The sequence below is a fragment of the Bidens hawaiensis genome, unplaced genomic scaffold, assembly GCF_021521415.1.
Source record: "Bidens hawaiensis isolate Kalapana, Puna unplaced genomic scaffold, B.hawaiensis_p1.1 tig00003015_1, whole genome shotgun sequence".
In the NCBI taxonomy this organism is placed as follows: Eukaryota; Viridiplantae; Streptophyta; class Magnoliopsida; order Asterales; family Asteraceae; genus Bidens; species Bidens hawaiensis.
Window position 1 is genome coordinate 2,483,463 of NW_027491162.1, and position 72,089 is coordinate 2,555,551.

Genomic DNA, 72,089 nt, shown 5'->3' on the forward strand with positions numbered 1-72,089 from the left:
GCTTTAAGGTGAGGAGTTGTTCATGTGTCTTGGTCAATTGCATGCTTGGATAGATAGTTACAATATTCTTGCTTATTGTGTTGATCCATGTTCATGATGTCATGTTTAGTTTATCAAGTTATCTAGGGTTTAGTGTTTCGTAAGATTGCTTGCCTATGATACTATTAATTAACCCTATTTGATAACTTTGCGGAAATCAATATAACTGATTGCTTAATAATCTAATAATTATCTTTAGGATTTCATTTGATTCGGTCAAGGGTTCTTTAGGGTTTATTAGATGAATACGTTTAGAAATCAGTTTCCATAATCATGTTATTTGTCCATTGCTTGATGATTGTTGATGCATGGGATTCTTAGCTAGGTGGATTCCTTCTCTTATTGGTTTCGATCTTGTGTTTGATTGCTTGTTTCTCGTTTTCTTGCTTATTTATTTTCTTAGTTTAATATTAGTTTAAAAACCCCCCTTAAAACATTAATAATAAATAGTTGTGTCGTAAGTCGAGGCTAATTAGTTAATTTACGTAATTTATAGAGTCCTGTGGGTTCGATATTCCGGACTTACTTAGCTTTAGTACAATTGACCGGTTCACTTGCCGGTGTTTTACTTAGTTGAGTCTTAAGTCTAGTTTTTATTACTTGTTTAATTTAGTTAATATTTATTGACTGTTTTCACCACATCACGTAACCAGACGGGAATGCACGTTACCGACATTAAAACATGCTTAACCAACACCACACGTGTAACTCATGGTGATTAACGGTGTAGGGCGCTGGGTTGATCGTTTACCAAGATTGGGTTATGCGCGTTACATGGTGCTGGACATTATTGGCCCCGATATATGTAAACAACGGTATTTGCGTAACTTGTAACGAAACTAAAAAGGAAAACCTGAAATATACAGTAATTTGGAATAAATCATTTTTTTAAACCAACCCGTTTTGGCCCCAAAACCATTCTGATTCGACAACGTTCTGACATGGCCCCTTTCTACTCGAACCCGAACCAAATTAACCATTTTTTATATCGACTCATTCCGACCCTAATGTACTTTTACAAATGACCCAAGCTCGCCTGACTCGACCTGTTACCCGGTTCTAAATGGTAAGCGCGTAACATGCTAAATTTTTAAAACAAAAAAAAACTATAGCAATATCATAATCAAATTAAAGAGAATAAAGTACTCGTTTTTATGATGTCTTTTTTTTGAAAGAATATTAACGTGTGAAAAAGTTATGACCGTTAAAAAATTCGTGGGGTAGTTAGTTTTGAATTAAGGGTCATATGTGTAACTATTATTAAACTTTACAAAAAGGTAGTGAAGTTAAGGGACTAAAGTTTTAAATATATTTTGAAAGAATGGAAGTTACATAACATGTTTCTGAGTAAAGACCTTAATACCCCTAATTTCTAAATTTTGGATGGATTGCATGTTGTATATAAAGCAATGAGTTTGGTACCTCTTAAAATTTAAGAGGTCTCTGACTCATGCTTTATATATAGTATAGATATTGTTACATTGTTCATAGTTAAGAATCCAGTTCAACACTTAAAGACCAAGCATATTGAAATCAGATGTCATTTTATCTGAGATTGTAGTGAGAAAATTCTAATATAAATGAAAAGAGTTGACACTAGTGACAACTTGACTGATTTGTTCACCAAGCCACTAGATAAAACTAGATTTCATTTTCTACTAAAAGCTTTAGGCATTATCAACTCTGATGAAGTATGATTGATGATATATGCTCAATGTTCTAACTACCTATCTTTTAAAAGGTCTTGAGTAAGTAAGTTGTGTTCTGTTTCTGAATATGTGAATATGTTTTGACTGATATGCTCATTAATGATTATGTGTGACTTAGGTATCTACGATGCTTAGGTATGTTTACAATGATTGATCATGATGTCTTGATAACTGTGTTTACATCTGCATTGAAATGATTAATAGCATGCTTATCTGATATATATTGTTTATGCTTTGATGATCTGGAATGATAATGTGCTTAGGACGGGATAGACTATGCATAATTTGTCTTGAATAGAACCTTATGTTAGTTTGATTGTGTTAATGCATACTTTTCATTTTATATTATGCTTGAGTATGTTTTTGATTTCTTGTGTCAAAATTGTGCTTTGATTTAAAACTTGTGTGCTCAAATGAATATTTTTCAAAAAAAAAATTCAAACTAAATCATTTTTGACAAACTGAGAAAATTAATGGTGTTGAGAAATGATAAGACTATTCAGTTCAAACTTTATAGAAGCTTAAAAGGTTTTCAATGAAAATTGATCCAACCTTTTGGGAAATGATAGTAGATTGATTATTTATACCAATCATATTGATTTAGTACGCTAAAAGGACTATTAGTGCAGTCATTGATATGTGTGGTAGCTTTCCATGATGTGTAAAAACTGAGGTGATATAAACATAATGAAAATGTTAAACTTAATGTGGAGATATATTGTTGTGATATGCATGTTTCAAGATACATCTCTCCGAATGATAGGCAGAAAAGTAATTATTCAGTCATATACAAAGCTATTGGTATTTGGTCACTCAAAAAGAAACATCTTATAAATATGACAAAGAACAAATTTGAGCAAAAGGATCATACATCTACCAAAAGTTGATAAAAGTCCAAAATTAATAAAGAAAACAAACATGAGGGTTTAAACTAGAACTACGGAGGTGGGGCATCATTATAAGTTCTAAACACCTGGAATGGAAGGCTTGTAAGACTGTATTGTGTGGCATGTAATTCCAACATTCAACCTCAAATTTTGATAAGTTTTGAAAATATAAATCTAAAGAAATTTGAAATGTTTTGTCATAATAAATATTTTGACCAAATATCAGGGGGTTGAAGTCAATTTGGGGTGATCTGGAGAAAGCCAAATAAGCCTTGAGAAGATATATGAAACATCATAATGCAATAAGTGTTATCCAGTTATGTAGTATGCAACTAAATGCACCTTAAGCATATCACCAAAGTAACGAAATTCATGCTAAGTAAATACCTGCTATTAACCTTCCTAATGTGTCACAATAATGCTGAGAATGAAGAATTGAAAGGTGACTTAATCAATATGATCACATGTTGAGATCTTTTCATAAAATAGAAAAGGATTTGAAATGATTAAACTTAAATTTGATCTAATTATGCACCATTTGCTCTTAAACTTTGAACCTAAATGAGACTTAATGTTTACAGTAAGGTTCAAGTCAAAAGTGTTGCATTTTCACTTTTAATATGTTTGCAAATGTAATTTCGAGTAAACTTTGATGTTTTTTAACTTTCGAGTGCACATATGTTTTTTATTTGAAGTTCAAACTCATTCGAGCATACTTGATACGTATTTGCTATGAATATGTCTAATCATGTATCTTCGAGTCATCTTTGATGATTATGCACTTTCGAGTAAACTTAGGTATTTTTATTATAAAGTCATCGCATTCAAGCATACTTGATAAAGTTGTGATATAAATATGTCTAAATACGCTTTGAATACGTGTTTCAAGTAAACTTAGGTGTTTTAGTTGAAACTTGTCTATTTCAAGCACACTTTATGACTTTGGATTGAATTTGATCAAAATGAATATTTTTTGAGTAATCTTGACAATTTACTTGATGTTTAGCTCCATCGAGTAAATGATATGGCCTAAAATATACATGTTGTTATATAAATATTCCTTACACTTTTTAGTATTTTGAGCTAAGTTCTATTCAATATATTTCTATTTGACTCATATTGGATTTTAAATGTTTTAAGTAAATATGAGCCTAAAATAATAAATTAACAATAATAATTAATAAGGATGAAATATGTAAATGATGTTTACTTAAAATGCATATTAATAGATTTGTTTTGAGAATTAGATAAGTTAAATGTTTTATATGTAATTAACATAAATATGAGTCTTGTGACATAAATTGAATTTAATATTCATTTATATGTTTTGTGAATTGGCAAACAGGTTAGAAGCCCACAATTTAAGGGAACGGCCCACGTGATGTAATGTATATCAATTATAAAAGGTATGATAATATCTACTGAAAAAAAAATAAGAAGGAAGGAATAGAGGGTGTCGACATATTTATTTGTTGTTCGTCGCAAGCACAAGAAAGAAAGAGGAAAGAGTCGCTTTGGTTCGAGCAGAGAGTGTTCGGGTTCAACGCTTACTCATCCAAACATTATTATTATTTGGTTTGAATTTATTGTTTACGTCATGAATTCATTATTTAATAATATTTACTTTCTTTTGTTATTGAGTATGGTTGTTGGCTAAACCCTTACACCACCGCCTAGGTTTATGATAAACTTTTGTTGATTTTGGATTTTGTTTTCGTCTATGGATTTATGAATAAGTAAGACACTTAGAGGTTTATTGATTTTCATTCAATGCATATGTGTGCTTAGAATTGTTTGACGAGTTTTATTGTTTCACAGTTTCCTTGGTAATTGTTTCATATGATAGGATTATGTCAGGTCATCTACTGTGTGTTTTCGACTATTTTGTGGCTGATTTGCAATAAAACATAGGAACAATATTAATAAACCAAGTAGACCTAAGTCTGCTAATAATTAAAATAGTTGTAAGGTGATAGATTATGTGACAGGTCTTGGTTGGTTAAAACTGCTAGATTTAGTTCTCTGTAAGGAGTCCGTCTATGTTTGATTTATCAACTTTGTCTATGTAGTTGAGTGAGTTCATTAGACCACCTTTGATTTCCGCGCTGTAAGGTAAGATTCGTATAGAGTTACTTGTCATAAAATAAATTAGCGACCGTAAGCGAGTAATTAAAACCGATAATTTTAATAGTTTATTAGGATTCCATTGGTGTCTTCTTGAAAGGGGTCAAGGGTCCTCTTTGGTTTCCCTTTAAGTGAATAGTTTAAGATCCCGGTTCCATAACTTAGCATTTCCAACCATTTGATAATTGATACATTAGGGATTCTAGCCTAGGTGGTTACTTGTCATCATCTAAATTCATAATTTAATGTTTTTCTTGCATTATGTGTGTTGTAGGACATTGATTAGTATATCAAATTCAAGTAGCTTATTGCTTATTTTTTGTTGTATTGGTAATTGATGTTTCTTTTTCATCATGCCATTTATTTTCCCAGAAGCAGGATGATATAATGTTAAATGATTATGTTTCCCGTGTAAATTTTATTTAATATTTTAATTGCTTTTGTTCGCTTTTAGTCGAGATTTGTATACTACTAACATTTTTATGTTTTGTAGGTTTCGGGATTTGATTGTGATTAAAAAAGGGCGAAAAAAGAGTTAAAACGAACCGAAACGGAGATCCGGAATGCGTCAGGAAGGTGCTAGAATAGAGAACCAGTCAGACCGGGCCGGTCTGACTAGCCCTTTAGTGAAACAAGCCGCGCCGCGCGACGGGGGAGGTCAAACCCGGTCGCGCGGCTCCTAGGGGTAGCTAGATGGACTTTAATTCGTTTTTGCTTCTAATTGGGCCTTGTTTTGGGTATTTAAATATCTTTAAATTAAATCTGAACATAACCTGAAGCCACCAGACCAAATTGGGAGTTCTTGGAGCTAAATTTCAAGTTTCGTGGTGATTTTGAAGGCAAGAAGACAGCCGATGAAGAGCTACAGGTTCACATTTGAAGCTTACGGGTTTTATCATCTTCGATTTCCCGTTCTTTATATTTTCACCATGTTTTCATTATTATTTGTTTTGTTTGATTTAGACTTTAAGATGCTAGGCTAAATTCCGTAAACTACCTAGATTGTGATGAACCACTGTTCGGTTTGATTTTATTTGGATTTCGTTTCGTTATGGATTTTGAGTTTTGATTTAATTTATGCATTTGATTGCTTGGTTTTGTTTAATTGAATTTATTGTTTCACATTGCCCTTGTTGATTGTTTCATAGGATAGGGTTTTGTTAGGTCATTTACTGTGTGTTCTTGACTTGTTTGTGATTAATATGCATTAAAATCATAGAAACAATAAAATCAATTTAACAGATAAAAGTGAGCTGCTAGTCTAAAAAGCTATAAGGTGATAGGCTATTGATAGATCTTAGCTTGTCGGGATTGCTAGATTTAGTCTTCGTAAGGAGTCCGTCTATGTTTGATTGTCAGCTTAGTCTATAAAATTAATTGAGTCTGCTTTGCTATCTTTGTATTTCGCACTGTAAAGTAGGTTTTCATCATAAAAGATACTTAGACATAAGTCATTAAATAACCGTAAGGAAGTTTAATATAAAACTGGTGAGTCTTAAAACTTGTTAGAAATCCATAGGCGTCTTCTTGAAGTTCAAGGGTCCTGTTCGGGTTTTCTGTCAAGTGTCTATTTTATGATCCCAGTTCCATAACGTGAGTTTTCCATTTAATTAATAACCGTATCTTTGGGGATTCCGGCCTGGGTAGTTATCGTCATCATCTCAATCAATCCAAGTTTTCTTAATTATATATTAGTTATATTAAATTAAGGTTATTATTATTAATTAATTAGTTTAAGTAGTAATGATTATGTTTTATTATTATTATAATAATTAGGGTTAGGTTTTATTATTTTATTATTTGTTTTATTATTAGTTAATTAAAGTAATCGTTAGTTAATTATTATTGAGTTTTAATAATTAGTTTAAATTCCCCCTCAAATATTATTAATAAATAGTTGTGTCTTGTAGTTGAGTCTAATTTGCTAGTTTCGTAATTTAAAGAGTCTCGTGGGTTCGATATCCGGACTTACTTAGCTGTACTAGAGTTGATCGGTTCACTTGCCGGTTAGTAGTTTAAGTTAAGTTTAAGGGTCTAGAGTATTACTTAGTGTCTAGATTAGTATAATTTTAGTTAATAATTTTAGTTAATAATTCTTAACGATTGCGTTATTTGCTTTAATTGGACTTATCTGCTACATACGTGCTATTTGTTTTATTTTCATTTGAGTCGTAGGAGTCTAATTAAATTTTAGTTTATTTTTATTTTAGTTTTTATTTTTAGTCTACTTACTTAGTTTGTTGCGTATTTCAGGTTTATGCCACGTCTTCGTTCGCAAGGACCACCACTAGAAAACCTGGAATTTTCTCTGTTGAAAACCGAGGCTAGCTCGTCAGCAGAGAAGCAACTGTCAGAGGCCAGTTCTACACCAAAGTCTTCCCCAACCAGTTCACCACCTGAAAGTCCTAGAATTCAAGTTCAAATGGCCGACAATAGAACAATTGCTGCTCAATCCTTCGATGGATTAACCGGAACCAGTCATGCATCGTCGTCCCCGAGATCGACAACCCCAACTCATGGTAGATCCTGTCATACGTCAAGAACAACATCGTTCAAACTAATCAGTTTCATGGGAACGATGACGAGGATGCGCCGGCTCATATTAATCGACTTTACCGCGTTTTGAAAACTTCTAATTTGCATGGTGCTACTAAAGATGCCCTTTTCTTAAATCTTTTCCCTTTTTCACTTGCAGGTAAAGCAGCTACTTGGCTCGATATTCAAACGCCTGGCACGTTCACCACTTGGGAAGCTCTGCGTTCTGCATTCATCAAGAGATATTTCCCACTAGCTAAAGCGGCTATTCTTCATGATCAGATTCACTCGTTTCATATGGAGCCAGATGAAAAATATTGCCATGCTTAGGAGCGTTTTCAGACTCTGCTTGCCCGTTGTTCAAAGAATGGCCTTACACTATGGGCTCTCGTGGAAAATTTTTACAACGGGCTGACGTATGAAACCCAAGTTCGTTTTGACACTGTTGCTGGAGGTAACTTGATGGCAAGGACGAATGTCACCGAATGTATCCAGATGTTTGAAAGCTTCGCCCAATCGGACCTCGCCAAAGGGCCACGACTCGGGAATTCCACTCCCGTTAACAGTACATCCTCATCCTCTCGAGGTGTACACCAGGTTAATCTGGATATTACTGTGGCTTCTGCTTTGGAATCACTGACCCGAGAGGTGAAGGAACTTAAGACTAAGGTGGAAAAATGTGAGTTTTTCAGAGGTGGACATGGCACTTTGGAATGCCCGGTGATGAATCAGCAGGTCGACTTTGTTGGCGGTCAGAATAGGTTTTCAAACAACAACTTCAACAACAATCATAATTGGAACGCCTACAAAAACCCAAATCAGAATAACTCCAACTGGCGTCCGTCAGGCGCACCACCCGGCTATCAAAATTCTTACAATCAAGGACAAAGTCAGTACAATAATAATAATAATAATAATAATAATAATAATAATAATAATAACAACAACAATGGTACAAATGTTCAAAATAATGGGAAGGATTCTAATGGAGGAATTGGATGTCTAGAAGATATGACGAAGCAAATCTTGGAGAGGGATCAAATTACATAGAAAAAGTTTGCCGAACACGATTTGCTCCTCAGAAATCAACAATCCTCTTTACTCGTAGCGGAAGGGTTTGGGCCCCGAGGTAGTTAAAGAAAGGGTTGGAGTTGAAGAAGAAGAAGTGGTGGATGAAGAAATTGAGATGGAGGCTCCGGGTTAGTCACAAGTTAAAACACCAATTATTGAGCCGCAAGTTGAGAAAAAGCCGGTTGAATTCCGGCCACCACCCGAAATTAATATTGCCCATGTTCCTTATCCCGCTCGTCTCAAGAATCAAAAGTACACGAGGGAATACGGGCACTTTCTAGATATGTTCTGACAGTTAAAGATTAATCTTCTGTTTGTTGAAGCTCTCCAACACATGCTAAAGTATGCGAAATTTTTGAAAGACTTGCTCAGGAGAAAAGATCGGTTGGGAGAGGTTTCGTCTATTCCACTTAGCGGAGATTGTTCGGCGGTTGTGTTGAATCGGGTCTTGAATAGGGCTCGGAATTGCCCGTTATTGTTTCGTCTAAATTATGTGAGGAAGAGAAGTCGAAGTTAATAGAAGTTTTGAAGATGAATAAAGGGGCGATTGCATGGAGACTTTCGTATATTCAAGGTATTATCCCCGCTTATTGTACCCACCGGATATTGATGGAAGATGGTATAAACCGGTGGTTCAACCCCAAAAGAGTTTGAATCCAAATATGCAAGAAGTTGTCAAGAAAGTAGTGCTTAAGTTGTTGGATGCCGGGGTGATTTATCCGATTTCGGACTCTCCATGGGTAAGTCCGACTCAAGTTGTTCCAAAGAAAGGGGGGATGACGGTTGTCATGAACGAGAAGAATGAATCATCCCTTCGCGTATGGTTACCGGTTGGAGGTTTGTGTTGATTACCGGAGGTTGAATGATGCTACTAGCAAAGACCACTTCCCGTTGCCGTTTATTGATCAAATGTTGGAGCGTCTCACAGGTCAGCAATTTTATTGTTTTCTTGATGGTTTTTCATGTTATTTTCAGATTCCAATCGCACCGGAAGACCAAGAGAAGACGACTTTTACGTGTCCGTATGGTATTTATGCGTATCGTCGCATGCCGTTTGGGTTGTGTAATGCTCCGGCTACCTTTCAGCGTTGTATGGTGGCAATTTTTCAGGATATGATAGAAACATCCATGGAAGTTATATGGATGATTTTTCGGTGTACGGTAATTCTTTCGATCATTGTTTGGGTAATCTTGAGAGAATGTTGAAGAAGTGCATTGAAACGAAGTTGATGTTAAATTGGGAAAAGCGTCACTGTATGGTGACGGAGGGGATAGTTTTGGGCCATAAAATTTCAAGAGACGGTATAGAGGTGGATCGGACAAAGATTGACACGATTAGTAGGCTCCCTCCACCAACAAATGTCAAAGCTATACGAAGTTTTCTTGGTCATGCGGGTTTCTACTGGCGGTTTATGAAAAACTTTTCAAAAATTACGCGCCCGATGACCCGATTATTAGAGAAAGATATCCCGTTTGTGTTCGATGAGGAGTGTTTGAAGGCGTTCAAGTTTCTAAAAGATCAACTTGTAAGTGCTCCTATTCTCGTGTCACCAGATTGGAATTTACCTTTTGAGCTCATGTGTGATGCGAGCGACTATGCGGTTGGAGCGGTTTTGTGGCAAAGGCGTGAGAAACATTTTCACCCTATTTATTATGCAAGCAAAACTTTGAATGATGCCCAACAGAACTACACCACCACCGAAAAGGATCTTTTAGCCGTGGTGTTTGCATTTGACAAGTTCTGGTCTTATCTCGTACTTTCTAAGACCACCGTTTTTACCGATCATGTAGCTTTGTGTTTTCTCTTTCACAAGAAAGACGCGAAGCCCCGTCTCATACGGTGGATTCTTTTACTTTTCGAGTTTGATATAGAGATTAAAGACAAGAAGGGGGCGGAGAATGTTGCGGCGGATCATCTTACTCGTTTAGAAGATCCAAAGAGAGAAGAGATTCGCGAGGAAGAAATTGGTGATAGATTCCCACATGAGTCAATTTATTTTGTTACGGCCGACAAGCAAGGTTTGCCATGGCTCACCGATTTTGCTAATTTTTTATCTACGGCCCTTGTGTTAAAAGGGATGACTACTCAACAAAAGAAGAAGTTTTTCCGGGGTGTTACTCGGTATGTTTGGGATGATCCTTTTATTTTCAAGATTGGTGGTGACCGAATTCTTAGAAGATGTGTGTCGAAAGATGAAGGGTTGAATATTCTGAAGCATGTTCATGAAGGTTTAACGGGCGGTCATCATGGAGCGCATGCCACGGCTCAAAAGGTATTTGGTTGTGGTTTTTATTGGCCATCGGTTGTAAAAGATGCGGTGAAATTTGTTAAGACTTGTGACGCTTGTCAACGCACCAGAAATATTTCATCAAAGAACGAGATGCCTCAAAACCCCATACAAACTCTTGAAATTTTTGATGTTTGGGGCATCGATTTTATGGGACCGTTTCCCGTTTCCGGTGGTCACAAGTATATTTTGGTGGCAATAGATTATGTTTCAATGTGGGTTGAAGCCCAAGCGTTGGCCACAAATGATACTAGAGTTGTTGAGAAGTTTTTAAAGAAGTTGTTTACTCGTTTCGGAACTCCACGGGCGATTATTAGCGATTGAGGTACTCATTTTTGTAATTCTGTCATGGAGAAAGCATTAGCTCGTTATGGAGTTACTCATCGCACCTCTACCGCTTACCATCCTCAAATGAATGGTCAAGTCGAGAATGCTAATAGAGGGGTGAAGAGAATTTTAGAGAAGACGGTTGGGATAAGTTGGAAAGATTGGTCAGAAAAGTTGGATGACGCGCTATGGGCATTCAGAACCGCGACAAGACACCGTTGGGTACTACACCGTTTATGTTAGTTTACGGTAAAGCATGCCATCTTCCCGTGCAGTTGGAACATCGAGCGGTTTGGCCGTTGAAGACCGTAAATGTTGATCTTACTGAGGCCGCTAGAAAGAGGTATTTTCAAATTCATGAGTTAGAGGAACTTCGTGATGCAACGTATTCTCGGTCGTTGGATATCAAGGAAAAGAAGAAAGTGTTGAACGATCGACGTTTAAAGGGAGGTAAGGATTCAAGAAAGGTGATAAAGTACTATTATATAATTTGTCATTTGAAGTTATTTGCATGTAAGCTGAGATCCAAGTGGACGGGACCGTATTTGGGGAAGGAAGTATTCCCATATGGAGCGGTGGAGTTGGAGAATCCGGATAATGGAACTTCGTGGGAAGTAAATGGACATCGTCTAAAGCATTATCTTGGAGGACCGGAGGAGTCAATCGAGGTGGAGGAAACTCCCCTCGATCCATCGAACTGAATCATCGAAACGGGTTCTTGAGTGAAAACTCAAGTGTAGAGTTTGTATAATTCCTTTATTTTATTTTCGGTTCTTTGACTCACTAACTTTAGTTTTTGTAGCTAGGTTGTGTCGTCGAGTCGTTGCAAGAAATCATCACCACCATAACGAGAGGTTTTACGAGGAGTCGAAGGATGCCAGGTAAGTTTTGCACGTAAAAATAACATAAAATGGGCATAGGAAGGAGTTAGTAATTTTATAAAATTTTTCTAAGGAAAAAAGAGGCACCAAAAGTCCAAAATTTTCTGTTAAAACACCCCGTCGCGCGCACGACGGGGATATTATTTGGAGGCCGCGTGACGCGAAGCAAAGCAAAAAAAATAAAAAATACAAACAGCGACGCCGCGGCGTCCCGCGACCGGAAGAGACCCGGGCCTCCGCGTGGCGCGGTGCCCACCCTCCATACATATCCGAATTTTTTTTTTACTTTTCCACCACATTACATCAAATTTACATTTTTTTTTTCAAAAAAAAAATCCTCTTCCCCCCTTTGAAACCCAAGCCGCGACCTCACTCCCTCTTCACCAAAATCTTCAATTTTTCATCATTATTCACCAAATTAAAACTCATTATCACTTTCCTATCACCCTAACACCATAACCCATCATTAACTTTAACCAATACTCACCAAATCTCTCACTTGCACACACTTTAGTGTTTAACTTTTTGCAAGTTCATCCGGGTTTTACACTTCTACAAGGTGAGATTTCTTGTAATCCTTGTACATTCTAATGTTAGTTTTAACTTAGGTTTTACTAACTTTATTGTTAAAATTTGTTCAAGCTAGTTTTTTAGGTTCGTTATTGGGTGCGGGTTGGTACGGGCTGGCAGTTTCGTTGAGTTTTTGGGTGCGGTTGTTTAGGTTAGAATATGTTGAAACTTTATTTTTGGTTGCGGTCGGGTTGTCAGTTTGGGATTACAACAAGTTTATCTAGCATTGGAATTTAGTTTAAGATGTTGAACTTTGATGTTTTAGTAGTTAAAAACGAGCCGAAAAACCATTTTTATGCAAATATATATTTTACCAAAAGTGTGGTTTTACGCTCGTTTTCGACTCAATTTTGCGGGTTGTTGGCACTTGGGTTTAATTGAGACAATTAAAGTGCCGGGAGGAGGTGATGTTTGTTGAGTCAGTATGATTGTTTTCGGGTTTATACACTAGTAAAAGTCCATAACAAGTTGGTTTTCCGTTAGCTTTTTAGTAAATATTTAAACCACTCGCACTTAATTTTTATGTAACCGGGAATTCCAAATTTATTTTATTTTCAGTTTTGATTAAAAAAAAATTTAAAAATCCGAAGATTAAAAAAATATTCTGTTTTTATTCTTTTTAGTTTATTTACTTACTCCCATGTTTGTTTGCTTGTTTAAATGTGTTTAGATATCAAAAGAAGCGGGGAAGCGAAAACAAGGATCGGTCGCGAGACCACGAGGCGAGCCGGAACCGGTTATCTTCATGGAGCCGAGGACTCGGGTGATCGAGTATCAACCCGGACCGATTATGTTTAGAAGAGCTCCAACCCTTAAGAAAAGTTCATTACTTAAGTTCGACGTAGATTCACAAGAGTATGATCAATTATGTAAGTTAATAAATTCAGGTCTTCTCACGTTCAAGACGATTAATTGGGATTTAGTAGATTCGGTTGGTCAAAGGAGGCGTATTGAAGAGTTATTGGGCCCGAAATTTTTGGTCATGTTAGATTTAAATGAACCGCAATACCACGAGCTGACACTAGAGTTTCTGAGCACGTTTAAATACAAATATGGTAATTTTGCTCTGTCAAATGTGGTGTCGTTTTCTTTAGGAAGGCAGTTGTATAATATGACTATCGCACAGTTTGCGGTAGCAAGCGGTTTTTATACGGATGAGGAGGTGAGATAGCCGAGTTTTCTGACAGGTATTCGGGGCGCTTTTATGAATAAGCAAGATGTGAGTTTCGGTCAGGACGAGTTGGCTACTTTTTGGAACAAAATTTCTATTTGTTCATTTTCGGGATCGAATGTGGCTTCGGATATTCGAGATCCCGTGCTTCGGTTTATTCACCGGGTTTTGGTTAATACTTTGATTGGTCATGGTTCGGGCGACAATAAAGTAAACCGGTTGGATATTTTTTGCTTGCTGGCGATGGTTGATCAGGTTCCTATTAGTTACGCGAGTCTTTTGGCGTGGTCGTTTCATCGGAAGAGATGTGGGGGAACCAAAAATAGGTCAAAGTTGGATATGGGCCCATACATTACACATATTGCTAGAAATTTGGGTGTGTTTGATAGGGTTAAAGCGGAAATTATGAGATTGAGAGCCGGAAGAGAGTTTTTGGAGGTTAAGGATTTAAGAAATGCGGGAATTTTGAAGGGGTCTGACCCGTTAGCGTGGGAGGATGTTAAGATGGGCCCACAGATTCATCCACCGTCGAGGACCGCGGGTGCTGCGGCGATGAGAGCCGGATTACCGACACATCACCAGAGGCCGCTTCACAGATCAGAGAAACCGGGTGCTCAGTTCCTGGTCAGAGAGCCTCGCCCCGAGGATTTTACTTTGGATTCACTATATGACCGGATGGAGTTCGATTTTGATCAGATCAGGGGGTATGTGACGGGCGGGATGGTTTGATGCAGATTATTCAAGAACATCAAAGGTTGATAGAGGCGAACTAGAGAAGGCCGGATGAGCACATGAGATATATGATGACTGCACTGAGGATTGAGTTGCATGCTTTTCTTCGACAGCCGGATGTTGCGGGTCCGAGTGGGTCGAGTGCCCCGGGTGATTCGGGGTATGGTCATGGAGTGCATTTTTATGGGCTGGGTCATCCAGAATTTAATAATGCTGAGCCATACCACATTCTTGAGCAGGAGTCGGAGGAGGAAGAAGACGAGGATTGATCATGACTTGACGAGCTAGCATGGGAGTTTAAGTTTTGTGATATTTTTTTATTTTTTTATGATGTTTTTGTTTTTATTTGCTCTGTACGGATATTATTTTAGACTATTTGGTTGGGTTGGCGGGTTGGAAGTTGGTGGACGTCTGAAAACTTATAAGTAACCTTTATTTTTTTTAGATTTTATGTTTGATGTTACTTAGGTTTGTCAAGAGGAATGGTCGTGTCCGTTCAGAAAGAGAGAATGAGTTACCATTTCATGTTGAGCAGCCGGTGAGGAGAGCACCCATGGAAATAGACTGGCACATTGACTGGCACATTGAGTATATTACCAGCTAAGTCATTTCTATTGTATTTTGTTTTTCTGTTTTTCTGTTTTTATTTTTATGTCTTTGAATTTATCTTTTTAGGTTTTTGCTTTTTATTTTTATAATTTTTAGCTTTTGTTTTAATTTTTTCGAGTCGTGTTTCCCGTGCCCGCATTGAGGACAATGCAAAATTTAAGTGTGGGGATGGGACACAAGTGTTTCAAATAATTTTAGTTTTGTTTTCGTTTTCGTACTTATTTTTAAAAAATAAATAAATATAAAAAATGGAAAAAAAATTTTAAAAATGTCCCTCGAGTCTAGTTTTTGTTGCGTGAATGTGGGAGATGATGATATTTGTCGGAAATTGATTTTTCAAACTACTAATAATATGAGATAAATAAAAGAAAACGCACTTAACTTGGAATGTGTCGGTAGGCTCAGCCTTGAAAATGATAGGGCAATTTGATAAAACGGGTCGGAAATCTCTTGTGGGTAAAGCGTTTTGTCCGTAGAAAATAAGTAATGAAAGGTCAGCCATACTCATGCCTCAATTCTTGGTATGAAAAAGTGGAAATATTATAAAGTTTGAAAAGTTTAAAAAAATTGAATACGTTATCATATGATGCTTGGGTAGTTTTAACGTTAGAGTATGCAGTGTAGCCTGTGATATAAATTTTAAACTGCTAGCTTTAGTGTTTTACACATCATTGGCGTATGGTTTTATAACCTTAAATCTTGTATTGGTGGGATGCCCCGGGTCCGGAGACCATGGGTCTGTATGCCGACTATTCATCTGGGTATTCCCAATTCCATATGGGGTTGTGACTATTTAAAATAAAAGCTAAAAAAGAGCAAACCCCGCAGTTTTCTGCCACCTAAGTCTTTAAACATGATCACAAAAAGTACAAAAGTACAAATTCATTACAGACTTGATCATCCACGCTGTTGGCCATGTGGGGTCCCCTTGCTCGCGTCTCATTACCATTAAGAAACAGACCACAAGGGACACGCCACATATAAGCCCTACAGATGAAATTTTGCATACTCACCCATGGTAATGGTTTGGTGTATTGCTTGATAACGGGGGTATGTCATGTTGTGGGGAACACTAGCTATAAATTAATTGAACCTTAATCATATCTAATTGCTGCTTTGTAGACTTTGATGCTTAAGCTTAGGTGGATAAACAATACCCTTGATTGTCTTAACTATTCATAAAAAATAGAGCAACAAAAAAGTTTTAATTATGCTAATTTTGAAGTTTAAGTCAAGTTGGGGTGGTCTGGTCCGGTAAAAGCTGAAAATAAGAGGGTCTTAATTGTGTAAACCACTGGGTACTATTATTGTTGGGTCATATTTGTCCCTGTAAAGATTAAGGCATGGGTTTAAGTGGACAACAATATCGGTGATCGCGGTTTTTGCGTTATTCTGAGCCTTAAAAATTAACCTATATGTTTGTTATACTGTAATTTTTGTATTCTGATCCAACTGCATCAAACTTTTTCAGGGACAAAAAAAGAATAAGTGTGGGAGTATTTGATATAATGCTAAATTTTATGTTTCCCGTGTATATTTTATTTAATATTTTAATTGTTTTTGTTCGTTTTTAGTTGAGATTTGTATACTACTAACATTTTTATGTTTTGTAGGTTCTGGGATTTGATCGTGATTAAAAAGGGCGAAAAACGAGCTAAAACGGAGATCCGGAACGCGTCAGGAAGGTGCTAGAATAGAGAACCGGTCAGACCGGGGCGGTCTGACCGGCCCTTTTATGGAGCACGTCGCGCGGCGCCTAGGGGTAGCTGGATGGACTTTAATTCGTTTTTTCTTTTAGTTGGGCCTTGTTTTGGGTATTTGAAACATCTTTAACTTAAACCTGAACATAACCTGAAGCCACCAGACAAAATTGGGAGTTCTTAGAGCTATCTTTCGAGTTTCGTGGTGATTTAGAAGGCAAGAAGACAGCCTGTGAAGGGCTACACGTTCACATTTGAAGTTTACGGGTTTTATCATCTTCGATTCCCCATTATTTATATTTTCACCATGTTTTCATTATTATTTGTTTTGTTTGATTTAGACTTTAAGATGCTAGGCTAAAGTTCATAAACTACCTAGGTTGTGATGAACCATTGTTCGGTTTGATTTTATTTGGATTTCGTTTCGTTATGAATTTTATGTTCTAAGTAAACTGTTGAGTTTTGATTTAATTGATGCGTTTGATTGCTTGGTTTTTTTTAATTGAATTTATTGTTTCACATTGCCCTTGTTGATTGTTTCATAGGATAGGGTTTTGTTAGGTCATTTACTGTGTGTTCTTGACAAGTTTGTGATTAATATGCATTAAAATCATAGAAACAATAAAATCAATTTAACAGATAAAAGTGAGCTGCTAGTCTAAAAAGATGTAAGGTGATAGGCTATTGATAGATCTTTGCTTGTCGGGATTGCTAGATTTAGTCTTCGTAAGGAGTCTGTCTATGTTTGATTGTCAGCTTAGTATATTAAATTAATTGAGTCTACTTTGCTATCTTTGATTTCCGCGCTGTAAAGTAGGTTTTCGTCATAAAAGATACTTAGACATAAGCCATTAATAACCGTAAGGAAGTTTAATATAAAACTGACGAGTTTTAAAACTTGTTAGAAATCCATAGACGTCTTCTTGAAGTTCAAGGGTTCTGTTCGGGTTTTCTGTCAAGGGTCTATTTTATGATCTCAGTTCCATAATGTGAGTTTTCATTCAATTAATAACCGTAACTTTGGGGATTCCGGCCTGGGTAGTTATCGTCATCATCTCAATCAATCCAAGTTTTCTTAATTGTTTATTAGCTATATTAAATTAGGGTTAAGGTTATTATTATTAATTAATTAGTTTAAGTAGTAACGATTATGTTTTATTATTATTATAATAATTAGGGTTAGGTTTTATTATTTTATTATTTGTTTATTATTAGTTAATTAAAGTAATCGTTAGTTAATTATTATTAAGTTTTAATAATTAGTTTAAATTCCCTCTAAAATATTATTAATAAATGGTCGTGTCTTGTAGTTGAGTCTAATTTGCTAGTTTCGTAATTTAAAGAGTCTCGTGGGTTCGATATCCGGACTTACTTAGCTGTACTAGAGTCGATCGGTTTACTTGCCGGTTAATAGTTTAAGGGTCTAGAGTATTACTTAGTGATTAGTATAATTTTAGTTAATAATTATTTGACTACTTTTAGCACATCACAGGACGTCCTCTTTGACTGCACACTTAGAATGCTTGTCATATCTTCTTACATGATCGTAATTGAGAAAATAATAGATATGGTATGTTACTACATTTGTAACTTTGCAATTTATCAAGTATAATGATCTCTATATCTAATATGTAAATCGTTTACTGGTTTTTTGTAGGCATTATTTCATTCTATCAAAAGTAAATTTTCCAATATCACAAATCACAACGTATGTCATGCGTGACTTTTCCATTGCCATATATCGAAAATATTCATCAAGTTATAAACGGGCACTAGTGAATGGTAGTTGAGTGGGTGTATGTTACGTGATTTCTCTTGTGATTGCTTTATTGCAAGGTGTAATTTGGAATGATTTTGGATTTTTATCTAACTATTTTAATCTTCAAGGAGGTTTTTATTCTTTTAATACAATGTTAAAAATGATTTGATTGAATTTGAGTATGCTATTAAAAAGGAGAGGCCTCAATACACTTTGTGTCATATTTTCTTTGACGTAAATTTGTTTATGAAGACAATAAATTTGGCAAAAACGAACCAATCTTTAACGACCCACGTCTCTGCCACAACATGTGCTTTCCTTTTAATTTTCTTACTTGGATATACTTAAAAAATATTCTTATATACATACATATATTTAAAATATATTCATCAGTTTCGCAGATTTTTTTTCGTATGGATCATGGATGTCTCTTTACCTGGTCTGACTCACTTACTTTTTAGTTAAATCTTTAAATTTAACACATTAAAAATTATCCAAACATGTAATGCATTTGACTTGCTTCATCGCAACGCGCGAGTGATAACACTTTCAATTAGTTTTACTATTAATAAAGTTTATGGTATTAAGTAAGTTAGCGGTTCATTAATATTATTTTTGTAACTAAATAACAAATAAATCTTCGTAACTTATCCGGTTCTTGAATCTTCATTTGACTTATCCAACAGAAATACGTCATCGATAAAACCCTCATACGACCCCATGGCGTCCCCGCTGCAACGCGCGGGCACTCACACTAGTGTGTGTGTGTGTGTGTGTGTATAACTGAGATCATGTGAGAACTATTTTGAAATTGAGAACTTGAGAACCATTTTGGACCACAAAAATCCAAATATAAAAAAATCATAAAACAAAAAACAACGCAAAAATTAAAAAAACCAAAATTCTTATTTATCATCCGGTTTAATAAAAAAATGTCTCGGTTTAGCTAAATTATACATATATGTATAATATGTACATACATGTTTTTATACGCATATGTACAATTTAAAGTATATGATAATGTACATGTGTACATTACGCAACTAGAGATTAAATGAAATTATACACATGTGTATAATACGAAGTTTTTTTTTAACCGGAATGAAATATAATAATTTTGGGTTTTTTACTTTTTAAAATTTTTGTTTTATAATTTTTTAAAAATATTTTTTTAGAGGTTTTTTAGTGGTCCAAATAGTTTTTAAAGTTTTCAATTTTCAAATGGTTCTTTTAGGATCTTATATATATATATATATATATATATATATATATATATAATACGAAAATCCTTTATCATACATTACGTACACGAGGCTATGGATTATTCGATCGATATAGGGTTTTTCGATCAGAATAGTGAGTAAAAACAACGGTGAGCCAGTCTTCCTCCACCACTGCTCTGATCGATTCCGTCCACCTACACCATGGCCAGTCAACAACAACAACGGCGAGCCAGTCTGTCCATCGCCCACCATCCACCGTACACCATCTTCCTCTTTCACGACTTGTTCACAGGTTAGTTGATCAAATTGATCAATTGAAATTGATGAACTAATTGATCAATTAAAATTTGAAATTGATCCAATTAATCATCAATTTGAAGTTTCAGTTGATCAATTTTAAGTTTTGAGTGATGGGTTTTAACTTAACGTTTAAAGTTTTAAGCCTGAACGTATTTGAACGTTTAAATTTTTTTGTTAGAACTTCTAAAGTTTTTGTATTGAACAAACTTGAACGTATTAGAACGTTTAAAGATTTGTTGAACGTTTAAACTTTTTGTTCATTTTTAGTGTTCATTTTGGTCAGAACTTTTAAATTTGTAGTTATGGTCAGAACGTATTAGTTGAACGTTTAAACTTTTTACTCTCTAGCACACTTCCTACTCGCAAGCATGGCTATGTACTAGCGTGCTCGTAAAGGGAAATATGGTGTGCTCGGGATCAGAAAGTTTGTCTTTGTGAAACAATTTCAAAGTTTTAAAGAAACTTTTGAGATATTTGATGTCGTTGACCGTTTGACCAAGCAGTTCTTTATGGAAGACACTTACCCAAGGTTTAAACTTTTTGTTCATTTTCGGTGTTCATTTTGGTCTAAACTTTTTTACTTTAGAAGTTCTAGACAAAAAAATTTAGAAGTTCTAAACAAAAAGTTTAGAAGTTCTGTACAAAAAGTCCAGAACGTTTAAAGTTTTGTGCAGAACGTTTAAACATGAACCCTAATCATAGCTCAATTAAGTGTATTATTCTGCAATTTCATAATCGATTGATGATTCTAAATCCTCTTGCACATCAATTCAATTGATTAAATCAACAATTTTTGATCAATTTGAAGATTTTTAATGTTCAGTGACGTTCTATTTCAATTTTGGTTTTTGACTTTTGAGATTTCATACCGTAAGTTGTGATTAGAGTTTAGAAATTGAATGAGATAGATTAAGGAGTCCTGAATTTGGATCGGAATCGATTTTAAATTGATGAATTTGATCGTGAACTACTGTTTGGGTTATTTACCAAACTGCCACCGCGTGAAATTAAAATCGATGATCAGGAGTGTCGCGTACGTAATGTACGATAAATCATTATTGTACAATAACTCATCCCTATATATATATATATATATATATATATATATAGGGGTGGGATCTATAGAGAACTCCTATTAAAGAGAACTAGAGAACTCATTATAACACCATAGATTTTATTATATTAAAGGCTAAAAAAAAGGAAAGAGGAAACTAAAAGTTGTTGGGTTTTTTTAATGAGGAAGGGTAATATTGGAATGGACAAAAATTACATTCGTTCTTTCTTCCTTCTTCTCATTCACTCAGAGCTCCCATCACTGATCTAGGGTTTCAATTTTCGTCGATCGATCGTCCAGTTTATTCAAATCAAGTATAAAATCAAGCACTAATCTGAAGATACTAACAGGTAAGCGGCTGTATTGTTAATTTCACATATTATCAGTTTCGATTTGGTGTATTATACACCAATCAAGCGTAAACAGAAGGTATCACGTTTGATAGGCTCTGTTTTTGTTTTTTTTTCTAATCCAATAACAGTATACCATCGCCAAACATTAATTTGTACATTGATTGTAAATGAAAACTATTTATTAAGTAATGTGACTAATAACATGTTGTCAAAACACATGAGATGGCTGGTTATGAACAACACAAATTAAGTAAGTTTTCTATGTTTTTAAGCTTGCACACCAAGTGTTCGATGAATTGCTTGTGAGAAAGCGAAAATGGGTACTAGAACTAATGTATGGCATAAATGTGCATCCTTGAACAATGGGAATACACGAACCCATTTTACGCATTATTAACATCTTTTAGTCATATTTACATGATTTGTCAGGTATTACATATATGTAGTGCATATTCGATGCATCACTTATCTATCAAGTACATATATAGTTATATTGCACATATGCATCACTTACCTATTATATACATATGTTGTCTATTGTAATACATGTATACAGTGCTTGTGTATTAAATTCATATGTGGTATGTTTTATTATATATATATGCATTATTTTATATGCTACGTGTATATGCAATATGTTATATTACACATATGCAATAGTTATCTATATTTTTGTTTGATAGGCCATTAAAAACTTCACGAATTGCGGTGTGTTTGCTAAGAGGCATGTGTAATGTTTCAAGGTATTGTATTATATATATGCACTTATCAGCTACTAAATGCATATGGACTATGTTGTGTTACATATATGCAATGCTATTTTTTGTTGTATTACATATATGCATTACCTTTAATAGGAAAATGACATCTTCACATAATGTAGTTTGATTGCTATGATGCATATGGAATGTTCCGAGGTATTGTATTACATATATATAGTTATCGATTAATAAATACATACGGACTGTTGTATTACATATATGCAATGCTATTGTCTAACGTATTACATATATGCATTACTTTATTTTAATAGGGAAATGACATCTTCACATAATGCGATGTGTATGATGTGAGGCACATGGAATGTTTCAAGTGTAAGAATGGAGTTTGCGAGTTTGGTTTCATTGATGAAGATATTACAAAGACTGAACAATTTAGAATATTCTATGGGACTAGTTAAAGGGTGTATTTTTTGTAGTTTATATTGTTGTTGTGTATGATGGAATTTTTGCATAAGTTGTTAGAACTTGTATTTAAATTTGAATATGAATGTTTACTTGGGTTTGTAATTAATGTTTGAATATTGTAGTCGACTATTACGGTTAAAACTCGTATCATATGTGCATAAATGCAAGTGATACATATACGCAATACATTCATCGCCACATATAATACAAGCATACAAACATATAATGTTGAACGCATGTTGTATATTATAGTCTATGGAATGGTAATAGAATGTTTAAAATGCGTTTAATACAAACATCCAGTACATATATGAAATTTAACCACACAAACATATATGTAATACAGACATATAATGTTTAAGGAATTTTGTATATTATGGAGTACACGTATATAATGTTTAAAAAGAAAATAAAACAACCAATACATGTATGTGATCCAAACGCGCAATACATATATGCAATACAAACATGTATTACATATATGTAATACAAACATATAATGTTGGACAAATGTTGTATAGTATGAAATGCACGTATATAGTTTTTGAACTGTAGGTAAACAATCGATATATATAAGTAATACAAACATACAATACATATATGTAATACGAAGATAATGACCATAACATTTATCATCCAATGTATTGGTCTATTACAAATACTTAAACATACAAAAGTAGTCAGCGCCGACAAATCAACCGCGTCTATATCTTGCTTATTTCTTCAAGTTAATATTTTTTTTCTCAAGTGTCTGATTTCTGGGTACGTTTGTCTCGGAATGAATTATCCTCCACTTTGTACCTTCAAATCTTTCCTTATGCTTATGTGCTTTCCTTTGTCAAATGTATCACCCTTTGTTCTAAATGCTTTATACTTGCACCGGTTGCATGACGTGTAATACCATGTCTTGTTGCTGGCGTGTTCCGATGCAGGTGACCTGTTTTCTTTGTTTTAGTTAAACCACGGGTGTTTTTTTTTCATAAAGCATCCACAAACGAAAAACACTTATACATTTTGATTTTACTAAAAACTAACCTAAATATAAGTATCTATCAATGCTAAAATTATATCATAAATTAATTATTACTAAAATGCTCAAAATTCAAATGCTTTTTTTGTCTCTCTAATTAAAAACAGTTAAATTAATATTTACGGCAGCGGATTCCGACCCATTACCAAAGAATGATCAGACTTGGTTGGTGGTTTATCTTAAATAGGCACTTTAGAAAACGAAGCTAAAAGGAGACAGTTAGACAGATTAAAAGTTGCACAAAAGTATATGTGAATATATACTATAATCTAAATTAATATATTAAAATATTTATATCATATACAACCATACCCGTTGCATAGTCCTATTCATGAGCCCACTATTACAAGTCCATCTGACAACCCATTACATGTTCCACTATGTCAAGTAGCATAAGTCTATGAAAGAATACATAACAAAAAACAATTATTAGATCATAAACTCGAAAGTTTAGTTAATTAATCACGAGTTAATGGATTATTAAGAGATAACTAAGTATTACAAACGAGTAATAACATGTCATACAGAGTATTACATAAGTGTAATATTGTTAGTATTGCATATGTGTAATACTGGTAGTATTACATATTTGTAATAATAACAATAAACGAAATACTCTGATACGCAGTATTACATTGTCATATAAAAGTAATACATGGTATTACATATATCTAATACCGAGTTTTGAGTATTGCATATGTGAAATACTGTTATTAGGCCCACATTTTTCCCTTACATGCTTACAGTTTTAACAAATATTTGGGCCATACAAATTTGTTGCTCCTCAATTCAAATAAATAGATGCAGCTAGATAATTTCATTAGCCCACCTTTTCATATATGAAAATTGAAACCCATTTGTATCCGAAATAGGTGTTGAGTTTAACCTAGAGCCTAGAGGTGCACAAAATCCCGGATCCGAGTCCCTAAACCAAATCTGGCACTTCCTAAACTGTTGGTTCAGTTCCTTAGAGAGAATGAATTCGAAACCAGAATCATTATGACTGGTTCCATCTTTACTAAGTCAAAAGCCACAACTGAACCGACCAAAACTCAATAAAAAAATTGGCCAAAACCGAATCGAAAACTTGAACCTACCCTGAACCAGTTCCATCTTTACCCGACTCTTAAGGTACCCTGATTGATTCTTAAAAAAATAAATAAAACCAACAAGTTTGTGTGTATCTAGTTTAAAACCATGTAATAATGTAGATTTTAAAAGTGTTTTGACTAGCTATGAATCAAAAGTAAAAAGTTAGTCAAAATGTCTAAAGTGCCCAAACTCCCACTAAAAAGTCATCATTTCTAAAGGAGTAAATTGTTTTTTCGACACATGTGTTTTATAAAGGAAAAAGATGAAAAGAACAAGGACTTACTAATTTACTATGGCCGTCATCCAGCCTAGAATAGGAGTATGAAGAACGTGATCATAACTATTAACCAAGTCAAACACAGTGTAAGAAAGTAAGAACAGTCAATACAAGTATGAAACATGTAAAATGTTGAGATAATCAAACTTACGAAGGATTAAGTTATGTTGTTGTGCAACCTGCACCAAGTAAGATGAAAGTAGCCCACTAGATCTCGCTTAACTTGTGCAGAGTTATTGTAAACTGTGATGCGATATTAACATTCTAACCAAATAACAAACAAGGTGTGACATGGTGGTAGGAGATTTAAGTTCATCCTTAAAGGTAAGAACACATAAATTTTCTTGAGAATTATGCGGTATAACACACTGGTGCTGATAATATTCAGTTTTCGAGTATCTAATACCGTGGAGCATCCACATATGCAAAGATGTAGTACAGCCAAATACACGAACTCAAAAACACAAAGTTGGAATCAGAAATATTAATAGTGTCGGATTAAGGAATGAAAATCAACTGAAGCAAATTATTGACAAGGTAAAGTGATGCTAGAATGGGTAAACACTAACTTCATCCATAGTTGTATTTCAATATTACAGAATTTTAAGGGGTCAACCCTTCAAGTTTTTACAAGCTATAACAGGGTTAAAGTACTATTTTCAGAACTTTGTGCATAACAGCACCAACCCCTGCCCTGCCACTAGCTGCAAAACTAAACATGGTAAAAAAGCAACTTAAAAATCCATAGGCACCATCAAATATGACATATCTATAATAATAATTAAACTAAATATGTACTAACAAACCGCAACTTAATCTACAAAGGCAGAAGGTAGTAGAAAAAAGCATCTGAAGTCAAATGTAAATCATTCAAAAACATTAGAAGAAAAACTAAAAACAATGTAACCAAATTTTTATAACAAAGTGAATCCCTTACCCTTAATCCAATTGAGTGGAAAGCTCATCCAACTGAGTGGAAAACATCTGATTCCTTGACATCACACATATGCATAAAAATTGTTGCTTTAATCGTGAAAAAGTATGTGTTAATGTGTACTATTTTGTATTGCATATATGCAGTACGTAAAACGTTGTATTACATATATGTATTACTTGTGGATTAAGATGTCAATTTGTTGTTCAACACATGTATACTGTTCTGAAGATTTCAGATGTATTACAAACTGAATAGATAACAATGAATACGATTAAAAACATTAAACAATCATGAACAAACGAGACTTAATTCTTGGAGCATAATACCTTCGATCACCATGAAATTAGCTTGAAATCACACACTTGAAATCGATACAAAATCAAAGACGTATGCAATCGATCTTCGTCATACGCAATAAACATGGATTAGGTATTATGGCGAAGAATATAAGGGTGAATTGCTGATTGAAGAGAGTTAGGGTCTTCAGTGATCTTAGGGTTTTGCATCTGCATCACAAAGGGGGAGGCGCACAGGGGAAGTCATAGGATGTGTTGAGACGTATTAGGAATGCAATTTTACAAAAATAGCCCTCCACTTAAGAGTTCTGTTAGTGCACGATTTGTGACTGGTGATTTGCGGTTAAAGTATTCAAGATTAAATTATGCGATAGCTACGGAAAAGGGGGTGTCTGTTAGTGCACGAAATTGGTGTCCGTAGCAATCGAATAACTTATAGGTTGTCTAGTCTTTGTATTTAATGTATATTTACTGTAAATGGCCCATTCGCTATGGATTGTATAGCGAATGAGGTCCATTCGTTATAGACTAGGCTAGTTCATTAAGGTATAAGCCCATTTGTTATGAAAGCATAACGAATGAGGGCTGGTTCGCTAAGTTAACACCATTTGTCATGGAATGTTGACGAATGGAGTCTAATTCGTTACGGAGGCATAACGAATTACGCTTAACTTAACGAATGGAGCATGTGGCCTATAAATAGGTGATTCCATGCTCATAATTATGGATGATCACACATATGAGAGGTGTAAGATCCTAGATCTAAGTTAATATCCTCTCCATAACTTATTATGTAATTATTCATTATTTATCAATAAAACCGTATTTAAAGTATTCATGTTCGTATTGTATAATCGATGTATCGGTGGGCTAGATCCATGGCGGGTTTCTACAAGTTCTTTAGTTCTCTCCCTAAAAAGGAGTTCTCTCTTGATCCTTCCCCTATATATATATGTTTCTCATCTTGATCAAACTATGATCGCTAACAAATAAAACCATTTCATTTTAAGATTAGGGTTCCTACCATAATCATATCAAAAATAGGATATCATTAATAATATCAAACTACCAACAATCCAAAATCAACATGATCAGTCATTGAATTTTAACATGATTAAATTGTTTTATCAAGATTTGGATACTAGGTTTTTCCCATAATTCTAATTTACAAGAACATGAAAAACAAATCACAACACAAATACCTACTTGTTTGTAAGGAATCAAGCAAACTCATTCTTCTATGTAGTGTTTTTTAACCAACTTGAATAAAGTATGTGTGTGCACCTTGAGAGAAAATACCTACTTGTTTGTAGAACATAAGTCAAGGTGTAACAGTTAGGGCTATGATACATCATTATAAACGTCTATGGAGTCATCGATTCTCTATAGTCAGTTATATATGTTGAAAAACAAATTTCTTATCCACATATCAATTTTCAAACAGATAATAGTACCCTTACGAACAACAATATCAAACAAGTGGGACCCATACATTCTAAGAGAGTATCATGAATCATGTAATTTGTTGCATCTCTTCCCCAACATATTGAATTTGTATCACACTCATATATTATCTTTGTGTCGCCTGCCATATCCTGTGTGATACCCTCAAAAACTGTGTGGATCCTAAACAAGTGTCTGACCAGGGAATGTCTTAGTTTATATGAAAACATACATGTCCATGAGTTTGTAAAAGTCACACATTAATATATTGTCTTCTATGTAGAGCTGTCAATGCAAATTATTTCATGATGTCCCTCTTCAAGTCATACCATAAAAATAATGACATTTTTCGATAGAATCATGAAAATTGTAAATTTTCTATTTGCCAAAATGAATGCATCATCTATATTTATAATTAATACAGTTTACAATAAAACTTAAAAAATAGAAGTCGTTTCAATGTGTAGAAAGATCCTACCGAATTATATCCATAATAGTTTTCTATAATACAAGATAAAAACAGTCCATACCATTAGTGAACTTGAAAAATTAGGTTTGAAGCCCCTTAATGAACCATTTGGTTGAACAAAATAAATGAATAAATACTTTTTTATTTTAATAATATGACTCGGTTTTAGAGCATTCACATCCCATTCCTTATATTTTCCCTATAATTTAGCTAAAAAACACCATTTCATAAATTTATCTATCATTTTTCAAAATTCTTCCACATTCTATTCCTTATTCATATCCATAAATTAATTCTTTATTATTTTTCTCTTTTGTCTTATTATATATTAAATGGTGATTGGGAGATATATGATATATTATATGGTATGGATAAAAAATGAGTCCCTATATTTAGGGATTTACTTTAGTTGCCATATAACTCATCCATATAATAGGGAAAGGATTGGAGATGTGATTTTGATGGTTTTCTTAAAATTTACCGTAAATTATATGAGTTTGACAACTTTAGAGAATGGGTTGAGAATGCTCTTAGATGTGCTTGTATTATTTGTTTGTATTTGAGCCGCACACTTGTAGTGGTTATAACAGTTTCTTGTCTTGGTTGGTTTCAAAGACCAGCCCGCACCTCTAAAAGCAACAAATGCAGACAGAACATAAATGATGACAGAAAAGAAAACAAATACAATAATACATATTTTTTTTTACAAATTCACTGATCAATATTTCATTTACGATGGCCGGGGAGCAGGTCGAGTTCACGACAGGCTACACTCGGGTACTTTTGGAATGCCACTTTGAGTTCATCGGGATGAAGGTTGGGTTCGCCAGCTCTCGAACGAATCCGAGTTTTAAACGTTATGGAACTGTAAAAAAGAGTTGTCCATTCATTTAACGATTTTTTACACTAATATTTTTTAGGATTAATTTCGTATATACATTTATAAACATTAGAAATATCATATATATACCAAAGAAAAAACTTAAAATATCATGTATACTCTTACAAAATAATTAAAATATCATGTATGTCCATACAAAATAATTAATATATCATATGTGTCGTTACAAAATTCTTAGAGTATCATATATACCCCCCCCCCCCATTCATTAATAAAAATTTAATAAATGACTATTTTACGGTTATAATTAAAACTTTCATATATGCCAATGTTTTATACAAAGAGACCATCTACCATTTTCCATTACATAATGTGTTTTTTATTTATTTATTGAACATCCAAATTCCTACTCTACCCTACACCAATATTACTTGTTTTTGTCTAGGTTTGAACGTGAGACCTCCATTTTAAGAGGCACATGCCTCTACTAAGTGGACTAGTCCCACATTGACACACAATGTGTTTATACATTATGTTATTATTTTAATTTTGATCGACGTGTCTCTTCTATGACGACAACCAAATCGTTTGTTGTCAATTTTTCAAAATTGCTAATCATTCGAAGGTTTATCGCAGAACGGTCTATGTTGTAAACCTTTTTATCGCATCTAATCGAACTAAGATAATATGGTGATTTATTAAATTGTTTTTAATGAATTGTGTATACATAATATATTAATAACTTTGTAAGGCCATATATGATATTTTTAGTCTTGCATGTGTATATCTGATATTTTCAATATTTGTAAGGGTGTATATGAAATTGTCCCTTCATTTTTCTACTGGTCTGCTCATATTTTTCCGACTATACTCCTCAGCACAGTGAAACGTAAGTTATTCTTCGACCATCATCATCATATAACCCCGAGTCATCCGATTTTAGTCGGATTGAATTTCTTGCTAAGCTTGTCGTTGTCGTTGTCGCAATCGAAGTTGAAGATTTGGCACAATAAAAAAGATACATGTGTGATGTGATCATGAAAAATCTCATAGGGTTCTATTAAAAATTTATGTCAACGAGAACCCAACATACGGTGAAGGCATGCCTTGAGTGATATTTTAGTTGTCCATGAACTCGTGTTTAGAATTTGTTGCGGATATAAACACTAATTGTGAACTGTATCATAAAGGGTTTGATCGAAACATAAATAACAGTTGGGATCATGTGAGAACTATTTTAGACCATAAAAAACCCAAAATTAAAAATAAAATAAAAATCATAAAACAAAAAAAATGCAAAAATTAAAAATGTAAAAAACCAAAATTCTTAGTTATTATCTCGGTTTCATAAAAAAAAAACGTCTCGGTTTAGCTAAATTATACACATATGTACATACATGTTTTTTTATACACATGTACAATTGAAGGTAAATGATGATATACATATGTATACATTACGTAACTATAGATTAAATGAAATTATACACATGTGTAGTACGAAACCCACGCGATGCGACGGTAACAATTTACTACAAAGCACTCGATTTTTGTTAGCTTATCAGTTCTCTCGTGATATTATTCCAAAACTTCTACAGTATACTATTGATCAAGAAATATTAAATTGCATAATCCAAACTAAAAAAGTTAATTAGCCTAAACCCCTTTGTCTAAAAATTTCAACACAAAATCCAAAATTAAATGAATTTGTAACAAACTAACAAAAGCAAAAATGAATTTTGACACTCACATAGATACATTTTGTGCCATGTTAACTAACATCGGTTGTAAGGATCTTTTGTAAGAACCACCATGAACCGTTTTTCAGCTAACTAAAACAAGAAAAGTCTCTTATTGGTTTCTTTATAACACTAATCAACAATATCCATGACTTTTGATATAAAGTTGATCGCAATATGATATTTTCAGGCTATATTAAGAATGCCCAAAGTACCCCTAAGCGGGCGAAGTCTATGCATGGCACAAGTTTCACATCCCTCTTCATGACTGCATTGTATATAACACATTCTTTATGCAAAATAAACAATAATAATAATAATAATAATAATAATTAGACATGATAATAAAAATGAAAATAATAAAAAGTATCCTTACCTTAATAACCATCATAGAGCATGTAGAGCAATAAGCGTAACCACTTGATATGGAATTTGCATCCACCATTGTAACACTCGGCAAAATTTATCACTAACGTAATCATGATTAGCATCATAATATCATTGGATGAATAAAATTCTCTTTTATTAAGATCCAAAATCTTTCAAAGTCAACAAAAAAACCAAATTTTAACACGTAACGAGCATTTTGTGAAACAACCTTGGGCAACGGGCTAGAAAATGAATAAATCATTAATATGACTAAATGGCCCCCAAAGATTTAAAATATATGTTAAAACATTAGAGATAATGTACAAACATAATTTTTGAAGGCTCAAATCGCAAAAACTGAGAAATAAGTAAGCGAAAGCAAGTACAGGACCCGACACAAACTATTTTCAAAAAAATAGTTTTATAGTCCATACTGTCAGGAATTTGATTTCGTTCAAAGTATGACAAAAGTTATTAAAAACTGGATCCGATTGATTATCTAAAACTTGCAATACGTTAAATCGATTAACCAAGTTAATTATGTTATAACTCAACCCCTTCACCCCCCCTGGGTCGGCTCACCTTGACACCTCACCACCCCACCTCCTTTTTCTCTCAATCCCTATTCACCAACTCACATCACCAATCATTACCATCCTAATCTAGCCATTATGTGTTGTAAGTATCTTGTTTAAGCCACATAATCTCTATTAGCTTACTCACTCACCCTACTCCCTCCCTATTTCTCTCTATATCACGACACACACACACACATTTCACAAACACCCACATTCAAATTCAAATCACAAACACACACTCATAACTCAAGATTTGATCAAGAACAATGGAGATTAGCAACTAGGAAGAGGATTAGGAGGAATGATCATCACACCCACAACCATCACATTTTCATCTTCATCCTAAAATCTTCAAGAACAAAAGTAAGTCATGTTTATGAGTTAACTTCTAGGGTTAATATGTTAAATTAGGTGTTCTTGAGTTGAAATTAAGCTTAAAGATTTAAAATTATGGATGTTGATGTGTGTGTATGTGACCCGTGTGTATGTATATGTGTGTGAGAGGAAGGATTGAACCCACTTACACATGCGTACATTCATCTTGAAGTTCATACTTTGATTGTTAAGATTGATTATAAGCATTGTTGGAATACTTGATATTTAGGTGTAATCATGGATGAAATTGATGTTTGAGTTTGATGTTAGGATGGATTTTGTTTAGTTATTGATCAATAGGATTGATGATATGTACATGAATCATTGAATTGCTAGTATTAAAATGGAAATTGGCAAGAACTTGTTCATGGTTGTAAATTGGGGATTTTCGAATTTCTTGGATTAATTGATGATTTTGGTGAATTAATGAAATATTGAAAGTGATATGGATTGATGTTAAGTGAAAATGGATAGGATGTATATTTTTTGAATAATCAAAACTAATAGTTTGAAAGATAATACTTGAAAGATAATACTAAAATTATTAAATTACCAAATAAGGAAACTTTGTTGAAAGAAAAGTTGAATCTTTGATTATGATATGAATAATTAGCATATATGTGTTTGATATATAATGAATTGCATAAGATAAGATGCATTGGTAAAGTATAGATTGGATTAGCATATGAATCAATTGTCACTTACTTGCTAGATATACAAACTTTGAAAACTTAAATATTGAAAGATCAAAACTTGAATAGAACAATAGGATGCATGAAATTATGTCAAACTAGTTGAATGAGATAAACAAGATTCCCACTTAATAATTATTGGACAGATTGAATTAGATAAGATTATCAAAAATTAAAAGTTACTATAATAGGAAACTTTGTTGATTAAACACTTACAAAATTCATAAAAATGATGAAATGCATGAACTAATGATTTGATGGTTTAAATGACTTGATGATTTGATAATTAGAATAACTTGATGATTTGATGATAATAATAGGAATACTCACAAAGTTGTTGAATTGATTCTTAAAAAGGACTTACATGATTACACACACATGTTAGAACATTCCAAATAGGAATAAAGAATATAGTTCTAAACTATTAATTTGGCTTGTTGTGATAATCATAATAATAGGTTGAAACCTGTATTTTTAAGTCTTAATATGACGTTTGTTCATATATGAAATGATAAGCTTGATTAGTGACATTATTAATAAACTTAAGTTATGAATTAGAAGCTTAAAATTTATTTAAATGTGTTATATGAAACCATGTGATAAAATCTGTAAATAAGAACGAATTATGTGTTATAATGTGTATATTTAGTTCATAGGATAATTGGTGTGGACTTACTTGGCTTATTTTACTTGTCGGTAACTTTAACAGTCGAAAAATCGGCTTTTAAAAGTAAACCGACACAACGGTTAGGGACTGTTTTAAAACAGCCCCTAAAGTCGTAAAATACTCATCTATAACGTAAGTTAATATATGAGAAAAGACAAGATAACAAAACTTGACCCTAAACGGTTCGTGTCGTGAAAACCGACACGAAAACGTTAAGAGTTGCTATTTTAAGAAAATATTAACGAAAATGAAAAATAACATATTTTTGTAAAATAACTTCTAAAAGTTAACTAATGTATATGTAACAAGAATTTATCAAGATTTAAAAGCTATATTTTATACGAAAAGTCGAACGATTCATTTCTTTAAACGCGAAACCAACAAGATTCATTAAAAATAATAATTTAATATTTTCTTAAAACTTTCCAGCTACTGAAACTTTAATATTATATTATATTTTATTATATTTATATATTTACTTTATTTATTAATTAATTTAGTTATTAAGACAAAGTTAACGAAACCCGAACTATTTGTACTCGTTAACTTGGTAGGAATTTATTTGCTTATGTGTTCGTGTGGACATTAGACTAGGATTAACCAATAAAAGATTTTATAAACTGAAACTCAAACCAAGTTTTATTAACAAAACGTGTACTAATATAGGACACGCAATTTTTGGAGCGAACAGCTTCAACCGTGAGTTTCTCTATCGACCCCTCGTTTTTGAAATGTTTTTATTGTGTTTTGAGGTAAAAGCATATTCTTTCTACTAATTCTATTGATTTTTTATTAAGCGTATTATTTTATAAACCGTGTAAAAAGTGGGATGAGTCAACAATTGGTTAAATAACTGTTAACCAAATTAATAAGGGCACATAAATATTAGTATATCTATTGGGGTGACGGCCTCCACTTCCAATCGCGTTGGGTTAAAAGTGAGAATATTTTGAGTATGGTAGGTATCGAGTTATCAATTTTGATAGTCATACACTTGTTGTATTCCTTGCTAGTCTACAACAGTACGATTTGTTTAAAAGATAAAATGCTATGTTTTATTATAAATTTTAAAGATATAATTACCATGTTAAAAGAACGGTAAGAAAATATTACCACCGTTGCTTATGGTAATAATTGATAACAAATGGTCGTTGAACCATTGTATTGTGAGAATTTATATGTACTCGTTTAGTATATTTCTCAATAAATTGATATAATATTGTTATGATGACTTGAATGGAAATTTCTATTGCCTTACTTTTTATTATAATATATATATATATACACACACGTAAGTAGCTATATTACATTATAATTATAATACATGTTGGCAACCTTTCACGTTCTTTCTTTTCTCTCTCTCAGACGCCCGTTGAATTTATTACCATCGGCGTTTATCTACTTCTCCGGCCACCGGTGACGATTAAGAATGTCAACTGACAGTCTATTCTATTGAATGACAACAAATTTCGATTAAATGTTTTAGCTACCCGTTTTACCCTTCCATTCAATCGTCAAACTCATCTCTACTAAACCCTAAACTAGATCCAGCCCATCCATTCCGTGCTCTCAATCCCAACCGTATACGAAATTCCTTTTCTTTTCTTCTGTTTTCTGCAGCCAGAATCTCTTTAATTTTCGTAGGTATGGGTTTTATTCTAATTTTATTGAATCTTGTTTCTCAATCTGTTGCAGATATCTAGGGTTCATATTTTGTAGGTATTGTATTTCAATATATCTGGATATTGGTCACTGTAATTTCGGGTTGATTAGGCACAAATGATGAAAGGTTTTTATGGAATTATGTTTTGGTTTTGGATTTTCTACAAAGATAAAAATTGAATTTATGTTCATTAAGGTGAACTGCTTTGAATTTAAGCTACTGCAAAGATAACCGGTAGGGAAGATTTTGTATTCTTGTAGATTGATCAAGTGTTTAGGTGATAATTTGGTCTTTGTTGGTTCTTTAATATTGATTATTACGGTTGTTATTTATAGGTGAATTGGTCATCTCTATTTTATCATTAAATTGAACAAGAAGGAAGAAGAGAAATTCAGAAAGGACATCATGATGATGGCTAATGGAAAACATACCAATGGTAAGTACCATTGGTTCTTAGCCAAATTTGACAATTTTACTGAGAATCCGTTTTGATAGAAAACAGTTAATATATACCTTTGGTCTTAGTTGCGTTTCTTGATGATCGGGGTATACACCATTCAAATGTGAAATTGAGCAGTAGAGCAAGTTGACTTTTTTCATGAGGGTTGTGAAACTTCTTATGTCAAAGCTTGTTCCTTTCATTCAAAGAATTTTGCAGGTATTGAATTGTTTTAATATGAACTATATGATAGTTTTCCTTTTTTGGTGCAGAGTCTGCACGATATTGTTTCTTAATAAACAAACATGGATTATGTTTCTAAAGACCTTCAAGGATCTGAAGATGGTAGTCACAAACATGGATTATGCTTCACAAACATATTTGATTGCATGTATGTTTAGCTTTTGTACGCCTATTGTTGTTTTCTTTGTCAAATTTCACTTTGATTAATGCTTAGTTTGTCAATCAGGTTTCATTTTTAGTCTTTTTTCAGTTCGTTTCAGTTTATTTGGTTGTTCAAATTCGGTTTGGTTAGACAAAAGATCGTATTAAAACCACGGTCGGGTTCGAGTCACTACACATTTCTGTCATAACCGGTTGACTCAAAAAACTGTTATCTTGGTTTGACTCGGTACGGGTTCGGGTAAACGAGCTCTGTTATTATAAACACATATAGGAAAATGTTTGTTTTGGTTTAACTTTTTATGGATTTGTTACAATAAAGATTATTTTCGTTGCAGTTTTTTTGGTTTTGCGTTTTTTAGTTTTGTTTCAGTTTGGCTTTTATTTGGTTTTTGCTTCTGGTTTGGGTTTCATTTTTTAGTCTCATTTTAGTTCGTTTCAGTTTATTTGTTTGTTCAAATTCAGTTTTTGGTCTCATTTAGGTTTGGTTAGACAAAAGATCGTATTAAACCATGGTCGGGTTCGGGTCACTACACATTTTTGTCATGACCGGTCGACTCAAAAAACTGTTATTTTGGTTTGACTCGGTACGGGTTCGGGTAAACGAGCTCTGTTATTATAAACACATATAGGAAAATTTTTGTTTTGGTTTAACTTTTTATGGTTTTGTTACAATAAAGATTATTTTCGTTGCAGTTTTTTTGGTTTTGCGTTTTTTAGTTTTGTTTCAGTTTGGCTTTTACTTGATTTTTGCTTCTGGTCCAGGTTTCATTTTTTAGTCTCAATTCAGTTCGTTTCAGTTTATTTGTTTGTTCAAATTCAGTTTTTGGTCTCATTTATGTTTGGTTAGACAAAAGATCGTATTAAACCATGGTCGGGTTCGGGTCACTACACATTTCTGTCATAACCGGTAGACTCAAAAAACTGTTATTTTGGTTTGACTCGGTACGGGTTTGGGTAAACGAGCGTTGTTATTTTAAACACATATATGAAATTTTTTGTTTTGGTTTTGTTACAATAAAGATTATTTTCGTTGCAGTTTTTTTGGTTTTGCGTTTTTTAGTTATGTTTAAGTTTGGCTTTTAGTTGGTTTTTTTCTTCTGGTTCGGGTTTCATTTTTTAGTCTCATTTCAGTTCGTTTCAGTTTATTTGTTTGTTCAAATTCAGTTTTTGGTCTTATTTAGGTTTGGTTAGACAAAAGATCGTATTAAACCATGGTCGGGTTTGGGTCACTTCACATTTCTGTCATAACCGGTCGACTCAAGAAACTGTTATTTTGGTTTGACTCGGTACGGGTTCGGGTAAACGAGCTCTGTTTTTATATAATTTTTTTTTCAGTTCGGTTTTGTATCCGTTAGGTTTAGTTTTGGTTTAGTTTTAGTTTTCTTGATTTATGGTATCATTTTGAATTTGTTTTTTATAAAAGTAACTTATCCTTAGCACAAGTCTGTTTAAACTTTAAATAAAATACCGACTGCCTTCAGTTCATTTTAGAAATGTATTTAGAACAATGCGAGTCATTTTAGAAATGTATCAACTTGCTTCGGGCTAAAACGACTTGCAGTTAATACATCTATAAAGCTAAATGCATTAGGATCGAAACGAGTCATTTTAGAAATGTATCTTTTTCAGACGGTTCAAAATGGTTTTTGAAAAAAATGAAAAACTAATGCGATGACACCATCTATGCTAAAAAATCAAAAGCTTCGAGTCCAAACGTGTTCAACCTCAAGAAATCAGAAGCATCAAGTTCAACCAGGCTCAGAAATTCTTTTAGTACGGGTGATTTGAGGAAAGATCTTTCAAGTATCATTACAAAAGAAGATCAAGTTGAATCTGATGACGATTTTGTAGAATCAGCGGAAACGAATATGCACTCAAAACGAAATGATCCAAACGAAGCCCAAGGTGACAAGAGAACAATTGAAAGAACAATGCCATCAAGAAAGGATAGTTGATAAAGTTAGTGACTTTATCCCTGTTGTGTCGAAATGGGCGGGTTGGGTTGGTTAACGGGTCAAAACAGGTCGGGTACAATCTTTTGAATAATATATTTTTTGCTAATCAAGGTACACCTTCTTTCTGAAAAGATTTTCCACGTTTCTGTTTTAATTTGTCGTCAAATAATTGTCCATTGTTAAAAACGGGTAACTGTTATTTACTAATTTGACCATTTTTTCCCTTTGCAGTGCATGTTTTCCAAGTCAAATGACATCTCAAATGCATTAAGTGAAAAATTGTGATTTTTTTCCAAATAAGACTGTTGCATATTTAGCAAAGTATTTAATATTTACCCATTTGACCACTGGAATTCTATATAATTGAAATTGTAACCTATAACCGTATATTTTGACATATAAAGTTTGTACCTTTTTCTTGGTCTTTGTGTTTGTGAAAATGTATTTCAGGGTGAAGAACCGAAATCTCAAAAAGCGCAGACACGGAGGCTTCTAATGGATCGTTCGGACAGGTCTAATATTTTTTATTTAGTATTTGTAAAATATTCAAAAAAAGTAACGTGTTTTGTTCCCAACTTAAATCTTGAATTTTTGTTCAGGCAATGAAAATCTCACTTGTGGTAGGATTTGGAGTGGTTGTTCTCTTCTTTCGACAAACAGAAACCGGGTAAGTTTCATATTGCCATTTTATGTCCTAAGATGATTTGAAGATTTATGCTTTCATACAACTTCCCGTTAATATTCATATGTCATGAGTTCTATCTAAATCAAGTTACATTAAGTTTTCAGCCCTTCCATCTTTCTTACGTTATAAGACATTTTCGTGCAGCTGGTTGTTACTATGCTTGGATTCAGTAAAGACTTTGAGATGATAAACAAATTAAGTTGGAGTCAACTCAACTTAGATACTTGAGACAACGGTGATGTGCCCACAAGCTCCAAAACTATGTAAAAGCCCTTTTGGTGACATCCAATTTTTTTTTTTGTAGTTTACTTAGTGTGCATTTCAAATTCTATAAACAAATATAATTGATATATAGGTTGGAATGTTGTTGGCTTGTTGCTACTGATATTAATATATGCAAGAAAAGGGTGTTATTCGTAATTGTGTTGAATTTATTATTTTTTTTGCTAATGTTATGTAACTTTCTTATTTTTTTCGTACAAAATCGGCAAATCGCTACCAACCGAATCCTCTTTGTGTACCCGCTGCAACGCGCGGGCACTTCTACTAGTATATATATATGTAAATATATATATACAACTATATATATATATACTATTTTCAATAAAGAGAACTCACCAACATTCGTATTGACGTTTATTTAATATGCTTTTCAGGTAAGTGATGGCTTCGAGGCGACAAGGAAAATAGAGCGTTGGACGTGTGTTTGAATAATGTAGAAACCGGAATTTTAATAAACCATGCGGTAGCACGTGTAAAAACTCTGATCATGTAATAAATATTCTTATTAAATAAAAGTTAAAATTTTATTGATAAATATCTTCGCTCTATTATAATTGGCAATCGGCATCTGTCGCGGCCCGAATAAATTAGTTAAAGTCTTCCGCTGCCTTGGTTAAGGTTTTCGGGTGTGATAGAAGTTGGTATCAGAGCCATTTTTTATAGAGAATTAGAAAATTTAAGATTTTCTTAACTATAACCGTATATTCAAACGCACGCTCTTTTCTCGTCTCGCGAAGATGGAAGGTAAAATATATGATTAAGTATTACTAACCTTGTTTAATATGTTTTTCAGATGGCGCCACCACACGTGATATTGACAGATTCTGAGACTAGTGATGAGTGGGCACCGGCGTCCCCGATTGTGTTCCGACCCGTGATCGCCCTGGGTCATCCTGGTTCGAGTTCGAGGGCTGCACCCCTTAGGGTGTACTCTCAAAAACGAACCCGAGCTGACTACGAGGCGAACACCTTCATCATGACCCCACCCCTCACAGGAGCCGGTGATAGTGTAAGGCCCCACAAATAGCGACCGTATCACCTCCCTCAAAGGTAGGGTGGCGGCATATGAGATCATCATCCATGATCTCATAAACCGTCTCGGTGCGGTAGAACACAAACAAGGATGAGACGATCAGTCATACAACGCCTATGTGTTCGCCATTGAGAACCGTGGGGTGAACATGGAGGCGCGGGTAGGAAGTTTGGAGTCCAAGAATGAGGTTATTGGACCTTGTGTACATTATTTGATGGGCCTCCACTAGAATGTGCTCATAAGTAATGTTTGTTAGTTTATGTAGGTTGTTGTGTAATTAGCTTAAACTTGTTATCTTTTATTACTTTAGCTAAACTACGTCAAAAATGACCTTCGGTCACACGAAAGAGTGTGGTTGTAGGCCTTTAGCCACACATGTCTGGTTCAGCTCATGTGTGACCAAAGGTCGTGACATCGTAGGTATCATATGGCCACACACAGTTTTTAGTGGCCTTATGAGGTTATAAGTGTGGCTAAAGGGTACCAACATTAGTTGCTGCCATCAAGAAGCCTCTCCAATAAGTGTGGTTAAACGGTAGAAAATTGGCCACATCACTATTTACTAGGTGTGACCTTTGCACGTATAGAATCACATGAATTCATGTTTCAGCCATATAAATTTTATAATAATGTGGCCAATAGGGTTGTGGTAAGCGAACATTGTGACCTATACCGTGTGGCTATAGCAAAACAATGGCCACTTGAATTTAATAATAGTGTGACTATTTATATCAAATAGACACTGGATGTTACATTAATTGTGGATAAAAATGTTTACTTGCCACTAAAACACTCCTTTGTAGATTATAGTGTGGCTATTGTCTTACCGTTTGTCACACATAATGCTTTTCGAAATTTAAAGTGTAGCTATTGTCAAACTTTTCGTCACACATAGTGATGTATTGTGCGGCTAATCATATCATATGGACACTAGAGCTTATTGTCAATGTGGCTAAAAATGTGAACTTGCCACTCAAACACTCTTTTGTAGTTTGTGGTGTGGCTATTGTCTTACCGTTTGTCTCGCATAATGCTTTTGTAATATAAATTGTGGCTATTATCATACTTTTGGTCACACATAGTGATTGACGTTTGATCTTGTTCCGCCACACAAACAAAAACGAAGTGGTGAAAGTGTGGCCAACGGCTAGTGACGGACACACGAAAATATGTAGAGTGTGGTTATTTTATACCATTTGGTGACACTTAGTGATTTTTTTATATGAAATTTTATATAGTTCCGTCACACACAAAAAAAAAAACGAAGCAAGCATGGTGTGACTAATGGTTATTTATAGCCACACGAGTTTTTGTGTTTTCGGTGTGGCTATGTCACACTTTTAGCTACCCATAATTTGTTATATCCATCAACTTTGCTATCATTCCATCACATAACAATGTTTGTGTTGTGGCTTATGGTCATTTATAGACTCAAAATTTTTTAATATGAAGTGTTGTAACATCCTAAAATTTTTAATGTTGAATAAAGAAAGTTACGTTTAGTGATTTCGCGTTATTAATTAATTAATATCGAGTAAGGAGCGGATCATGGACTTAGATTAATTGAGATGGGTTAAATGAGAATAGGCCTTAGGTCCATGGGCTTTAAGGGATATAAATATCCCCTAAACCCTAAACCATCATTCATTTCCATCTTATTCTCTAACACACTCCAAAACACACACACACCACACACCGCCATACGGCCGGCGGCCGAGGGAGAGGAACGAACAAGATCCGGGAGAGAGTGAACGATTAGTTGTGATTAAACAAGTTAAACGAGATCCAAACGAGCACAAAAAGGTATGTTCTTGACCTTTAAAGTTTAAAGATCCAAGCTTTATAGTATATACGGGGTATATATACGACCGAAAACGGTTAGGGAACGTAGTGGGTGATGTCGAACCATAACAAGGGTGTTAAAATCGCCTAAATGCTTGATGAAAACCAAACCCGTGGCTGAACTGGCCAACTTCGCCTTCAAAACGATAACTTCGCCTTCAAAACGATAACTTCGCCTTCAAAGCTTAACTTCGCCTTCAAGGCTTAACTTCGCTTACGGCCAAGTTCGCCTAACTGGTAACTTCGCCTGAGGCTAAGTTCGCCTAAGGTTTAACTTCGCCTAAAGCTAAGTTCGCTTAAGGTTTAACTTCGCCTAAAGCTAAGTTCGCCTAAGGTTTAACTTCGCCTAAAGCTAAGTTCGCTTAAGGTTTAACTTCGCCTAAAGCTAACTTCGCCTAAGGTTTAACTTCGCCTAAAGTTAAGTTCGCTTAGAAAATAAATTAAAAACCAAATGGAAAATGTGTTAAGACAGTTAATGTAAATAAAAATTTTTCCAAGCTGACCTGGCAGCTCGACCCCAGCCAGGGGCTCTGCCCCTTGGACCCTGCTAGGGGCTGCCGCCCCTAGACCCCGCTGCCAGGGGCGCTGCCCCCGGACCCCCGTTCGTTGTGGGTACTAGTTAAGACTAGAAAGATGATATGAGTAGTGATAGTTAATTGACACGTATACTTGTTATACAGTCAGCCATGCACAACTGAAGAAAGGGATTACGATTAACGGTGAACGTAACCGCATTCAGGTGAGTTTCTAGCCCCACTTCTGTGTTATGTTTTCGGGGCTGTGTGCATACTCGATATGTTTGTTAATACACTTATCCTAAGTGATAAGTGTATGCCTTATATGAATGATGTGAAATGTATGAATGATTGCTTGTCAGTACGTGTAAGATCTTCGGATATTGCACGTACTGTCAGGTTGTAGTGTTACGTATAAGGTAAGTATAATGTATTTGCTCATATGTATGAATGCGATAAAGTTAATAAACAAAGGAAATGCATGGTTGTATTGTAACGAAGAGGGACCAGACCCTAATAATATCTGTGATGTTAGGGACCAGACCCTTTTAATATCTGTGATGTTAGGGACCAGACCCTTATAATATCTGTGATGTTAGGGACCAGACCCTTATAATATCTATGATGTTAGGGACCAGACCCTTATAATATCTGTGATGTTAGGGACCAGACCCTTTTAATATCTGTGATGTTAGGGACCAGACCCTTATAATATCTGTGATGTTAGGGACCAGACCCTTATAATATCTGTGATGTTAGGGACCAGACCCTTATAATATCTGTGATGTTAGGGACCAGACCCTTATAATATCTGTGAGGTTATAGGGCGAAAGGCTTTTTAAAACGTATGATTATGTATGTAAAGAAAGTATGAAGGTAAGAATGAAAGTATATGCACTTATGTGTGTATGAAAGAAAGTTAAGAGGTTAAGTATGAAATGTAAGAAGGTATTGTATGATTATGTGATTAACTAGAACTCACTCAGTGTAGTTGACTTTTAGTATGCACGCAGGTGAGTAGGATGAGGCAGCTCGCTTGAGGAGACACGTGGCACCGAATAAGAGGCTGGCATCGGAAGACTCAAGACGTTTAAGTTTAATGTTTCGTTTATTTTGAAAGACAAAATGATGTTTTAAGATAAGAAGTGTTTTGTTATGAAATGTTTTATGAAAGCTTTTATATTCCGCGAATGTTTTAATTAACTCTGATATTTAGAACTGCGTTTATGAGTAAGTCCAACACGAAAGTAGGGCTACCGGTAACGGGACCTTACAAGTGTGGCTATTGTCTTACTTTTGGCTACACCTATTTTATGTGTTTCTATGTGGCCAATAGTGTGTAATTAGACAATATATAATTATTTTTACTTTTTATGCAATAATATAAAACAACTTTAAACTAATTATTTTTATTTTTTATGCAGTAATATAAAACAGTTGTAAACAAGAATGACAAAACAAAATTAGAAACAAATTATATTAACAATAATATTCACTTAAGAAAATCTATACATCTTTTTGTAAGATTTATGCAAAACAAGCTATACCTATATATATACAAAATAACGACTACCTATATACTATCTAAGGCGTCGGTTTTCTTGGCACTGCTCCTTGTTTTCTGTTTGGTCACCCTGTCTATCGTTGTGTACTTTGCCTTTGGCTTCTTGCCAGCTCTGTCTGATTTTTTTGAGGATGGGAGTGGTGGTAGCTGTAACAACAGAATATGAAAAACAAAAATGTATAATTAATGTCATATTTTTTAATTGAATAGAACAAAATAAGAAAAAACCTTCTTGTCACAAAAGATATGATCTCTTGTGATATTTTGTAATTGAATAGAACAAAATAGTAGGCCTGCAAACGAACCGAACGTTCGGTGAACTGTTTGTGAACTGTTCGACGGGAAGTTCGTTTATTTAATAAACGAACAAACACGAACACAAAATTTGTGTTCGTTTAATTAAACGAACGAACATGAACACATTTTCCGTTCGTTCATTTATGTTCATGAACGTACATTCGTTTATGTTCGTTTATTTATCTTTGTTTATGTCTGTTTATTTATGCTTGTTTATGTATTAATAGAAAATAATTAATTATTATCTAGATGAGTCATCTAATTAAAGGTTTTAAATTTTTTAATTTTTGTTCATTTAAGTGTATTCATTTATGTTCGTTTATGTTTGCTTGTGTTCATTTACATTTGTTCATCTATGTTCATTTATGTCCGTTTATCTTTGTTCAATTATGTTAGTCTAGATTATAAACAAACGAACATAAACGAACACAAGTGTTCAATTTTTAAAATAAATGAAAATGAACATAGATATTTGTTCGGTTAAGTTTTCGTATAGGTTAAAGTTAAATGAGCGAACACAAACATGCCCTTATTTGTACTTGAATAGAAATAAAAGGTAACAAACCTCCGGGTCACATGAGATTAGGTGTTCTGGCCAAGAAACAAAAGTACCAGTTGCGTCACCAACACTCATACTTTCACCTGCCTCACACGAAATAATTGTTTGTTCCTTTATGGATTTTTAAATATGAACTTTTATGAATACATACCAATACTCAAAACAAAAGTAGATCTCTCAATTTCAACTTTGCCCCACTTAAGCCAATGAAGGGCAACTGACCCAGATCTCTCAATTTCATCTTGGCCCCACTTCCCATTATAAAATCTGGACAGCGGAGGTCAGTTGCTCTTGCCCCCAGCTGGTGGTTCGGGTGGTCAAATGACCAACGTTTCGCTGTAACTAGAGGGTTTGGTTCTATTAACCGGTAAGAACTAAAAGCCATGAATCAATTGAGATTTTGGCCTGGTACCTGGATTGATGACGATGAAGGAGAGCGGTGTAGGGGCGTCAGAGGCGGCGCCATGGCGGTCGCTAGGGTTTGCCATTCCTATGAGAGCATTGAAGAAGATTCAACAGAGAAGATTTTATGCTTCAATCAGTTTCTGTAAAACACAAACGAATCTTTGCAAAATAAAGAACAGGTACAAGCTCAAACAAAATTAAAACTCATAAATCAACTGAGCTGACCTCCAATTTCAACGATTGAGAGTGTGTTTGATGAGAGGGAAAGAAGACGATGTGAGCAGTGACAAAAGAAAAACATTGAGATTGTAATTTGTTAGATAGGCGCACAATTTGAAATTTGAATTGGGTGTGTGAATACAGGGATTTAGCGCTTTGTTTTTTTATGCAACAATGGATTGCAACTTAGGCTTTATGAATTGTAACTCTTAAAATTGAGAGTTTTGTTGAAATTACATTTTAGCCCAACCTATATGCATTTTAATATAGTATATATATATATAGGAAAGAGTTAAAATATAAAAAATAGTTTCCTAAGAATGGTAAGAAGAGCATAAAATTTGAAGTTTGAAAACTATCTAGCCTAAATCCTAGATCCTAGGAAACTATTGGACATTTTGAAACATATCTAAACATGCTTTGTGAATATACTTTTTCGAGCAAGGTTTGCAACATGTGCTTTTATCGAGAAAGATTTTAAAAGAGAAAGATATCCAAGCAACCTTCAATCACAATCACTAGATCTTAAATCCAATGGTTTAGATCTATTCTTACTCTTTCTAGAAAACTATCTTTTTTTTAATTGTAACCTACCCCTATATATATATATATATATAGGGGTGGGATCTAGAGAGAACTAGTAAAGAATTATTTTTAACTATTTTTAAAAAAATATTTTGTGATTTCTTTTTCTTTACTCCTTCTAATAAGATGATATTGTTCATAAAAAAAATAAAAAAAACTTGTCGGTGTAGTACTGTAGTGCATATGTGCACTAATGCCTATTGCATATATACAATAGTGTTTTATTGCTTATAATACAACACAACTGCATGATCCAATACACATTATTGAATATATGCAAATACGACACTAATAATTGTATGCAAAACACATTATCGCATATATGTTATACAACACTAATTCACATATGCACTATATCGATTTTTTTTAATTTTTGTATATAATATAACACTATTGAAAATATATAATACAAACAACTATATATATGCTATTCAACACTATTTAAAATATCAAAATGCACACTATTGCACATATGCATTATAAAAAAAGTCGGTGTATTATATGCATTACTCGTTAATTTTTTTTTATTTTTATATTTTTTTGTGCTGAAGAATAACAACATATAAGAAGGATGAAAGAAAAAAATTTTAAAAATATTTTTTTAATTAAATTAAAAATATTTCATTATTAGTTCTCTCCATAAAATAAAGTTCTCTTATGCTCCTCTCCCTATATATATATATATATATATATATATATATATATTTTTTTTGTTTTCATTAAAAACTCTTATTTCACCCCATAAACACTAAAATAAAACACTTAAAAAACCACTTGTGGAAGCAATCGATCTCCGTGGAAGAAATCCCATCGCGGGCCACAACATCCAGTAACAGAAGCAATCGATCTCAGGTTTATTGTTTTTGTGGTCAAGAAGTCATTATAAGAACATCAAGTACCACCAAAAATCCAGGTCGGAGGTTCTACAATTGTGCATCTCAGGTTAAATGTGAAATTGAAAATAAAGTTGGAATTCATCCCATTTTTATGTTGATTGTTGGCCCTAAACTCTATATTTTTAAATTTAGGGCAAAAAATGTGATTTCTTTATATGGGCTAATTGTTGTTCGTCCACATGATCTGATGTGTGCACAAGATGTACATACATAATTCCTATCTATAAGGGCAAATAACTCATTAGAGGATCAACTTGTAAGAAGTGTAGCTTTACGGATTGAATCAGAAAAAAAAAAGTGAAGAAATTGCATTTTATTTTATTCTTGTTATTTTTAGGGCTTTTAATTAGTTTTGTAATCTGAGTAAAAAGCTAAGAAACTTTGTTATGATCTCAGACCAGCTATTATGATTTATTTTTATGTTTCTGATAGATTTAAAGGCCTTTTAATGAGTAGTTTAGTTTGAGTGTTTTTAAAATGGGATATTTGATCGTATACAGTGTATTTATTTCATTAAAAAATGTTAATATAAAAATTTAATAAAAATATGTTCCTGAGTTTCGAACCCGCAGCGTGTGAAAACATAATAGGTACTCTTCTAATATTTTTATAACGAAATTTCGATGTTTAAAATTTTTATTTTTACCCGTCAATTAATCAAATTATCTTCCATGGAAGACTCCCAAATCGATTAATTGAACAAATAAAATCTCACAATCTCACCAACTAATAAATCTGCTAGTGTATTTATTGAAATCTCTTCAATTAATTGTTGTCGGCTACTCAATCTTACCAAAAAGCTTCATTAATCTCAGGTGAGTACCAAATATTTTTGTTTTTAATGTCATACATGATAAAATTCCAGTTACATTTTTTGACGTTAATTAGTATATATATATATATATATATTATTGATGACACAGGATATAAAAAAATTCTTGGAAGATGGATAAGTCTTAGATGTCAGTAGGCGACAAGTGCAGTAAAGCATATAAAGATGGTGTTAAGGCCTTTCTAAATTATGCAGTTCGTAATTGCAAAGAGACATCACCACCAATTTCTATTTCATGTCCATGTGTTCGGTCTGTGAACCACGTATGTCTTAGTGTAGACGATGTACAACATGACTTGTACAGGTTAGGAATTGATAAGAATTATACTATTTGGATAAAACATGGAGAAGTCGACACCAACATTCCAACTAATGCTAATAATACTGGGTTTGCCTGCACCAGCATTCCAACTAATTATGATAATAATACTGGGTTTGTTGACACCAACATTCCAACATATGCATGTGAAACTGTAGAAATAGCAAATGCTACAAAGACAATTACAAAGGCGACAAGAAGTATTAACAGTTTCTACAACTACTTGTTGACGCTGAGAAGACCCATGTATAAAGGATGTCCTGACTTCACCAAGTTGTCTGCATTGTACAACTACTCAACTTGAAGAGAAAGCACGGAGTATCTCATAAGTTCTTTGATGAACTTATGAAATTGTTGAAAAAGATGCTACTTGCAGATAACGAAATGGTAAATAATATTTATGAGGGAAAAAGGATGATGAAGGCAATGGGCTCAGGATATGAAAAGATACATGTGTGTATCAATGACTGCATTATTTACTATAAGGATTATAAGGATTTGGAAGCATGTCCAGTTTGTAACAAGTGAAGATGGAAGGTGGTTGAGAATACTAACAAAACTTACATAAACACGCCCGCTAAGGTACTGTGGTACTTTCCCATTATTCCACTATTAAAGTGCCTCTTTCAATCAAAGAATACATCAGAGAATTTAACATGGCACGCAACGAGTACCAATAAACCCAGTTTTTACGCCACACATCAGATTCACTAGCATGGAAAGCCATAGATGACAGGTACTCTGATACCATCAGAAGCAATCCAAAATATCTTCGTCTAGAGATTTGCACTAATGGGGTCGACTTACATAGAGGCAACAGAAACCACAGTGTATAGCCTGTTTTAGCAGTCATTTACAACCTTCCACCTTGGATGTGTATGAAAAGAAAGTTCATCATGTTTTCCTTATTAATATCCGGAGTACCAGGATGTATTTTTACAGCCCTTAATTGACGATCTAGCATCTTTATTTGAGGTCGGGGAGCCAACATATGATGCATATAAACAAGGAATGTTTACACTATGTGCAGTTGTGTTATGGACGATTAATGATTACCATACGGTTTGTACACTATGTGGTTGCCCTTACAATGGATTCAAAGGTTGTGTAGTGTGTCGGGGTGACAGTTAGTGTGTTCGACTTTATCACACAAAGAAGCAGAGTTATGCTGCCCACAGATGGTATCTATCACATGACCACGCTTTCAGAAAACGAACAAATACGTGCAACGGAAAAGAAGAGATGAGAACCGCTAAAGAGCCTATGACAGGGGAAGAGATATACGGCGAGGTCAAAAACATTAAGAATGAATGGGAAAGGGAACGGAATCTCTAAGTGAGAGTAAGAGAAAAAGGGATAACACAAGCCACAGCCATATTGGAAGAAGTTCAACATATGTACCAACGGCTCAGCGATTGGAAGCATTTACATGTCCAACATTGTATTGATTAGATGAATGTTGAAAAGAATGTGGAAGAGAGAATTGTCGTAACGTTGCTGAACATTCCCGGTAGGACAAAAGACGCATTGGCAGCTAGAAAGGATTTGGAGTTTTAGTTGCAACCGAAAGCAAGAGACAACAATACAGAACTGCCAGCAGCATGCTTCACATTATCAACATAAGAAAAAAAAATGTTTCTTGAAACATTGTATAAACTGAAGGCTCCACTAGGGTCTTGTTCTAACTTCTCTAGTTTGGTGAATGTTAAAGAAAAGAAGCTACAAGGTCTTAAATCACATTCTTATGCAACAGTTTCTGCCCCTTGCAATACGGTCCATCATGCCAGAATCAATGAGAAATGCTATAATCAGGCTTTGTTTTTTTCAAGTCAATATGTAGCAAAGAAATCATTGTAGAAGAGCTTGATAAGATGCAGGAAGAGCAAATAGTTACATTATGTCTGTTGGTGTAACATCCTAAATATTATAATATTAAATAAAGAAAGTTGTGTTTAGTTATCGGGTGTTAATATTTAATTGGTGTTAAATAAAGAAAGAAATGGACTTAGATTAATTAACATGGATTAAGAGGGTGGATGAGCCTTAGGTCCATGGGCCTTGAGGAGTATAAATACTCCCTTAAACCATTTTAAAACCCCAAATCCTCATTTCATCTTCCATAATCTCTACACACACACACACACACACACACTTGCTAAGTATCGGCCGAGAGAAAGAAGAGGAGAAGGAGCGAGATTGAAGGTTAAATATAGATAGATCGTCAATATACAAGATAGATACAAGATTCAAATATCATAACCAAGCCAAACGAGACCAAACGAACACGTAATGGTATGTTCTTGATGTTAAAGCTTACGTTTCTAAGAACGGTTGGTCCTGAAACTTAAAACTATAAAAGATCGGGTTTAAACGAAATGCAAAGTAACAAACTTGATGCTAAAACGAACCTAATAACCATTAAACATGAACGACTTGTTTAAAAGAAACCCTAAGATCTAGTTTTGAGCGTTTAAGGTTTAAAGGTACAAACTTTATGCATTTTCGGGTCACGTATTATCCGAAAATGGCCACGGGAACGCTTAAGGGATTGGATAATATCATGCTAAAGAGTTGCAAGATTGGAACATAAACGATTAACGGGTCTAAGACCCAACCGGTGACCCTCATGTTGTCTAAAACCCATCAGCCTAGTCAGGTGCTAACAAAGGAGATCTTTGAATACAAGTTAATCTGATTACAATGTATCATCGATTACCATATAGATCGCATACAACTATACTCGATTACAGCGACTCAGCTACATGTAACTCGCATACAAGTAGAACCCGTTCACAAGCTTCAATGCGATTAAGTCATGGTTCGACTGCTTGATATTGATATACACGCATATAAACACTCTATTACATCATGGAGGCTCACTTAGAATACTTAGCCAATTTCTCTTGTGACTCGCATACACTGGAGCCGTTTGCCTCAAGAAGTCGCATACAAATAAGCCGCATACATTGTGTTCGAGTTCCTCAAGGACTCGCTCACATTAAGTTACAAGGTTACGGCTCGCATACATTGACTACAACTTAAATCCCATACACTGATCCAAGTCATATACATGTAACTTAATTTCAATACTTAGAAAAAATACACCAAGGCCATACACAACAACTTACAGGCCACTCGCATACAATGACAAATGGGTTATAATAATCGGTTACAATTGGTTTCGAATACAATTGAGGTCGCATACATTAAGGAACTGATAGAAATAATCAGCATGTATACACTCGCTTACAATATACAAAGTCGCTTACATTACGTCGCATACAACACTTACATATACATATACGGACTCGCATACAAATATATATATATATATATACTCACATACAAATAATATTTAGTACTATATTATAGATCGCATACAATGACACATCAATTACAATGTGTTCGAATGCCTCAGACTTGATCCCATCTCTGATTCACACACATCACTTAGCAAAATTACACCTCTTGAACTTGATTACAATACTTAAAGATATATATATATATATATATACTCGCATACACACAATCGCATACAATACTTAAGATATATATATATATATATATATATATATATACATACATACTCGCATACATTTGATCATTTATAAGCAAAAGCCGAAAACAAGAGAAACCCGACCACAATTATGGCTTATTATATAAAGGGACTAGATCACATCCAAAATCCGGTTACACTAGTTGAACTAGGATACGTACATGTAAAGGTATACTCACTTACGTACGCATGAGAGTACACTTGGAAACCCACGTGCATAGTGTACTCGTGTGTTGGGTGTGTGTATATATATATATATGCACATACAAGTACCTCGTCATTTTAATAAATAAGAATAGGGTTAAAAGTGAAAAGAAAGAAAAGGATATTAAAATGTTTCAAAGCTAGGGTTAGCAAACAAACAAACTATGTATGAAGTAACCAAACACAAGATCACTAGGTTACACCAGACTTAGCCACTTTCCTTAAATGGAACAAGTTTTAATATGTAACTTATATACAGCTAGCCGAGCTCAGTTAAAGAAGGGATTGACAATTAACGGAGAAAGGAACAAGATCCAGGTGAGTTTCTAGTCCCATTCTGTAGGTTCCCAGCCGGATCTACACAGGAGTATCTTGTAAACGAGGGTGCGGAATCCCCACGTATACGATACGAGTGTCAATACAATTAGTACGCTGAATCTAAGCAAACACACAAGAACATAAGATAATACTTGATATATTGCAAAGACCAACACGTGATACAGAGAATCACACAAACAATCGTTAAAAAGTTTTTCAACACAGCCGAAGTTATAGGTTTATAATACTCGACAACTTCGCCTAACTAGGCGAAGTTGTCATAACTTCCCTGTCATTCAAGTTCGCCCAACACGTGGCGAACATATAACAAACACTATTCAACACAAAACAAACAAACTAAACGATTACAGACACAAACAAACGATACTTTTAAAAACATATCACCTATTTCAAAAGATAACGGTTTTCTGCGAACATCGGCATAACTCTTTTGTCGGTCGCGGGCAGCTTTCAATTTTTGCTTAATCTGGTGAATCTTACGGTGGTTTCCTGAATTAAATATGACCTTGAAATTTTGGTATCACTCACTTCCGTCCAACATAGTGGTGATCTACATTTTCGCCCGTATAGAGCTTCATAAGGTGCAGCTTTAATACTACTGTGGTAGTTATTATTATAGGAAAACTCAATAAGCGAGAGATGTTGATCCCAATTTCCTTTGAAATCAAGTACACAAGCACGAAGTAGATCTTCTAAGGTTTGAATGGTTCGCTTAGATTGGCCGTCGGTTTGGGGATGGTAGGCGGTACTCAAATATATTCGAGTTCCCAAACATTCTTGTACTGCTTGCCAGAAATGTGAAGTAAAGTGACTATCTCGATCGGAAATAATCGAAAGAGGTACTCCGTGTCGAGATACAATTTCATCGATGTAAATTTGGGCGAGTTTTTCGGTAGAGTAATTGTTACGGATTGGGATAAAGTGTGCGGATTTGGTTAATCGATCCACAATTACCCAAATTGCATTATGTCCTCGGGAGCTTTTGGGTAGATATGTTACAAAATCCATGGTAATTTGTTCCCATTTCCATTGTGGGATTTCGGGTTGTTGTAACATTCCCGAATGTTTTTGATATTCGGCTTTAACTCTTGCACATGTTGCACATTTACTTACATACACGGCTATATCCTTTTTCATGCCAGGCCACCAGTAAAATTCTTTAACATCCTTATACATCTTATCAGTACCTGGATGAATAGAATATTTGGACTTATGTGCTTCATCAAGAATCAACTTTTGGAGTTTATGAAGTGTTGGAATCTAGACCCGGTTTTTGTAATAATATACTTCATCAATTTTCTTCTCAAAATTCCTTTCATTCCCATGTAGTTCTTCTTTTTCTAGCTGATCTGCCTTCAAAGCCTCATCTTGTGCAACACGAACTTGTTCGGTTAGGCTACTTTGAACAATCATTCCGAGTGCTCGTACCCTTAATGGTTTGACTCTGTCTTTTCGGCTTAAAGCATCAGCTACTACGTTGGCCTTACCCGGATGGTATTTAATCTCACAATCATAATCATTTAACAGTTCTACCCATCTCCTTTGTCTCATGTTTAGCTCTTTCTGATCAAATATGTGTTGTAGGCTTTTGTGATCAGTATAGATAGTACATTTTGTGTCGTACAAGTAGTGTCTCCAGATCTTCAATGCAAAAATAACCGCTCCCAATTCCAAATCGTGGGTTGTATAGTTCTTCTCATGTATCTTTAATTGTCGGGAGGCATATGCTATTACTTTCTTTCCTTGCATCAGTACGCATCCTAAACCTTTACGAGACGCGTCACAATATACCACCAATTCATCAGTTCCATCTGGAAGGCTTAATATTGGAGCCTCACATAACTTCTGTTTTAACGTTTGGAAGGCCATTTCTTGTTCTTCTCCCCATTCATATGCTCGATATTTTTGAGTTAGGAGGGTTAGAGGTTGGGCAATACTTGAAAAGTTTTCAATGAATCTTCTATAATACCCGGCTAGTCCTAAGAATTGGCGAATTTCTCTTGGTGACTTAGGCACTTGCCAATTTTTAATGGCCTCAATTTTACTTGGGTCTACTTGGATCCCTTGATGGTTCACAATGTGCCCCAAAAACTGTACTTCTTGTAGCCAAAATTCACATTTGGACAACTTTGCGTATAACTTCTCTTGCCTCAATAATTCTAAGATTTCCCGCAAATGTTGTTCGTGTTCCTCCTTACTTCTCGAATATATCAAAATGTCATCGATAAACACTATCACGAACTTGTCAAGGTAAGGTTTGCAAACTCGGTTCATGAGGTCCATAAACATTGCAGGTGCATTTGACAACCCAAACGGCATAACCAAAAATTCATAGTGACCATACCGAGTTCGAAAAGCTGTTTTTGGTACATCTTCTTCCTGAATTCTTACTTGATGATAACCAGATCTAAGATCAATTTTTGAAAAATACTTCGCACCCTGGAGCTGATCAAACAAGTCATCAATTCGAGGTAAGGGGTATCTATTCTTTATAGTCACTTTATTCAATTCCCGGTAATCAATACACATCCGAAAACTCCCATTTTTCTTCTTTACAAATAACACTGGTGCTCCCCACGGCGAGTAACTAGGTTGGATAAAACCCCTGTCCAGTAATTCTTGTAACTGGTTGGACAGTTCTTGCATTTCAGATGGTGCAAGTCGATAAGGTGCCTTAGCAATGGGTGCTGCTCCCGGTATCAAGTCAATACGGAATTCAACTTGTCGGGTCGGTGGTAAACCAGGCAACTCGTCGGGAAATACATCTGAATACTCGTGTACCACTGGGATGTCTTCTATTCGCTTTTCATCGGGGTCTTTGACTGTTACGCTCGCCAAGTATAATCTACAACTTTGGCGCAAATACTTTAAAGCCTTAAGTTGGGATACGAGAGGTAGTACCGTACCAGATTTCTCACCTTGAACAATCATCGCCTCATCATTCGAAAGAGGTATCCTAATAGTCTTATACTTATAAACAATTTCAGCTTTAAACTTAGATAGCCAGTTCATACCGACTATAACATCAAAACTTCCTAATTCCACTGGAAGTAAATCAATAAGGAACGGGTGGTCGTTTAGGATAAGGGAACAGTTTTGGACTATTCGGTTAACAAGTATAGACTTGCCGTCAGCGAGTTCTATGGTGTACGATTTTGGTAGCTCACTAACCAGCATATTTTCAAAAGGTCAAAAGTTAACAGATATAAAGCTTCTATCGGCGCCCGTATCAAACAAAACTGAAGCATAGTGACCGGAAACTAGGAATGTACCTGTTACCACGTTCGGATCATGACGCGTTTCACCCGATCCTATTACAAACGCGCGTCCCCTAGCTGCATTGGAGGTTGATGCTTGTGCTTGGTTCTGCCTTCTCACTGCTCCCTGGTTCAGCTTGGGGCAGTATTTCCGAAAATGTTTACTACCACATTCGTAGCAAGTACGGAGGTTCATGGTGGGTGGGGTTTGTTGATTGAGTTGTGGTCGGGTTGGTTGAGGTCGAGGTAGTTGGGTTGGTTGTTGTGGTCGGTTTGCATTGTTGGTGGGGGTTCTGCAATTGGGGGCATAATGTCCCGTTCTTCCACACTTCTGACAAATGATCGGTTTGCAATCACCCACATGATGAAAGTTACATCTTCTGCACTTCGGTAATGTCCCTTTACTCTTGTTTTACATTAGAACTAGTCATGGCATAACTTCGGGTATTCGGACGGGCTCGTTTGTTTTGAGGGTTTCCTTGCATCCTTGTCCCATAATCAGTTCGTTTTAAACTTGTTGTTTCACCTGGCATCCTTATCACTCCACTTCTCATCAGATCAAAAGTAACGATACCCGTTTGAGATACAGCACTTTCTAATGTTGGGTGGGCTACTGAATTAACTATACTCCTCACGGCAGGAGTCTATCCCCGGATGTAGCGTTCAATACGTTTAGCTTCCGGAGTAACTAACCATGGTACTAAGCGAGAGAGTTCATTGAAACGATTTGTGTAACTTAAATGATCAGCGTCTCTCATTTCCAAATTCCAAAGTTCGTATTCTAATTTCAGGATCTCATTTCTTGGGCAAAAATGTTCTAATACTTTAAGTTCGGTCCAGGACATATGGTTTATAGCATCTTGTCCCCTTAATTGTATCACTGTGTTCCACCACATCAAGGAATGATCCAGAAACATAGTAGTGGTGAATTTTCCTATACGGTCGGGTGGACATTCTCTAATGTTGATTACAGACTCGGTTTTCTCAATCCATTTCACCAATCCGCTAGGTCATCAGTACCACTGAAATTTATAGGTCTACACGACATAAACTTTTCATACGAACATTCTCGCGGGGAATTCGTGTTACCAGAAATATTAGTATACAGTGGGGAGTTATATTCGTGACATTATTTGTATTCAACGGGGAAATACTATTCGTAGCTGTATTAGTGTTCGGCGGAGGTGCAGTATTAGCGGTTGTATCAGTGCTCGACGGTTGGTTAACTGTTGTATTTTCACGTATGCCAGAAGTGACTTGCGCTACAATAGTCAGTATCACTGCTTGTAGGTGGCGAGCAATCATTTCGCCCACCTCCGCCTCAAATATAGTATTAGTTTTCTCCGGGACCATTCTATAACAATAATCATAAACACACAACTATGCCAAAGAACACATTTGTATTACACATAACTGTTACTGTACATATGTAATCCAAACCCAGCGCATGGACTTAACCTGGCATCGGCCAGCTCTTAAATAGATATACTAAAATTTGTCACTATATAGAGGCTTAACCCGGTAAGGGTTAGTGCTTGTAACAATAGTAGATTAAAAACATCCTCCATGTCAGCGCAATATGCTACTACTAGTTCTGCATGGGGTATCAAAAGACTATGTATAACAAACCATACTACTTTTATTTATATTTATCCATATGTATATAATACAATAACCACACACAAACAACCATTTAGGCTGCATTAATTGCTTGACAACCGCATAACTTGGTTGTCACTATGTCCAAGAGCCGTCAATAATGAGTATCGAATCAATGTAAGTTCATCACTACCTGTTGTATATCCAGCATGTAATCATATAGCTCACGTTCTTCTCTATATGTTGGTGATTATAGCTATTAAGTACTTTAGTATCTGATTAGTCAATACAGCTAACAAGGCTGAGTCGGCTAAATGGGGAGATTCTGGATTAAGTACAAGTATACTCCATGTAAGGAAAGGTATCTTGGTAACATAGATACTGAAGGTTCTTCCTCTATGATAAGTCAATATGGGTGGGAAGGCATACTATCAGGTGATGGTACACACGTACGGTCAGTCTGACTAGTTCTATGAGTGGGTGTAGTCACCGTGGCATGGTGTGATAATGGTGTGGTAGATCTAGAAGCTCTCGAAAGAGAGTGGTAAGTATTGGTGGCTCTTGCTCCTAAGTCATTTCTAAGGGATTCCCTCGGGGAATTGGTGTCACAACGATAGCCCGATAAATCAGGCTGGTCAGTAGGTACCTCGAGCAGGACCACAACATCCCCTAAGCTTTCACTCGTTTCCTCCTCTGATCCTCTTCGGGGTCCTCTTAGTCATCACGCATTACTGGTATTTTGTTGGACAGACGATATTGTAGTTCTTAACATATTTATGCACAAGGGTTAGTAATAATAATAACGATTCTTAATAATATTAATTCTAATAATGTATAATATTAATTACGATTTAGTACATACATGTATTCGTACACATTTGCACAGATAATCCTTTATATATATCTATATAATAATATATTTTACACACATATTTTGCTGTTTTTACCTATCGGATTGTTTATCGATTTCTTCTCCAATTCCCTCGTACAAACAAGTCCGTTATTACGTTCCGGACCACAATAACCCACTTGTCCATTCGAGTTCATCCCGAGAATCATCACTATATATTATTTTATTCCCAGAGCTAATCGAGCCTACGGTTATATTAGGGTATCCTAAGGAACATCCTAATTCTTTATAACCAATGGCTCTGATACCAACTTCTGTCACACCCCGACTAGGTAGTCGCGGAAGCGTAAAACGGGAATGTAACAGATAATACTGGTATCAACAACATTGTTTATAAAGAAATTCACAAACTAATTTACATCATATTACATGGGTTGGTACTATGTTTACAAACTAGATGAGAATCACATAACCGGTTTACGAGCTTCTTATTCAATATTATATATCTGCGTCTATTCACAGCTATTCAACTTCATTCCTAACACCAAGAACGTAAGTAAATCTTTCCACCTTTGCTTTACCTGAAAAGCATGTTAAAACGGGTCAACTACGTCTAGTTGGTGAGTTTCAAGTTTCACGAGTATCAACGAAATCAGTATACGAGTTCGTAAAGTTTGCAGTGTGTATGTATACATGTATGTGTATGATGTATTATACTAAGCCACAAGTGAAACTGAAACGAGCTAAAACACATGGCCACCCTGCCCATGCACTCCCGTTGGCATTTAACAGCCACTTTGCCCCAAGTATGTACTATGTATAACACCACATAGCAGTATGAAATAAGTTTAAATGAAAATGTGCAACTGGGTTAACATGTTCCGGCATACCCCACCGGCTCTGTCAGTTGGGTTTGTCAAACCGATAGTACTATCCACACGTCACCAGCACGAAGTTAATCACTTGTGTTTGTGGGGAATTTCAAGTGTTAGTACTTAGATAATTCACATCACCACATGTTTTCAAGTATATAAGTATATGTAAACATGCTTTCCACCCCAAAAGTTCGTAAAACAGTTTAGGAAGTGGGGTCGTGAAACTCACCTTATTGTAGTTCGAGCAGGTAATATACGTCAATAAGTGTTATGCCTCAATTATAACTCGTATCCTATAATCGGTATCGTACTGTTAATACTAGTACAGTGTTTAAACCAAATTGGGCTGTATAACTAGTCTGGTTATAGCTGTTAGGCCCAAAACATGACCATAGTCTTAGATTGTGACGTTGTATACTATGAAATGTTTAAAACTGGATTTGGCTCAGTTTCACCACTTTCCGAGCCTAGCCAAGTTGATCGTTTATGCGTTTTGGAAATAGGTAAGATCATATAAACTTATGTAAACATATTAATTGATAAAATGATTTGATTTATAAAAGAATTTTAAGGTTTCGGTATCTGGATTGATCACAGGTTTCATTTCCGTTTTCTTACGGTTTTGATTATACGAAGCGCGTACAATTCATCCGAATTGTCCGGAATTCTCGTAAAAAGTTCGTTTTTATCAGTCATGTACCGGGAACAGCCACTGTCAACAACCCACATATTGTTTACAGCCCTGTTTGCCTGTTCCTGCACAATTAAAGAGATAGATTAAAATCTGGGGACCCAAGACCTTCTGGTCTTGGGTTGATTAAATATGTTATCCGGCATCCAGTATCTTGGTTGCCCAAAGTTAGTTTGAGGAGAGTTTCTATAAGTTCTGTAAGAAAAACTTCTAGATGACTGGCTATGAGGCCATCCAAACTTTCGTGAGTTAAATGAATTATAATTATTGGTTTGGTACTTAACTGGGAAAAAACGAGACTGATTTCTTTGAAATCTTGGATTAGTCCGATAATTGAAAGTTGGTGTGTTCACATTCTTACCAGCATCATAATTAGTATTCGTTTTATTCTCAGTTTTGGTAGGTCTCATATTTCTAGGTTTTCTTTTTTTCAGAGGACAATCAGCGACAAGATGTCCTATCCTATTGCATCTAAAACAACTTCTGTTCGAACTATTCTTGTTGTTTTGAACTTTCGTCTCAAAAGTTGTAGCAGATGTCGAGGTTGCGTTACTATCCGTTTGTCTCACATATGGTGGGACGAACGGATTTAAGGAATATTTCTTCTCATCAAACTTATAGTCCTCCCCTCGTTTTAATAACACAACCTCTTTTTTATCTCACCCGATTCGGGCGTCTTGTCCGAATTTGACGAGACAGAACTAGAGATAGAACTTGTGACATTTGAACTTGTCTTACTTGTTTCACTCTCATTAACTTTAGTTTCTTTAGCAGAAACTTTTATTGGTACTGTCTGACTAATTTCAACATTAGCAGATTGCTGATTACTCGGATCATAAGTATAATTATTGTTGTATGGTGGTGGAACTTCAGAGAATCCAATTCCCCCTTTGTTAACCGGGGAACGTTGAACACTTATGATGTGATCTAACATTGCAGAAGAATTTCTAAGTTGTTCAATTTTTCTGTTCAGTTCCACCACTTTTACCTGGTAATCAGCTATCTGTTTATCCTTTTCAGCAATTAGTTTGGTCTTTTCTTCTAACACTTCATAACTAAGATCAATTACTTGTATTTTTTCAGCTAGAGTGGCTTAAAGACTTCTGATATCCTTCACTTTTACCTGGTAATCAGCTATCTGTTTATCCTTTTCAGCAATTAGTTTGGTCTTTTCTTCTAACACTTCATAACTAAGATCAATTACTTGTATTTTTTCAGCTAGAGTGGCTTAAAGACTTCTGATATCCTTTTCACTAGCTTTTATTTTTACCGAGTAACTATTTTCTTTAGTTTTAGAATAGTGATGTTCTTGTTTTAAGTTTTTAAATTGAGTGTCCAAACTAACAAACTGATCAGTTAATGTTTTCAATTGATCAGACAGGTTTTCACATTGTTCACAATGAATTTCAGAACTTACCTCAGAGAGCTGATCGCTCACTTCTGCCATGTATGCTTGATCTTCCCCCGTGTCTTTGTCACTTCCTCCAGTTTCGATGTTTACCCGATTTGCCTGTTCGAACACCTCCTCAACTTGTATATTCCAGTTGTATCCACCGTTCTGTTGAGATACCATAGCCTTATTTTCATTACCAACCCCATTCTGTTGAGCATGCCTGTTCTGGCTTCGTTCGACTCTCTCATTCGTGCATTCTTTAGCAAAGTGACCATTTTGTTGACAGTTATAACAACGAACTTTTGACTTATCAAACCCCGGTCTTTCTCCAACGAACTTTCTACCAGTTTTCTTCATAAATCTCTTTACCCTTCTTACTATCATAGCCATCTGCCACTGCAGATCCATTTCTTCTAGATCATCAGCGTCGATCTGATCATAGTCTTCATCCAAAGTTGCAGGGTCGACTATTTTACCTTTGATGTAATTCTCATAAGATGCAATGAAGGATGCACAGAGAGCAAACTGTTGTTCAGCTGATTTCACACTCATAGGCATCTGTGAGTAGTTCTTTCTTAGAGCATTTGATGAGAAATTACCAGTTGTGGTTTGAGGTTTTGAGGAACTACTACCTCTTTCTACGAAATATACGTCACCATCCATATTGAGAATCACATGACCATCTGGAGTGGAGTTTGATTCCCCCTTTGAGTAGTAGGCAGTGGATTCTGATTTTGAACTTGGGTTTGGAGTGACTTTCGCACCATACATTCCTGGATCCTGAACCTGATCAGTCGGTGTCTCCTTTCGAGCCATGTTAAGTTCAAAATTCTGTAACTTATTTACCACCGTCTCCAAATCAATCTTCTCAAAGTCCTTATCTTCTCTCATCAGAACAGTGTACATCTCCCATTTTGGTGGGAGAGCATCAAGAAGTTTTTCCACTGTCTCTTCTTCCTTGTATTCAATGGAGTAGTTATTTAGCTCGGTCATCAGATAATAATATCGTGTGATGATGTCATCAAGTGATTCATTTTTCAGATACTTGAATACTGAGAATTGAGTTTTCAGCAGTTTTGTCTTGGAGGTACGTATCCCAACATTTCCTTCATATCTATTCTCTAGTGCTTCCCATAGCTCTCTAGCTGTTTTGTATTTCGTAAAAGTATGAAGAATCTCTTGCGGGAGAGCCATGGTTATAGCTGCATGCGCTTTACTTTCTGCCTCATACATTTTCTTTTCATCATCTTCTATCTTACTGTACTTCTAAATCTGTTCATGACCCTCAAACATGGATGTTGGAGGTATGTATCCGTCTTGAATGCAAACCCGCAACTTTGCGTTCTGATACTTCACATATTGTTCAAATTGATCTTTCAATGCAACGAAATTAGTGCCTTTCAGCAGTTTTGGGGCTTTAGATGCTGAACCAGCTTCTACCTCCATCTTTACTAGTTCTGTGATGTTTATCGAAGTCATACTTGACTAAAACAAGATTCAAACCTTAAATATCAACTTCTGTGAACAGTGTGCAATAGCGAAGTTGATACAACTTCGCCTGCTTTTCAACTTCGCTAACAACTACGCTGGATGACAACTTCGCTGAAAAACTTCGCTGGTTATCAACTTCGCCAAAAAATTATATGTTCGCTTAAACCGTAATTCATTTGACGGCAAGTTCGCCAGAAGAACAAAGAGGTTTTGCAGGTTGGGTAGGTCGATTTCGAGGATCGCGAGGGTGATTGAAAGGTGTATTTGATGAGGGATGAGGATCGACTAAAAAACAAGGTATTTCAATGTAAACTCGTTCCGCGAATGGTCTAACGGAACGATCTTAACACCCGTGTGATAATCCCGAACCACACAATCACGAGCAAAATGCTCTGATACCAATTGTAGGTTCCCAGCCGGATCTACACAGGAGTATCTCGTAACACGAGGGTGCGGAATCCCCACGTATACGATACGGTGTCAATACAATTAGTAAGCTAAATCTAAGCAAACACACAAGAACATAAGATAATACTTGATATATTGCAAAGACCAACACGTGATACAGAGAATCACACAAACAATCGTTAAAAAGTTTTTCAACATAGCCGAAGTTATGGGTTTATAATACCCGACAACTTCGCCTAACACACTAGGCGAAGTTGTCATAACTTCGCTGTCCTTAAAGTTCGCCCAACACATGGCAAACATATAACAAACACTATTCAACACAAAACAAACACAAGATACTGAACTACTCGATGCACCAACACATTCCTTGTTATGTTTTTCGGGGGTGTGTGCATACTCGATGAGTTTGTTAATACATTTATCCTAAGTGATAAGTGTATGCCTTATGTGATTATGTGAAAGTTAGGAATGATTGCTTGTCAATACGTGAATGATCTTCGGATATTGCACGTGCTGTCAAGTTATAATGTTATGTATAATGAAGGTATGATATTTATGCATGTATGTTTGAATGTAAATGATGTATGGTTGTATGGTAACGAAGAGGGAACCGAACCCTACTAATATTCGAGGAAAGAGGGAATCGAGCCCTAATATTACTCGAGGCAAGAGGGAACCGGGCCCTAATAATACTCGAGGTAAGAGGGAACCAAACCCTAATAATATTCGAGGTAAGAGGGAACCGGGCCCTAATAATACTCGAGGAAGTAGGGCGTAATGCTCTTTATAACGTAAGATATGAAGGTAAGTATGTATAAGATAATGGTATGAAAGTATGTATAATGAAAGTATGTAAGTATGAATGTATGGTATGTTGAATGATTAACAAGAACTCACTCAGCGTACCTAACTTTTAGTATGCACGCAGTTGAATAGGATGAAGCAGCTCGCTTGAGGGGAACACGTGGCATTGGAAGACTCAAGACCTTTTATGTTTAATGTTTTGTTTATTTTAAAAGACAAGATGTTTGCTTTAAAACAAGTCATGGATTAATGTAATGTTTTATGGATGTCTTTATATTCCGCGAGTGTTTTTATTAACTCTGATATTTAGAACTACGTGAATGAGTAAATCCAACGTCCAAATGTGAGGCACCGGTAACGGGGCTTTACAGCTTGAGAAGTACTTTCCTCCATCATTTTTGATGTCATGGTTCACTTAACTGTGCACCTTGTCAGAGAGATAAAATTATGTGGGCCACCATGCTTTCGTTGGATTTATCCATTTGAAAGGTGTATGAAGATTATCAAAGGGCATGTGCGAAACAAAACTTATCCAGAAGGGTGCGTTTCTGAGGAGAACATTGCGGAAGAAACTATCGAGTTTCTCAGCGAATACCAAAAAAACATCAAGAGTACTGTTTGTATTCCACATGATAAGAATGATGATAATGGGGAAACAATTTGTCACACCCCGACTAGGTCAATGTGGAAGCGTAATACGGGAATGTAACAGATAACACTTGTATCAACCACATTGTTTATAAAGAAATTCTACAAAGTAATTTACATCATATTACATGGTTTGGTACTAAGTTTACAAACTAGATGAAAATCACATAACCAGTTCACGTGATTGCTTATTCAATATTATATAATTGCGTCTATTCACAGCTATTCAACTTCATTCCTAACACAAGAACGTAAGCAAATCATTCCACCTTTGCTTTACCTAAAAAGCATGTTAAAACGGGTCAACAACGTCTAGTTGGTGAGTTTCAAGTTTCACGGGTACGAACAAAATCAGTATACGAGTTCGTAAAGTTCACCGTATGTTAGTATATATGTATGTGTATGATTCTTTTATACTAAACCACAAGTGAAACCGAAACAAGCTATAAAACATGGCCTCTCCTGCCCATGCACTCCCGTTGGCATTTAACAGCCACTTTGCCCAAAAGTATGTACTATGTCTAACACCACATAACAGAATGTAACAAGTTTAATAACAATGTACAACTGGGTTAACATGTTCCGGCATACCCCTCCGGCCCTGTCAGTTGGGTTTGTCAAACCGATAGTACTATCCACACGTCACCGGCACGAAGTTAATCACTTGTGTTTGTGGGAACTTTCAAGTGTTAGTACTTAGATAATTCACATCATCACAAGTTTCCAAGTATAAACGTATATGTAAACACGCTTTCCACCCCAAAAGCTCGTAAAACAGTTTAGAAAGTGGGGTCATGAAACTCACCTTATCGTAGTTCAAGCAAGTAATATGTATCAGTAGGTAAGGTGCCTCGATTATAGCTTGACTCCTATAACCGGTATTGTACTGTTAATACTAGTACAATGTTTAAACTAAATCGGGCTGCATAACTAGTCTGGGTATAGCTGTATGGCCTAGAACATGACCATATTCTTAGATTGTGACGTTGTATACTATGAAATGTTCAATACTAGATTTGGCTCCCTTTCACCGTTTTCCGAGCATAGCCAAGTTGATCGTTTATGTGTTTCGGGATTAGGTAAGATCACATAAACTTAAGTAAACATATTGATTGATAAAAATATTTGATTTATGAAAGAATTTTAAGGTTTCGATAACTGTATTGATCGCAGGGTTTGTTTCCGTTTTCTTACGGTTTTGATTATACAAAACGCGTACAATCCACCCGAATTGTCCGGAATTCTCGTAAAAGTTCGTTTTTATCAAATTCATTCGAAACTATGATATTTGACCACTTTTGATATTTTGACATAACAACCAGTTCGTTAAACATAAAACTGTCGGTTTCGTTAAACAATATGTAGTTTAAATATTTGATTAATCATAACCAATTATGCACTTAAATATTAATTATGAAAATTTTGTAAAAATAAATTAAAATATGGAGAATTTTATAAAAATATTTTCAAAAATTTTATGATTAATTATCTATTTATAAAAATTCATTTAATGTGTTATAATTAAGTAATAAATAGCCCGTTTATACCAAACGACATCCGAAAAATCCGATAATTTTCCCAGGTTGTCTCAATATCATCACATAGCCCCTGAAAAATCTCCAGAATCTAAATCTTTGGCCAAAAGGCCATTTTGCGCGTTTTTCAGCTATTAAAACTCGATTAAAACACAATTGCACAAAAATACTTAGACATCTCCAAATGTTCTCAAATTTTTCTAGTGATCTTAACATAATATTTCTGGGTTCTAAAATAAATTTCATAATTTTTCATGAAGTTTACCTATTTTTCCCAAATAAACGCCAATTAACGGTAATAAATTCGCCAAATAATCTCCGTTTATCGAAAAATTACCAAATTTGAACAGGGACTCATTTACATGGTCCCTAATGTTCCTGAAAAGTTTCACAAGCTAAAAAAAGCACGTCATAACCTAATACTAAACATCCCTTAATCGAGTAATACGGTATTACCTTGTCAGTTTTCGGCCATTTTCGATAGCTTAAACGACTCTCCGGGTCTTGGGTTGCAAAATAAGTGTATCTACATATTATATAACATCAAACCAAGCATAAATCATCCATAGAACAACTTGTTAATTAGGGTTTCGATTTTGGTTTCAAACCGAACTTTTAAACCGTAAAAACGTCATATTCATGTTCTAATCCGTGTTTTTGGTCAAAAATCTATATGTTTCTGCTTTGTAAACATGTTTAACATCAAAATATAATTTTAGGATTTTTGGATGGTTAAACATGTTTAACACTAATCAAGGCATGTTTAGGGTTTAGGGTTTAGGGTTTATATGATCATACCTTGTTTAAAACAAGATTAAAAATAGTTATTTGATCCATACCTTTATGGTTTATGGTAGAAAACTTCAAGAACAAGAGCTGGTACGTTTTTGTTTTGTTTGGGATGTAGGCACTTCTAGTAAAATGACACACACACACATATATATATATATATATATATATATATATATATATATCAAAAGGGAGGTTCCCTTTATTTGCGCACGCAAGAAATAAAGGCCCAATGGGCCTTTATTTTCGTCCATTTCATCCTCGTTTTGCGTGTCAAGGTTCGGCCTCGGTCCAAAATTTAGTTCGGGTTCGGTTTTTCGCGAGAAAATTAATTCAGGTGCGAGAAATAGCGCGAAAACGGTCGTTTTTCAACTCATTTTTACAAAATAATAAAAACATATTAAAAGGTTGTAAAAACCCAAAATATTTTCACGGATTGCTTAGAACATGTCATATAAGTGTTTTGTAAATCTTTTTAGGCTTAACGGATGCTACAATTCTCGTTTTGATGTTAACGATTGCGTTTAAACTTATAGCATATTAATAAACGAAACCTTTTTCGTTTAAATGGTTTTAAACGTACTGGGGCCTAAATATCAATATTTTAGCCACTATAATATATATATATAACTTGTATATGACCCCTCAGTATATATACGGGTCATAATCTGTATCAGTCGGTTACTCGTTTAAGCACTACGAATTAACCGATTTATCGTTTACTCGCTACGTAGTGAATATAGTATACCTCGTTTTGTCACGAATGTCACATTCTTCCCCCGTTAAGAAATTTCGTCCTCGAAATTTAATGTGTCATCGGTTTTCTTTTTAGGGAACAGGTGTGGGTATTTCTTTCGAAATTCATTCTTTCGTTCCCAAGTATATTCGGGTCCTTGTTTTGAATTATACCGAACTTTTACCAATGATATTTTGTTGTGTCGTAACTGTTTGGTTTTCCCGTCCATAATTTCTACCGGTTCCTCTACGAAGTTGAGCTTTTCATTTATTTGAACATCTTCCAGTGGTACTATTGTCGTTTCATCAGTCAAACACTTTTTCAGATTCGATATATGAAACACATCGTGAATGGTGCTCAGTTCTAGGGGTAATTTTAATCGGTAGGCTACGGGACCAATTTTTGCAATAATCTCGAAAGGTCCAATGTATCTCGGGGCTAACTTACCAGTCTTTCCAGACCTTATAACACCTTTCCATGGCGATACTTTCAAGAACACCTTGTCGCCTATTCCAAAATATAACGGTTTTCTGCGAATATCGGCATAACTCTTTTGTCAGTCACGGGCAGCTTTCAATTTTTGTTTAATCTTATGGATCTTATCGGTGGTTTCCTGAATTAGATTGGATCTTGTAATTTGAGTATCACCCACTTCTGTCCAACAAAGTGTCGATCTACATTTTCGCCCGTATAATGCGTCATAAGGTGCTGCTTGTATACAACTGTGGTAACTGTTATTGTAAGAAAACTCAATGAGCGGGAGGTGTTGATCCCAGTTCCCTTTGAAATCTAATACACAAGTGCGATGTAAATCTTCTAAGGTTTGGATAGTTCGTTCTGATTGAACATCTGTTTGTGGATGGTAAGCGGTACTCATGTCTATTCGGGTTCCCAAAGCTTCTTGAACTGCTTGCCAGAAATGTGAAGTAAAATGACTGTCTCTATCTGAAATAATCGAAAGAGGTACTCCGTGTCGAGACACAATTTCATCAATGTAAATTTGGGCAAGTTTCTCGGTAGAGTAAGTGTTACGGGTTGGAATAAAGTGTGCAGATTTCGTTAATCGGTCTACAATTACCCAAATGGCATTGTGTCCTCGGGAGGTTTTGGGAAGGTGTGTTACGAAGTCCATAGTAATTTGTTCCCATTTCCATTGTGGGATTTCGGGTTGTGGTAACATTCCCGAAGGTTCTTGGTATTCAGCCTTAACTCTTGCACAAGTTGCACATTTACTTATATACAAGGCTATATCCTTCTTCATGCCAGGCCACCAGTAGAATTCTTTAACATCCTTATACATCTTATCAGCACCTGGATGAATAGAATATTTGGATTTGTGTGCTTCATCAAGAATCAGTTCACGAAGTTTATGAAGTGTTGGAATCCAGACCTAGTTTTTGTAATAGAATACTTCGTCAATTTTCTTCTCAAAATTCTTTTCATTCCCATGTAGTTCTTCCTTTTATAATTGATCTTCTTTTAAGGCTTCGTTTTGTGCAATACGAACTTGTTCGATTAGGCTACTCTGGATAATCATTCCGAGTGCTCGTACCCTCAACGATTTAACTCTGTCTTTTCGGCTTAAAGCATCAGCTACTATATTGGCCTTCCCCGGATGGTATTTAATTTCACAATCATAATCGTTTAACAGTTCTACCCATCTTCTTTGTCACATGTTCAGTTCCTTATGATCAAATATGTGTTGTAAGCTTTTGTGATCAGTATAGATGGTACATTTGGTGCCGTACAAGTAATGTCTCCAGATTTTCAATGCAAAGACAACTGCTCCCAATTCCAAGTTATGGGTTGTATAATTCTTCTCATGTACTTTTAATTGTCGGGAAGCATATGCTGTTACTTTCTTTTTTTGCATCAGTACGCATCCTAAACCTTTACGAGATGTGTCAAAATAGACTACCAAATCATCAGTTCCATCTGGAATACTTAATATTGGAGCTTCGCACAACTTTTGTTTTAACGTTTGGAAGGCCATTTCTTGTTCTTCTCTCCAATCATACGTTCGATCTTTCTGAGTTAGGATGGTTAAAGGTTGAGCAATACTTGAAAAGTTTTCAATAAATCTTCGGTAATACCCGGCTAGTCCCAAAAATTGGCGAATTTCTTTTGGTGATTTAGGTACTTGCCAATTCTTAATGGCCTCGATTTTACTGGGATCTACTTGGATTCCTTGTTGGTTCACAATGTGTCCTAAGAATTATACTTCTTGTAACCAGAATTCACATTTGGACAACTTTGCGTATAACTTTTCTTATCTCAATAGTTCCAAGATTACCTGCAGATGTTGTTCGTGTTCCTCCTTACTTCTCGAATATATCAAAATGTCATCGATAAACACTATCACGAATATGTCAAGATAGGGTTTGCAAACTCGGTTCATAAGATCCCTAAATACTGCAGGTGCATTTGTCAACCCAAACGGCATAACCAAAAATTCATATTGACCATACCGAGTTCGGAAAGCTGTTTTTGGTACATCTTTTTCCTGAATTCTTACTTGATGATAACCCGATTTGTGATCAATTTTTGAAAAACACTTCGCACCCAGGAGCTGATCAAACAAGTCATCAAATCGGGGTAAGGGGTATTTATTCTTTATAGTCACTTTATTCAAATCCCGATAATCAATACACATTTGAAAACTCCCATCCTTCTTTTTCACAAATAACACTGGTGCTCCCCACGGCGAATAACTAGGTCGGATAAAGCCCTTGTCTAATAACTCTTGCAACTGGTTGGGTAGTTCTTACATTTAAGATGGTGCAAGTCGGTAAGGTGCCTTAGCAATGGGGGCTGATCCCGGTATCGGATCCATACGGAATTCAACTTGTCGGGTCGGTGGTAAACCAGGAAACTCATCGGGAAATACAACTGAATACTTGTCTACTACTGGGGTATCTTCTATTCGCTTTTCATCGGGGTCCTTGACTGTTTCGCTCGCCAAGTATAATGTACATCCTTGGCGCAAGTACTTTAATGCCTTAAGTAGGGATACGAGAGGCATCATAGTACCAGATTTCTCACCTTGAACGATCATTGCCTCATCATTCGAAAGAGGTATCCTAACAGTCTTATCCTTACAAACGATTTCTGCTTTATACTTAGATAGCCAGTCCATACCGTATATAATATCGAAACTTCCTGTTACTACATGTGGGTCTTGTCGCGCTTCGCCCGATCCATTTACGGAAGCGCATCCCCTAGCCGGATAGGAAGTTGATGTTTGCCCTTTATTTTGTTGTTTTACTGTAACACCCCGTAACCGCAGCGGAAACGTACACGGGATGCAACAGACACATCTGATATCAACAGCATTGCTTATAAAGAAAATACCACTACATTAATTTATAACATATTACATTGTTGCGAGTTTCGTTACTATCTTGGTGTTACACACAGGTTTTACCGATAAGACATTAATATATGTTCATTACAAAATATAGAGCAGCAAGCTTCCAACAGGTAGCACAGATAATTAAGCATATTTCAATCATTCCAACCTGGGCATACCTAGAAAACATGTAAAGAAAACGGGTCAACTACGAATAGTTGGTGAGTTTCACTAAATTAAATAAACACTGACATATCATTTTAATAATCATTTATTAAACAATGTTATTATGCGGGAAACTATGTTTCCCCAGAACATTTATAACCTCTGGGAACTAAGTTACCCCAGAACAATAATAACCTCCGGGAACTATGTTACCCCAGAACAATAATAACCTCTGGGAACTACGTTACCCCAGAACAATAATAACCTCTGGGAACTACGTTACCCCAGAACAATGATAACCTCTGGGAACTATGTTACCCCAGAATAATAATAACCTCTGGGAACTACGTTACCCCAGAACAATAATAACCTCTGGGAACTATGTTACCCCAGAACAATAATAACCTCTGGGAACTACGTTACCCCAGAACAATAATAACCTCTGGGAACTACGTTACCCCAGAACAATCTCACACGATAAACAATTTATATATTCTATGCATCAAACCATATATATATTTAAGTATACAAGTATTTCCATACGATCAGTATGTACTTAAATACTTTAATAAATACACGCTTTCCGCCCCGGGAAAATATTTAAAACAGTTCAGTAAAAGGGGCTCGTAAAAACTCACCTTTCTGTGAGTCGGGACGTGATACAATGAACTGCTATAAGCCTGGATCTTGTGTTCTTGGTTTGGATCAAGGGTTTTTGGGTTGAATGTTTGAAGACTTGAAAGATTTGAGAGAGTTTGTGTTCTAAAAAAAAGAAATGGAATGATATTATCAACCCATAGGGCCGATCGGTCCAAGTAAAGGTGGGGGGTGGGCCCCACAACTTCAATATTAGCCACATATTCGGATTTCCGTAATCCGGATAATGTTTTGGATAATCTGGCTCAGTTCGTTTCTCGTTTAAACTCGTAATTCGGCTTAAAACGAGCCTAAAATGGTTGTTTTTCGGGTTAAAATAAAATTTGCATAAAACTGATTTAAAAACTTAACCCATGACATTAAATGACTTAAAACATTGTATTGTCGGTAATTGTGCATCTTTTTCGGCTTGATTGATCGTCTCTTGCTTGGTTTGATGTTAAAGGTTTCGTTTATCGTATCGACGTACTAATAAATCGAAATCCTTTTTCTGTGCTATAATTCACTTATCCCGAAGCATTAATACTTCGTAAACATCACTAAACATTATATACTTCGTCTATAATGTAATTCCCGATTCGTTCGGGTTTCGATTATCGTTCATTGGTTAATTGTAATTCCAATACGATTCACTATATAATCGAGTATGATTCGTACTATGAATCATATATACTCGTATATACGTACTATAACTCATATAATCAATATTAAATGACACGTAAATAGTATATACCGGCTAGGGTATACCTGGATTTGCCGGAATCGTTACATTCTCCCCCCGTTATAAAAATTTCGTCCTCGAAATTTTACACGTCAACTACTTCCTTTTGAGGAAATAGGTGGGGGTATTTCTTCCGAAATTCATCCTTTCGTTCCCAAGTAAATTCTGGGCCTCGTTGCGAATTCCATCTAACTTTGACCAAC

The 72,089-nt window shown here is 35.1% G+C and overlaps 1 long non-coding RNA gene across 3 annotated transcripts; it reads left to right on the forward strand.

Moving 5' to 3' along the window:
* The first annotated feature begins 34,724 nt into the window (after positions 1-34,724).
* Positions 34,725-38,749, forward strand: LOC143622050 (uncharacterized). 3 transcript variants are annotated; one of them, XR_013151626.1, is made up of 5 exons: positions 34,725-35,642; positions 35,696-35,818; positions 38,241-38,295; positions 38,383-38,450; positions 38,613-38,749. It is a non-coding gene; the product is annotated as an uncharacterized LOC143622050 (long non-coding RNA). The 3 variants fall into 3 exon arrangements; XR_013151625.1 differs by having other exon boundaries at positions 34,725-35,420; positions 35,510-35,642; positions 38,241-38,450; XR_013151624.1 differs by having other exon boundaries at positions 38,241-38,450.
* The last annotated feature ends 33,340 nt before the right edge of the window (positions 38,750-72,089 follow it).